This window comes from Malaclemys terrapin, chromosome 2, assembly GCF_027887155.1.
Source record: "Malaclemys terrapin pileata isolate rMalTer1 chromosome 2, rMalTer1.hap1, whole genome shotgun sequence".
In the NCBI taxonomy this organism is placed as follows: domain Eukaryota; kingdom Metazoa; phylum Chordata; order Testudines; family Emydidae; genus Malaclemys; species Malaclemys terrapin.
Window position 1 is genome coordinate 9,190,401 of NC_071506.1, and position 72,089 is coordinate 9,262,489.

The following is a 72,089-nucleotide window of genomic DNA, read 5'->3' on the forward strand; positions in this document are numbered from 1 at the left end:
ACATGAACTTTTCAGGAGGGAGCTTTCGTCAGCTACATGAGAGAGACTCTAGCTGCTTAATGCTTTTACAAGGCAGTTCAGATTAACCCAGGGCACAGTCCAGGGAGGTTATTCAAACCTGACTCACAGCAACCGAGTCAGATTTTCCTTTCAGTGGAAACCGACTCTAAGTTCATATGCCATCAGATCTCACACTTCAGGGCACAAACAGATCACAGGATGGGATCAGAATATTTTCCCTCCATGGTAAAATAATATTTTTATGCTGATATAGGTCCTTTCACACGGGACCTTTCCAAACAGCATTACAAGCTAGGAAATGATCATTACTGTGTAGTTTATAAACTCTTTGGAGCAGCAGAGACATTGTCATCATACTTGTCTATGAAGCACCCTGCACAAGAGCAGTACTGTACAAATAAGAATGGATTAAAGTAATTCATAACACAGAAATGCAGCCACCTCTGAGGTGGAACATGGCAGCTGTTTAATAGCGCACCGCAACGCTACACAATAAGAAATGAAGAATACCATCGAGTTGAAACTGCAGAGGGAATTTAAGCAAGGCACAATGCAGTTGTCTGGCCTGGAGGGTAACACTTCTGCTCTAGTGAAAGGTACCCTGATCATGGACTCCAGGACAAGTGCTCAGTTTTCCATCTCATTGAAAACTTGTACCTTCAACATCACCTGGCTGGGATGTTGGCTTAATAGGGATTCAGAGGGAAGATGGCAAGGACTGAATCCCCATCTTCTCTTCCTGCAGTGCCATGAGCAGAGCCTTGCGCAGCTGGGTGCGTTAGGAAGAGCTCACAAACACTTCTCGGGTACCCAGCATTTATCCAGACACTAGAAATACATCTAATTCCGAGACAGAGAGCCACACCCTCTTCTCCCTTCCTTAGCCAGAGCCACTGGGAACGGGGCCAGATGGTGGCCAGGCAGAGGGACATGGCTGGGGTGCTCTGCGGGATCCCCTCCAATCTAAGTGAGGTTCAGGCTCAGCTGGACATCATGGGGAGGGAATTGTGCCCTCCAGGAAAACGGCTCTGCCCCGGGATCTTCCTAGCTCCACTCTGGGAGACTGTCACCTGAATTATCCCTTCACTATCAGCTGTTGCAGCAGGTGCAGAGAGGGGCCGGCCCTGAGATATATTTTCATGTACAACAAATGCACAGGCCACGCCCTCTTTTTTAAAGCCATGACAAAGTGCTGAAAAGCAGCCCGAGCTGGGAAAACGAGCTCAGGGTGGGAGACAGCAGATCCCTGCACTCTAATCCCAGCTCCTGCCCCTCATATGCTGTGTGACCCTGGGCAAGTCAACTCCCCTCCCTCTGCCTCAGTTTCCCCTTTGATAACGTCGAGATCACACTGATTCATGTGCTGACATAGCTCCCATTAGCACAGCATCTGAGCCACCTCACCGTCTTAACGTACACACAACAGCCTTGTAAGATAGAGACATGCTATTGTCCCCACTTTACAGGTAACCCTGGAACAGCCTACACAACAAAGGAAAACCCATGGCTGGCTCGTGCCAGCTGATGAGGGTTCTGGCAGTGGGCCTGTTTCCTTGCAGTATAGACTTCTGGGCTGGAGCCCAGGCTCTAGGACCCTGCAGGATGGGAGGGTGTCTAGTTGCTTTGTAGATATACCCAGTGAGGCTATGTGATTCGCCTAAGGTCTCACACAGAAAGTCAGTGGCAGAACAGGGAATCAACCTGGCTCTCCTGAGTCGTAAGCTAGCCCCCTGCCCACTAGTGCATTGTTCCAGTTTTAGCTAGTGTAACATGCTAGTAAGAGCATTGCCAGTAGATGGAGGGAAGTGATTATTCCCCTCTATTTGGCACTGGTGAGGCCACACCTGGAGTATTGCATCCAGTTTTGGTCCCCACACAACAGAAGGGATGTGGACAAATTGGAGAGTCCAGTGCAGGGCAATGAAAATGATTAGGAGGCTGGGGCACATGACTTATGAGGAGAGGCTGAGGGAACTGGGCTTATTTAGTCTGCAGAAGAGAAGAGTGAGGGGGGATTTGATAGCAGCCTTCAATTTCCTGAAGGGGGTTCCAAAGAGGATGGAGCTCGGCTGTTCTCAGTGGTGGCAGATGACAGAACAAGGAGCAATGGTATCAAGTTGCAGTGGGGGCAGTCTATGTTGGATATTAGGAAACACTATTTCACTAGGAGGGTGGTGAAGCACTGGAATGGGTTACCTAGGGAGGTGGTGGAATCTCCATCCTTACAGGTTTTTAAGGCCTAGCTTGACAAACCCCTGGCTGGGATGATTTAGTTGGGGTTGGTCCTGCTTTGAGCAGGGGGTTGGACTAGATGACCTCCTGAGGTCTCTTCCAACCCTAATCTTCTATGATTCTATGACATGGAGGCATTTGGACATCAGCATAAAACTGGAATAACCCAGTGGCCAGGCCAGCTCTTGGCCTAGGTGTAGGTGCTGAGTGTGATTGCTTACAGTGGGGAAGAGAAGAAATCAATCCATTGATGCAACAATCAGTGACCCAATGTGACCTGACTTTTTTTACTTCCTCCCACACATCCCCAACACCATGTTGCAGCTCGGTAGGTTATTGGCAACTTACAGGCTCCACGGACATTGCTCCCTGGAGGCTGGCCGTATCGGGCTCACCTTGTTAGCTGAGCCCCTTGCCTGAGCTCACTGGAGCCCAGAGAAGTCTGAATCAGTTCCCCTTCTTCCCGGCTGCCATTGTTCTGAAGTGGTTCCATCAGCTTTCTCAACAGTTCTACATCGATTGCTGGGTCGTTAACATCCCAGCCCAGCCCAAAGACGACGTATTCCGGGTCTGATCAGCGAGAGCATACAAACCATTTACATGATCCCTATGAAATATTATGCAATTATATTGCATAGCAATGCAGCTTTCTGCCTCAGAGCCCCTCTCTGCGCAAGGGGTGTGCTTCACCCATCCGTTTGTAATCCATGTTCCCAGTGTCTGGGCTGGGTTGGCCTTGCTGCCCATCTGTGGTCCCTTCTCCATCATGGTCACTCTCTCTCTAACCTGTAACCTCTCACCTGCATGGGAGCCTATGTGCAGCGCCACGTTCCTGGCTCCCCACGGTACTGTCCCAACTGCCAGGCCCTGCTCTGGGAAGGCCGCTGCTGTTACTATCAGGACCTGGCACTCTTCATGGTTTTAGGGCTATCATTTTGGCATCCTTTGGAGAGAGCTGGTGCCCTCTGCTAGCTCCAGCACTGGGGAGAGAAGGGTAATTTCCACTCTGGGGGGGCTGAATGTTTTCTGATTCATCTCATCTGCATCTATATGGCTTTATACTGAATGGGATGATGAAGTGTGCTTAGGTCCATCTTGAATGGCCGTCCCATTGTTAGAGAGCTCAGGACCCAAGATTCCAAGGCCACATGATTATTAATGGTCCCTTCCGGCCTTGGGATCGATGAGCCTATGAATCTAGGGCCCTGGAGCACCATGTTGCACCAATCCTCACTAGTGGCACCACTCCTAGGCAAAGCACTGCAGGCATTTCATCCACACTGGTTCTAGCATCTGGTAGGTCCCAAATAGTCTCCCACTGCCTACCACCCCACGCTCCTTCCACAGTAACCCGGACACCATCCCTCTGTCCCCAGCCACCTGGAGAGCAATATCCCTCCCGAGCTGGATGGAAAGGGGTAACAGCTGATTCTCCCATAGCAGAGTCATCGCATGCCCCCTGCTGACTGACCCACCATCTCTCGGCTGAGTCGTATGGAATGACTCTCTACTGGAATCTATGGAATTATTCTGGATTTACACTGGTGTAACTAACTGAGTCCAATCTCTTGTTTTCTGTACCTCTCTCTTCCCACGCTCCATCCCTGACTCCTTCATCTCCCTCTCTTCCTCGGCGTTGCTCTCCATCTTCCTCACTCTCATGTACGTAGAAAACAGGCTGCTCTAATTTCAGCAAAATCAACCTAAAAATAGCCTTTGTAGTTTCTATGTACCACTAAGAGCTGAGCAGGCTCATTTTAGCATCATCTGCATTTTTTCTTTCCAGCCAGAGACATAACCAGAAGGAAATCTGCCTAGCCCTTTGGGAATTTCAGGTGAGGGCTGTCCCTCTGCAGAGCCCGCTGAGAAGTGGTTCATTCTACCAGGGACTCATGCATTATTGCTCCCTTTCCTTGCACACACATACAGCTTCCAGACTTGAAGCTAAACTTCTTTGGGAGCCCAAAAGCGAGCTGCCTGTTTCTGAAGCTGGCCTGGTCGGTAAGGAGAGAGAGACGTGATCCGATTTCACAGCAGTCATTCACAGTGACCACACCAAAGAACCACGCTATCCAGCTGGGAACGGTGCTTGAATGTTTTCCTGACAGATGCATTAGCGATATTGTAGACAGACAACTGTGGGGATTGTGTATGGCTTCGGTAACGTTAAGAGCCTGCAACTGCGCCTTTCAGACCTGGAACACGCTGGATGCCAATTTAAGCGTTGGAGGCAGTTGCATTTGGAATTTGAAGTTCCAGCCTGCATCAAAGAATGATGCAGGGCTGAATGTCGCTTGCAAATAATGGTCCTCCTTGCTCTACTAACCTGGTGGTGGTGGGGAAGGTGGCACTGTTCTGAGCCATTCTAGCTATATGAGACAACTGACTGACATAAAAATGAGCACAGGAGAAATTAGTCTACATGGGATGCAACCAGGCTATTCTTACAGCAGGAAACACCTTGTCTGAACTAGAAAGTGGAGGTGAGAAACTGGTCCATGCTGTCAGGGGCCTCTCCTCACTCTAAACTCTAGGGTACAGATGTGGGGACCCGCATGAAAAACCCCCTAAGCTTATTTCTACCAGCTTAGGTTAAAAACTTTCCCAAGGCACAACTTCCTTGCTCTTGCCACCACCAAGTGAGTTAGACAAAGATTCAGGAAAAAGACCACTTGGAGTTCCTGTTTCCCCAAAATATCCACCCAAGCCCCTTCACCCCCTTTCCTGGGAGGCTTGAGAGTAACCAAGGTGAGCCCAGACCAGACCCTTGGTTTTTGGGACACTAAAAACCCCAATCAGATTCTTAAAAACAGAACTTTATTATAAAGAAAAAAGTAAAAGAAGCACCTCTGTAAAATCAGGATGGAAGGTAATTTACAGGGTAATCATATTCAAAACACAGAGGATTCCCCTCTAGGCAAAACTTTAAAGTTACAAAAGCAGGGATAAACCTCCCTCTTAGCACAGGAACAATTCACAAGCTAAAACAAAAAATAATCTAACGCATTTCCTTCCTATTACTTACAATTTACAATCTTAGAGGCTTAGTTCAGGTATGGCTTTAGGAGATGTATTTTCCCTGCCCTGATTCCTTGCTGACCCAGAGAGAACAAAGGAACACAAAACAAAAACCTTCCCCCACAGATTTGAAAGTATCTTCTCCCTTTATTGGTCCTTTTGGTCAGGTGCCAACCAGGTTATCTGAGCTTCTTAACCCTTTACAGGTAAAGGAGGGATTTTATGCTACCCTTAGCTGTATGTTCATGACACATGGGAATGACCTCGGATAAGCCTCAGAACTGCTGGTTGCTTATCAGCACTGCAGCGAACCGCCAAATGGTTGGATGTTTGCCCATCACGGCTCGATAGGCCTTTGCCTTAGAGAGATGCTGCCAGCTGAAGATAATTAATTACAATATCACGCTCCAGTTAGGCAGCAGCTTGTGTAGATATCCGTGTACATGGGAGCAAAGCAACAAAGTGCCGCGGGTTTGGTGGTGGGTTTTTTTGCATCCAATGTAATTTACAAAACAGTTCTCCCAGTGATCAATAGGAGTGAACCAACAGCAAGTGTGTAGTCTCTTCCTGGAATGATAGGTGTCCGTTTCTAGTAAACTCCTGGAGAACGTGCTGGCCAAGCCTTTGAAGCACAGAGAAAAGCCTTATAGAGTGTAAATTAACAAGCTATAAAATATATCAACAAAGCGGCTATTTCGCAGGTGATTTACTGCCTCCCGGTGAGTTCATAGATCTGCTTTATAGGCTGGGGGTGAAAATCAATGCTGATAGATGCTGGGAATCACTGATGTACAATGAGGCATTCTCAATGTCTTCCTTTCAAAGGGCTTCTTCCCTGCTGCTGGAATTACAAGGGCTTCGGTACAGACTGGCAAAGCATGTCCCATTGATGGCCTGCCCCTTTACTGATTAAACAAGGCTGGTGAAATGATTTGAACTCCCTCTCCTGCTCTTTGGCTTTCTCTATCCAGTGCATATGGCAGCTTTTTTACTCTGACTAGCTGTTTTAGGTGTTGGCCTTGCTCATGGGGTAGGGTTAAGGTAGTCGACCAATCTGGAGTCATAAAGGAATGGTCTTCCAGAGCATAATGGCCAGAACCTTGTGGGGGAGAGACAGGGGTGACTTTTTTATTAGGCACTGACCTTTAGTGGAGTAACACTAATTCCCACTTACACTCGGGCCACTTCATACTATGAGGCCTTAGGGTGAACACAAATTACATTTGCACCTACCTTGAAGCCCCGGAGCAGTGAAAAGTGGAATGGCAGTGGAATAAGGCCCCAGTGGTGGCTTTGACCCAAGATGTGTATTACACTTTCTGTAACAGGTGTTGAAAATGTTTTGGGTCTGTCTATGCAAGAAGTTAAACCATTTCCACCCCAGTTGTGGGATGGCCAGGAGGGACCCACTGTTGACACCGTCTCATTCCCCAAGTGTAGGCATGCCTTGAAAGGTCAGAATTATACAAATTATTTTGGTTTCTATGGCAAGCTACAGAATTTGCTCCTCTTCCCCACTTTGATCACTCAGGGAACCGATATGATGCAGCCTCTTATACACCCTCATATCTGCGCAGGTGCTGAGGACGATAACTCTTGCTATGATGGAGCTGGTCTTTCTCATTGAGACTGTCTGGTTTAATCGGCAATGCTCAGCTCTTCCTCACAATTACTAGTTTTCCCTTGACAACCTCAGGGTGAGTCAGAAAAAAGCAGTCTGAGGAGGTGTGCTGGGCATGAATTCACTGTTCATGGGGATCTCCTGAAAGACAAGAGTGATGGAAATAGTTTTGGTTCTGGTTTTTAGGTCTGGCTTTAGGAGACTGTATTTTACCCAAGGAGGCTGTACTATGCTAGCCAAGGAAAAGCCATTCCCTCTTATGCAAACCCATGGAAACTCTCAAGATGGCTCCCATAACCAGGTCCCAATATGATATATAATGCCTTCTGTGAGTGCCATTAAAACCCCTGTCTAACAGCCATGGAAGTCCAATGGCAAAACTACCACTGACATCAACGAGCGCAGGAGTAGGCATGAAAAATTAACTTCTCCAGTTACATCATTTATATAGACAGTGTTTACATTCCCGCTCCGCAGCGAGGTGAGATTTACATTGGCCCGTGCTCTGCCATAAAGCAATGGGCCCTTACCTCACTTGGTCTGACTGAATAAAGCCCCACCTACTCCTCTGAGGACTCCATCACGTCACATGAATCAAGCGTGCTCTTTTCTTTTCAAACAATGCATCTGCTTCCAGCTGCAAAGCATCGGTGTTCAGGTCACCCTGCAAGCTAGCTAGTTAGGCGAGTGACAGCAAGGTATCTTTTTATGAGTATAACATTGGAGAGGCCTTGGGCCTGAGTTAATGGAAACGTCTGGAAATTGGTTTTCTGCTGTTTTAGTACTGTACCAGGCTGAGAGTACTGCGCATTCCCACCTTGGATTGAGAAAAGGAGGAGAAGGTAGAAGAGGCAAAGAAGCTCTGAGCAGAAAGGTCATGGAAGTAAAGTAGTGACAAGCTCATGTTTACAAGCAGCACTAGTGTGAATCTTGGCTTCTTGCTCCTCTCCAGCCCTTACTCATCTGAGAAGTCCTTGTTTACAGCCCCAGCTTCAGCAAAGCATTTAAATCCCATTGACTTCAAAGGGGCTATTCACATCCCTAAGTTAAACATGTGCTTAAGTGCCTTGTTGAATTGGGGCCCAAGTGAGCCGGCCCATGGGCGAATGGAGAGTAATGGAGAGCCCTTAAAACTGCTTGGCTTTGGTGCAGTACAAATGTGGTGGGATTTTTTTAAATTGTAGCTGGCATGGAAGAGCTGAAGGAATGGGGAAATGTAGCAATACTAGAAATGGGCCTGAGGTTTTATGCCACAAAGCTTCCAGAAATAGCTCCAAAATGGGATCCTTTTAAAAAAAAATGCTTTATTGGTATAATTAAGGTGATGCCTCAGGGTTCTGTTTGCCGAGACAAGCAAAGACGAGAGAGAACGTGTGAGAGAGCTAGAGATGGAAATATGGAGAGATGCATGATGCTTGATCAGACATAGATCTGGCCCAGCGATCCATGAAGTGTAGTGTCACTGCTTGAGTGTTGACCTTACATATCTATGACTAAAGGTGCATGTAGTCAAAATATATTTTAGTGCACACGTCTAACGCCCAGTCATATATTCCAAGGCCAGACAGGACCAATGGGATGAACTAATCTGACATCCTGTATCACACAGTCTGAATTTGTCTAGCTTCAACTTCCAGCCATTAGAGCGTATTATACTTTTCTCTGCTTGACTGAAGAGCCAGATATCGTATATTTGTTCCCCATGTAGGTACTTATAGACTATAATTGACTCCCACTGGATAAAAAGCAGGGCCGGCTCCAGGGTTTTTGCCGCCCCAAGTGGCGTAAAAAAAAAAAAAAAAATCCGCGATCGCGATCTGCGGCGGCAATTTGGCGGAAGGTCCTTTGCTCCGAGCGGGAGTGAGGGACCGTCCACTGAATTGCCCCCGAATAGCTGGATGTGCCGCCCCTCTCCGGAGTGGCTGCCCCAAGCACCTGCTTGGCAAGCTGGTGCCTGGAGCCGGCCCTGATAAAAAGCCTGGCTTAAAACAGACTCAGTGCTCTTTGGATCTGGCCTTGAATTAGTTGCCAAGTTTGGACAAGAGAGCGTAGAAGTTGTGGATCAGCAACAAACTGCTACTTTGCTGTTGCTTATTCACAGTAAAGGAATTAAAGATGGCTGCCGACTTCCATTAATTTTGTAGGCAGACTATTAGGGCTCAATTCTCCACTGCCCTGCACCTCATGTTATCACTTACAATTCTGTAAATAGGTCACAGTTCAGGGCAACTGCACCTATATTTACCCCTCAGTGGTCCAGCAAGGGCCACCCACTCTCAGGTTTCCATCTCCCCTGACCATTGCCTTTATTGGGTGGAGTTCTGCATCTCACTCGCTTCTGACCAGGGTATTTCCAGGCTCTACAGTTCGCTGCCTTCACTGTATTATTCCCAGCCAAGACAGGCTGCTCAACCGGCCTGCTTGCTTTCTTGTGAGAGTCGCTTAACATTGAGACTGTCAGCAGTTACAGAGTTACCACACAGCTCTCTTTACTCAAGCCTGTTTTATTCGGAAGGTAAAAGCACTACAGAGAAAATATATCAAAATCACTCAGAGAACCTACACACGTGCTACTAAAAAGCATGGAAAAATTGGAGAGAGTCCAGCGGAGGGCAATGAAAATGATTAGGGGGCTGGGGCACATGACTTACAAGGAGAGGCTGAGGGAACTGGGGTTATTTAGTCCGCCGAAGAGATGGGGAGGGCGGGATTTGATAGCAGCCTTCAATTACCTGAAAGGGGGTTCCAAAGAAGATGGATCTAGACTGTTCTCAGTGGTAGCAGATGACAGAACAAGGAGCAATGGTCTCAAGTTGCAGTGGGGGAGGTCTAGGTTGGATATTAAGAAAAACTATTTCACTAGGAGGGTGATGAAGCACTGGAATGGGTTATCTAGGGAGGTGGTGGCATCTCCATCCCTAGAGGTTTTTAAGGCCCAGCTTGACAAACCCCTGGCTGGGATGATTTATTTGGGGATTGGTCCTGCTTTGAGCAGGGGGTTGGACTAGATGACCTCCTGAGGCCCTTCCAACACTGATATTCTATGATTCTATGATCCCAGTGATCACTCCAACCCTAACATGGGCTCTGGTAGGAACAGTCCTTCAACACCCCAGCCAAGGGTTTCCTTGTGGTTTTAAGTGCATCACAGCTTCAGTACAGTCTTGAGGGGCCTCAGTAGGTCCAGTCTATTTATCCAAAAATCTTGTCTTTGCCTGTTGGTCCCTGGAGAATGCAGCTTGAACTAATATATGTGAACCTCTCCAGGGGTGTGGTCTCAAAGGGTTGATAATGGAGGAGGTATATTAGCATCCCCCGCCTCAGGGAAGATGCATACAATGGCACAGTGACACATACCCAATTGCATTTTAAAAACAATGGACCGAAAAGGTATTCAACCTCATTCAATAAGGTTTACATTTATTTTAACTCCATCAGGTTTGTCCAGGATATTGTCCGTCTGTCACAAGTTATACCTATGGAAAGTGGGTGCACAGTGCTACTGCTGGTGTACCTAAGTAGCGATATCTGACTTGGTAGCCTTTTAAACCTACCCTGCACTGCCTTTGCACAGGATTGGTTCCATTAGAGGCAAAGCTTCAGAGAATCAGATCTATTAGGTGGATGTGGCCACCTAGGGAAAGCCACACGAATGCTCAAAACATAAGATTAGTTTCAAGTTCATATAAACTGGAAGCAAGGATAATCCCAGGACAACTCATCAGGGCCAAAAAAGCATTACATGTAATTTCCATCCATTATGAGATCTACAATCCACTGCTTACCTTACTGATAGAGCCAGGCTCTGATATTTAACAAACTACTTTTAAAAAGTATCAGAAGGGTAGCCGTGTTAGTCTGTATCAAAAACAACAAGCAGTCCGGTGGCACCTTAAAGATGAATAGATTTATTTGGGCATAAGCTTTCATGGGTAAAAAAAACACTACTTCAGTTACCCACGAAAGCTTATGCCCAAATAAATCCGTTAGTCTTTAAGGTGCCACCAGACTCCTCATTGTTTTTACTTTTAAAAAGTAAAGGGAAAAAACACATAAAACAACAAAGAAATAAAGGGATGTGTAGTAATTACACCATGAGTGTGTTCAGGGAGTCCGTCTGCTCTCCACCTGGTCCAGCTGAGTGGATAGTGTCAAAATGTCTTCACAAGCAGATTTCCTCACCCTTTGATTCCTCCACACTTGTAAGCGTTTGGTTCTTTTTCACTGAGAATCTTGGGGTCCCTGTAGCTAAAGCACCACAGTAACCACTAGTTACTCAAACTCTCCCTCTCTCTCGTAGCATCTGTGACACAAACAAGCTGCTTCTCAAATTTTTAACAAGGCTAAAGGCATGAAATAGGAGCTGATTTCCTATCAGAGAGGAAGGATTGTCTAGTGGTTAGGGCATTGTGTTGGGCAACCTGGGTTAAATTTCCTATGTGCCTTGGGCAAATCACTGAGTGCCTTCATTAGCCATCTGTAAGATGGGGAAAATAGCACTTCCCTACCTCACAGGGGTGTCGTGAGGACAAATACATTAAAGATTTTGAGGTGCTCAGATACTTCAGGGGCCTTAATAGTATGTTAGTAAGCTAGATAGATAATACTCAGATTTATACTCAGAATAATCTAGATAGATAGTACTCAGATAATAGGGGGCCTTAGGAGTATGTTTGCAATCTAGATAGATCTAAACTGTCTCTCTCTATCTCTGCCTAGGTTCATCCACCACCGTGGTACCTTAGTGCAATATCAGTGTAACCACTGGAAAGGAAGATGATGTAAATGAAAATTCTACTGCAGAGGATGCCGCCTTGGGTGCTCAGAAAGGATCAGAGGAAGATCCCATCCCAGTGCCCTTCCTTAGAGCTGCCTTCACCCAGTCTAAGTGCAGACCTCCTAGGAGAGTCCGTGTTTTTGTCTGATTTCACCACTCTCAGGTGGTAAATGGCTCCATTCTCTGACATTGAAGTTTGCTTGCCTGGCTGCGAAGGGATCTGGGGTGAAGATGGACTGAGGATCTTAGAGGGACATGCTCTGCTCTGATCTGATGCTTCATTGTTGTTGTTTCTTTAATCTAAAGTCATACTCGTGGAGAATGAAAGTGCCCCATTTTGCTGCTGGTGGATGGAGATCATAACCAAGATGATACTCCTTTCTTCATGGGGATCTTGGGAGATTTGTGACCCCTGACTCCCTCTGCAGTGCAAGGCAGTTGGAAATCCAGCTTAGCCAGCTACCTAGCAATTCCTCTTGCACAAGAAGACTCCCTAGGTAGCATAAAGCCAGTATAGCCGCATGACATGCCCTCAGCTCCCAGAGCATGCGGCATGCTTGGAGAAAAAAGGGCCTCGTCAGAGTGCCACTGCATTCCGGCTATTCGCAGCTGCCAGAATTGTCCCTTTGGGCCATTGGCAGCTGAGCATAAGTCAAAGAAGCCCGAAGGCAGGGACCCAAGTAGTCCCCAGAATACCCTAGAATCTGGGGTCTACAAAGGTGGCATTCAGCTTCAAAGAGAGACAGAGAAAAGCCCCAGACGCTGCAGCTCAGAGTCTGGGCACTTCAATATCCTCCGATTGTGAGTTCTCCCAGGACAACCCTGTGGGCTCTACAAAGCTGTGAAAGGTCCTCAGGGAGGACAAGGACTCCTGCTGGGGAAATGGAGCGTTAACGCTGTGTCTGGGACTCTGACCCAGGGGACTATCACTCCAGCTGGTACTCCTGCTGGGGGGGCGGGAGGGGGGCGTTTACCAAACATCCTACAACTATAACCTTGCTATGCATCCAAAGAAGTGAGGTTTTTACTCACGAAAGCATATGCCCAAATAAATCTGTTAGTCTTTAAGGTGCCACCAGACTCTTTGTTGTTCTTGCTGGGATGTTTTTTCTGGTGTAGCTGGTCTGACTTTAGAGCCTTAGCTCCACCCGCTGAGCTCAGGTTTTTGTCCACTGCCATTAGACTCCTCTAAACGTTGTTGTCGGTCACAGAGCAGGGCACGGCAGGGCCATTCCTCGTATCGAAAATATGCCGAACTTAATCCTTTCCTTGGGCTTTAACCTTTTCCTGAGGCATTCCATCCCTTTGTGTTTCACGGCGTAAACCTCAAATATTCAAGTTTCTTATTCACTGCCAAAAACGCTATTACAGCAGCTTTAGATTTCAAAGACAGTTTTATTCCTGTTTCAGAATGACCTTTGGATGAGTTTGTAGAGTTGGGAAAAAAATAGATCCTTTTCCTTTACATGCTCTGGTATTCAAAGCTCCCGAAACGGAGCCTGCAATGGGTAACAGCATTTCTAAGAATAAATATAGACCTTTCCAGAGTCTGCATTTCTGTGAGCCTTTGCCTTCCCGTAACAGTGAGAAATCACTGGTTCAGAGCAACGACACCAGGCATTTTAGAAGCTTTATTATTATTTATAAAGAGTGAGAGCGGAGATGGAAGTCTGGCTTGCTCGGATGCTGGAGTGTGACTCGACAGATTGGGGTTCAATTCCTGGCTGTGCCACTCACCTACCGGGTGACCTTAGGGTTTCACGTCTCTGCCTCTTCTTTGTCTGTTCAGTTGGTAAATTCTTTGGGGCAGAAACTGTTTCTTACTGTGCATTTGTGCAGCACCTGATCTCTTTTGAGTGGGACCCTGATCTCTTTTGAGACCTCTCAGTAGCTCTGTAATACTTATAAGAAGACCTATCTGTAACCCTTCTGCCCATCTAAGTTGGCAGCAACAAGGGCCGGGTTCTGTATCTAGGGGTTCCGTTTCAATAACGCAATGCAAAACCAGCTCGAGCCCCCACCCAGTGACCTGGGACAATTACATACCACCCCCTGGGCGCCTCTAAGAGGCAATACTTCCCCTCTCGCAAGCACAGAGTCTGAGTGTAACAGAAAATGTTTAATAACATGAGGTAAACGACATCAGCGTTAAATTGGAAAAACACCACAAACAGGCTTCATGAGCAAAAACTCACCCCAGCAAATTGGGCTGTGTCCTTTCCCTTTGGTTCTTGAAACCAGCAACCCAAGGATCACCAAAGTCCCAAAAGTCCAACAACCCCCCAAAGTCTCTTGGGTCCAGCAACCCAAGGATCACCAAAGTCCCCAAAGTCCAACAACCCCCCAAAGTCTCTGTCCCTGGTCAGTGCAGCCCCAGAGTTCAAGCAGGGGGGGGGGAGACACGCAGGGCGTTAAGGGGCACCTTACGTGATCCAAGGCCGACCGGCTGCCTCTCCGTGGGGTTCCGCCGCAGCCTTCTCCATGAGCCGCTCCACTCCACCAGCTGTCCCATGAGCCGCTCCCGCCGTCCATGAACTGCTCTGGCAGCTGCTCCGCTCTGCTCACCGACCTGTGAGCCACTCAGCTCTGCTCCACTTTAGCCGTTCCTTGGGCCGCTCCCACAAGGCTCCGCTGTGCTCGCTGCTTCTCCAGCCACTCCGCCCTGCTCACCGACCTGTGAGTCGCTCAGCTCCGCTCCAACGGTCCCCATGAGGCTCCACTCTGCTAGCTGCTTTGCCAGCCGCTTAGCAATATAGCTTCAGGCTCCCCCACTAGTTAACACAGCCTCGGTGATCTCAGCTCTTTTGTGATTTCAGCTCATAGTAGGGGAGCCCCGGTGCTAGTGCACCATTGGCCCAAAGTAAATTCAGCTCAGCAGTCTGTAATTAGACTTCTAATGGAATCAAAGTTAGCTCTGACATTCAACAGTGGAGAGAGGAGGTAGTGCAATTGGTGTTTCAACCCCTCGGGGAGGGGGCCACACCATCAGGTACAAATACCTGTCCCCATCCTCTCTCCCTTCTGCCCATCCTCCCACCATCAAGGGGGCAGAGACCCTACCCCCTGGGCCCCTTCTCACCCAACCCCACCGACCGCTTCCAGTGCTGTGAGCGAGCCAGGGAGACCTTGCCCACTTGGAAGGGGGAGGGGTCCCATACTTCCCCCCTCGCCCCAGCCCTGAACCCGCCCAACCCCATCGACCACCGCCAATAAAGAGTGTGTACCAAGGGGACCCTGCCCACCGGCAAGAGGGAAGTGGCCTATCTACCCCCCACCCCCCGATGGGCCTCATCTCTTGAGCCCTGAACCCACCCAACCTCACCGGCCACCGTCAATGCCAAGGAGTGAGCCGGGGAGACCTCACCCGCCCGCAAGGGGGATGGGACCTATCAATCCCCCCCACCCTGCAGGGCTTCTTTCCCCTGGATCCCACCCCGTGTTTTGTAACCCATGCCCCTTGTCAAGCAAGTGCTACTTAGGTAATGGTGATGGACTCACTCAGTCCTTCTGTCATACAACAGGTTCACTGCCCTTGATTCACAGAATCAGGGTAACAAAACTTTATTCTTCCTGCCCCAATAACAAAGAAACTGGGGATCCCACACCAGCCAAAGTAACCACTTTGAGTTGCTGTTGTTTCATGCCAGGCGAGTGGGTGTGCCTATGCAAACAAGATCAGCCCCTGGAGTTCTTTTCCACACTCGCCATAATTCACCACCAGATGTCAGGGTAGAGCTCATCCTGACTCTGCTTACATATCTATCAAGATTTGTGCTAGTGCCCATCACCATGACACTAGAGTGCCTTCCAGGCTAATTACATTAGCATAGCAAAGTCCACAGTGGACTTCATGGAGTCATACAGGTGCCAGTGGGCCATGTAAGCACCCCCTAACTGTCATCCATCTTGTTCCTGACAGAGTTTTGTAATTGCCTGTGCCAAGAGCCAGGTTTAACTGTTGCAAAGTGTTACGGGATGGCATGAGTGAACAGCATTCTGGGAAAAGCATAACACAATTCAGTTATGGAACGTAGCATAACTACACAGCGTTCACATATGATCTAAAATACTACACAGCAATGTGGTGTGTAATGTGTAACATTCATCACATATGTATTGGCGAATACACTCCACTCATCTGAAGAAGTGAGGTTCTTACCCATGAAAGCTTATGCTCCCTATACTTCTGTTAGTCTTAAAGGTGCCACAGGATCCTCTGTTACTCCACTCAGTGTAATTGCTCCAGGGATCACTGCAGGTGGGATACAAACACAGCTGCTGATGATAATTTCACATATTATTTGCACGGTGGTAGTGCCCCAGGGCTCCAATTATGGAGCAAGGCCCCATCGTGCCAGACAGCCCATGCCCCAAAGAGCTTGTAGTCTTAGTAACTTTACTGTTGTGATGTTGTAGGTTCCATTTCAGCTTCATCACGGGAGCTTTTAGTACCAGAGTATGTAAGGGTATGTCTACACTGCACACGAAGCCCAGGTTCTGACTCAGGTTTGAGCCCAAGCCCTCTTTCCATCCACACACAAAGCAGTCTGACTCGGCCAGCAAGCATTCAGGACCCAGATCCTAGGACCCTGCCGGGGCGTAGGGTCAGTGTTCAAGTCCCGCTGTGACTCAGTCCAAGCCCTGTCATGGACATTGGCCAAGCCACAGACCCAAGTCAGAAGGTCTGCATAGGGCAATGTGGACGTGTTAGCACAGTTGTGAGATCTGGGTCCAGCAATTGTAAACCCGGGTTCACGATGCAGTGTGGTTGCTAAGCACGGGTTTGGAAATACCAAGTCCACAAGCTTGGAGGCCACTGACCTGGGCTTAGTGTGCAGTGGAGACAGACTCTTAGGCCTGGTCTACACTGGGGGGCGGGGGGGGGATCGACCTAAGATACGTTGACTTCAGCTATGCTATTCTCGTAGCTGAAGTTGACGTATCTTAGGTCGACTTACCTCGCATCCTCACGGCGCGGGGTCCACTGCTGCCCTCCCCCGTCGACTCCGCTTCCGCTTCTCGCCGCGGTGGAGTACAGGAGTCGACGGCAGAGTGATTGGGGATCGATTTATCGCGTCTACACTAGACGTGATAAATCGATCCCCGATAGATCGATCATTACCCGTCGATCCGGCGGGTAGTGTAGACGTACCCTTAGTGTTTGCAGGATCATGCCTGAAAAGAAATCTAATGTTATTTTGGGGCATGATTCATAACATATAGTTGAGACCCTGAAAATTGTTTGTCCAAGCAGAACAACCTGGATCTATTCACAAGCAGAAAGAAGTGCTAAATTCACCAAACCGAACAATTCAACCAGCTTGAATCATAACTCTTAGCGCTTGCCAGGTGCTCCGAGCTTCTGCCTGTAGATCTCAAAGCTCTCCACAAATATGAATCCACTCTACTGAGTGTATGAACATAGTACACACAGCTATATTGTGCATACATACACATCCTGTACACACAGTGTATGTGCATACCATATTGCAAAACATGCACACATACACAGTAATACTGCACAAACATATACACTACACGGCCAGATATTCTGGGGTAGTATCTGCTGCTCCCATTGACTTTAAAAAGATCGGCTAGGTGCTGAGCCCTTTTGAAAATCCGGCCACTTATTTAGGTACTTAAATATAGATTTAGGATCCTAACTGTAGCATCCATTTTTTAAAAAATTGGCCTACCCATGCATGCCCATATATCCTGTACACACACAAGACCTGATTTTTCTACTGCCAGGCACAGGGACTTACAGCAGTGGGGGTAAAACGGGACCAAATCGGAATGGGCGCATTTTACCCTCGTAGTGGTGTAGATAAGGAGCGACTCCTTTGTGTGGTGGAACACCAGTGTAGAACTGGGGTGAGAGCAGAATCATCGTCCATAAAAGTCTGCACTGCTCTATATGCAGTGTTCATCTATGTTCAATACACACACTTGCCCACACACCATCCCACAGCTGCCTGGCTCCCTCCTAAAGACAGTTATAAAACTATCCCACTTACTCCTCTTTCTCTCCCCCCACCCCCTAAAATGGCCTGTTACCAAAATGAGCCGGGGATGCTAGAAAAAGGCGCTGACGTCAATGTAAAAGTAAACGAAAGAGGTCTGGTTCCTGTATTACTCTGCAGGGCTCGGCGCTGGGGAGTAACTGCACTGTCATTCGATTCAAGGATCTGGGAGCAGACTTCAAGATCCGCAGCTGATCTTTCTCATTCAAACTGTGTAAGTACTGTGCTCTCCTCTGCACTGACCTCCCTGAGCAGACAGTCGGGCTGATGTTCCCTCAGGGAGTTTTATCAATTGCAGTTTAGAAATGAAGCGTGTTAGGTCCTGGCGGTTGGTTTATACACGTGTTGGAGGGCATTTAATTCATTTGAAAATCCTTACCAACAAGTCTAGTGTGTCCTGAGCTGGTTTGTTCAATGTACGGGAGAGGCAGCAGAACACAAGTAGAAATGGTCCTTAAATTACAGTAAGTCTCAGTCATTGATGGTTTTCTAGACATCGGAGTCATTCTGGAGTTTAACAGTCAAGTATCTGGTTCAAAAATGCGAATGTCATTCTTCAGTTTAGCACGGGAAAAATCCAGTGTTTTCTAGGTTGTTCAATTATATCAGAACTGATTTGTATATAGAAATAAATACGTTATTTATATCTGTCTGCTATATGTGCGTGTGTGTCGATACTTACACACACACAAGCACAGGTGTATCTACAAGCATACTGTGGATAGATGTCTGTTAGCATTTGGTGTAATATGTATAGCTTTACTTGATAGAAGATACCTGTAGATTGTACATGTGTGTATGTATAAATCCAGAACTAGGAGTAATGAGTTTAAATTAAGATAATGAAAACGGAGTCTGAAATCTATCAGGAAGAAGTGAGGTTTTTACTCACGAAAGCTTATGCCCAAATAAATCTGTTAGTCTTTAAGGTGCCACCAGACTCCTTGTTGTTTTCCTAATGATGGAAGCAGTTAGGATGTGGGAAAGTCTCCCCAGGATAGAAGCCCCATCGCCTGAGACATTCAGAAGCGGACTGGTGAAAGCACTGGGAAATGTGCTATCGGGACCAATCCTGAGCTAGTTGTGGGATGGGTTGAATGGCCTCAGAGGTCTCTGCAATGTCTATGATTTGGCTTTTCTGTATCATTACACACCCATTGTGCGCACAGTATAGTTAGTGGGTGTGTGTATTTAATTGAAAACTGAGTTATCTTTTGGCTCACGTCACACAATGGTGTTAGCAATGCAAGGCACCTTTTCTTTAAACATTTCTTAAACGCAGACTCCCATTTCTTTCCTTAACTAAAATCTGGTATCTTCCTGGAGCTAGAGATGCATTCTTAAAGCAACAAAACCTACTGTATCAGAAAGTGAAGACAGGATGGCAGTATGTCTATGAAATGTTGTATCCCTAATTACAAACTAAAGGCAGAGTCCCAGCTGAAAACCCAGGTGCAAACACCCCTGATTTCTGGATTTAGATCTAAACTTTGTGCCTTGGGCTCATCGCTAATAAACACATAGCTGTGCAGGATGAGACGGCAGCCATGCGCCAATCACGTCTGCAACCGGTCATGTGAAAAATCTGTCCCCTCCAACACTACCCTCTGAGCAATGGTACTGACATGGGGGGTCACACTGGGCATAAGTGAGGGGAAGAGCTGGCCATAGACTGGTAAACTTTTTAAATGAAAATGTTTTAAACTTCTTCTGACAGAAAATAAACCCCTCAGCCAATCCAGGAGAAAAACAACAAAGACAAATTGCCCCCAAGCCCCACGGCAATGCCTCAGCACAACATTAACACCCAATCCCTCAAGTGAGTCAATCCCGCTGACTCCACCAACTTTTGCTTCAGTCCATTTCTGCCACTTGACCTCCTCCATCTCAGTTGGAAAGCCAGGTGTAACACCTACAGACCCCAGTCATCATTGGGGGAATCGAACCTGGGATCTCTGGAGCTTAAAGTGCATGAGCCTCTACTACACGAGCTCAAAGCAATATGGCTGTTAGTTAAGGCTGTAGAGCAGACGCATTAATCTCTCGCTAAGTGGTCTCGATGCCACTAGATGGGACAGAACACCACACCCAGGAGGTGTGTGGGTTACACAGGCACTCGCTTTGTATAAAATAACTCCTCCGTAAGCTCTTCGGACACATACTGAGCCATTGTCTACCTTGCACTCAGCAGAGTGTAATGGAGCCAAAAGCCCCCAGAAAGCCTCCAGTCACTGAGGAGGCAGGAGAAGGCAGAGGGATGAGACCCTCTGCAGCATGCCCTCCTTGTGTCAAGGCTGATTTCCAAGCAAAACTCCACCTGGGAGTTGCAGTGGGTCAGACCAACAATAATACTCCCGATGTGATTGCAACACCCCAGACACATAAACAAGGGACAGGACGACAGCGCCGCTCCCCGCAGCACGCACTTCAGCACCGTTGTTCTCTCAAATCCCATTGCAGCCAATGGAGGGTGTGGGGACAGGTCTGGTACGCTGATCAGCACAGCGGTTACATTCGACCTGAAGCTACATTTAACAGTCAGCAGCCTTATCCCCTGTCCAGAGGGAGGAACAAGCATCGTGGCCCGAGTCTGCAGAAGTGAATAGTGATTCTAAGTCCCTCTGTGTTTAGGTGCCCAACTGAAAGGGACCTGATGTTCAGATGGTGGATGCTTGGCACTTCCTGAAAATCTCAGAGGTGACTCATGTAGTGCACCCAAAATCCCTAGGCACTTTTGAAAATTTAGACCAGCGATTCTGCATTGTCTTAGCTCTCTTACAAAACTCGAAAGGACACGTTGTTTATACATTGTTTACTCCATGGAGTATTATAAGGCATTGTTGTAAATGCCCAGGGGTTTAAAACTTTACTACGCAATTCTCCATGTGGGTGAACATCCTGCGACATTTCAACAGACCTTTCTTACAAATGTCCATAGCTTCTCCAAAGGCCCCTTTGCAAATATTTTAAAAACCCCTCCCTCCCTCTTCTTCCTCCATATACTTTAGTTTTCCTTGTGAGTTTTAGCTGCAGCTCTTTATCATTTCTAGCAGGGCCACTATGAATCAGCCAATGGTTTAGGGACTCCAGGCCACACAACAAATCCTATTGAGTCTCCTTGTAGGTAGGGGAGGGACTTCTGATCTAGTTGGTCATAGAGAATGGAAGCAGAAGCTGGATGAGATCTGACAAGGTCCAGAAATGGAAGAGATTGGGTTGAGGTCAAGGCCAAAGACAGACGTGGGAGAGGTGAGGCCAGAAGGGGAGAAGCCAAAAGAAGAGGAATCATAGGCCAGAAGGGGCTAGGTTTAGCTAGGCACTGACATCAACTGGGAATGATGTCACCAGACGGGGTGGTGCCACTTAGATACATGATATCTGTTCCATCTCCTATCTGTGCATCAATCCTGAGGAGACGTTTACTGTGGTCAGTATACACGAGGTTACTGCCAAGAGCCATTCTTTTTTATTCGCTGTTTGTTTATTTAGATCTATAAAAGCCTCACTATCTGCCCTTCCATCAGTTAGAAATACGTGGCACGAAGGGCTGCTCCTCCCACGTTGACAGATATCTGTTTACCAGCAAACATAATGGGGGTAATAAAATAAAGCCAGAGGATAAACCTCTGCCCACCTTGTCCCCAAAAGACCGGAGACGAGGTGGGCTTGGCAGCACGTCCCAAAGGCTATAATACCTGCGCTTTGGCAGTGTGTCCCAAAGCCAAATCCCACACATAGAGCATGCCCGACAGGGAGCTCCCCAGCCGTTTGCGCACTGATGTTGCTAGCCTCTGCGATGGATGTACTGAGAGGGACAGAGAAAGGGAGTTTAAGTGATACACTGAGTGAATGATCAACAAATGCTTTCGTTTGGTGCATGGTTTCAGATCTAAGTCACCATGAGGGAATGAAGCTTTGATCTGCCAGCTAATGTTGATGGGCATCGATCTTAAGTGTCAATGAATCATTCTAAGAACCGTGTGGGATGTTTGCTGAAAATCTCCATTTTATCCAGCAGCAAAATGGCAATTTGCTGCTGGATAAAACCGGTCTTAAAGTACGAGCCTGTTTCTCCTGTGTCGTCATTAGTCAGCAGCTCTGTGTGAGTGGATCTCTGCCCACTGTGGGATTCCCTAGCTCAAGCATGGAGCAGCCGAGTGGGTGTTGGTGTGGCTCATGGACCTGTTAATGGGGTATGAGGGCATTTATTCATTCACCTTTCATTCAGAAAGATCTCAAAGGGCATCCCAAAACTACACTCAAGGCACGACAGTGATGTACTAAAGGAGGTTACCTACATACAGCAGGAGGCAAATTGTGGCCAAAGATACTAGAGCAAACAGTTTCTCATATGAAAAGTATGGCAGTTCTCAAATGGCCATGCACAGAAGACAGGATCTTGGTATTTAAAATGTTCGGTAAAAGAATCTCCCTACCCCATCCCACCCCACCTCCCACCTCCCAACACACACACACACACACACACACACACTTCAGTTTGGACTTTCATCTTTTTGGGATTCAGTCCTGCAGCTCTAGGAAACCTACAAACCCCAGCCCTGCTGCTCCGAGCACTATGGCTGTGCCATCCCTTACGTCAGGATTAAGAGACTCCTTTGCCTCTAGATCACCTATTTGAATCCAGCTAAGGGGTCTGGCTAGAAGCAGACGGCTGGGGTGGGGAGAGCTGCTAGTAGGTATCGCTGCCCAGGGCTGTACCTGTTCTGTTGATCCACAGAGAGAACGTCAGTCTCCCGGAGACTTCAGTCTGGCACCTTCCCTGGTCATTCATACTACATGAACCTGCCACGGAATGAGTATCTGAGATCAATCCAGGCTAGTGAGCTGTATTACACAGGCTCCAGGGCTCAATCATGCCTGTAAATCAAGTGTAGTGAGAGGGACGCGGTAGCTCAGCAAATGTGCTTTGAAAAATGAAACACCCTGTTTTGCAGGTGTCAGACTCAAGGATCTGGGCTCCTTTTACCAACTATAAAGACAAAGGTCTCGTCGCTGCATACATGTGACAGATACAGCACAGGGGTTCGTGCTGGCTGTAGAAAGCGTGTTAGCGGCAGAGGACGCTGTCGCTGGTTTGGTTTATAATACAGCACTACTTGGCATCGGCCAAGTGTTTCCACGTTCAGATGAAAAGTGGTATTATCTGCATTTTACAGATGGGGAAACTGAGGCCCAGAGAGGCAAAATGACTTGCCCAAGGTCACGCAGTGAGTCAATGGTAGAGCTGCAAATGGTAGACCTGCTTATGTTGCAATACATCTGTTAGTCTTAAAGGTGCCACAGGACCTTCTGTTGCTTCTTACAGATCCAGACTAACACGGCTACCCCTCTAATGGTAGAGCTGAAAACAAGAACCCATTCCAACTGACTCCTCCGCTCCTGTCCCTGAGCCACCAAACCCACTGCCTTCCGATCAATCAGTTACTACCTTAACACGCAGCTGGGCTGGGGAGGCGGGGGGAGGGGCAGATCATTTTAAAAGCATTGATTTATTAAAGGCACTTGAGACAGTTTAGTCACTAATCCTTGACCAAGAGCGCTTAACAGTAGATGATAATTTACAATAGAGGGACTGATATATACTTGGCTACAATGAGATGGCAAATTTTAAAACATTGTCGCCTATCGTTTATTTGTCCTGGAAAAGGAAAGGAGACAAGAGGAAGCACAATCTATTTTAACAATCCTTGGGTGAGGATTTTTATAAAGGAGCAACCAAATTTGTGCAAATGAGAAACTTGTCAGCCTGAGGGCATCAACCTAAGTTGCATTATAGTAAAAGAAGTGAATTGCAGCTGCAAAACTGCATAGGTCAAAGGGGAGCAATACATGCTGGGACCTGTAGTTTCTGCAGGCTGTACCTCTGTCATACAGATTAATGTGGACACACTCAACTTTGTAGGCACAAAATATTTGGGCCCCAGGCCAGACACAACTTGATAAACCGAAAAGATTGATTTCTTTCTCTTTCCTGCTTATGTCTCAGATTTTACTGCTGTCGAAGGCAACATGTCACCGTAAAGAGAACGTGCCCAACAGCAGAAACCATGCCAAAGGATAATTCAGTGCTACTTCCTTTCAGTTTCAGACAGAAATGTAAACCCAATTGATGATTAAGTCATATCGAGTTTGGACACCTCAAATATATGCATGTATATGTGTATGATGGTTACGTGTTTGTGTGTGTACAGACAGAAAACAGGCATGTTAAAACCGCTGTATATTCAAACCAAGTGCACAGTGCAAACTGGACCCCATTATGTCCATTTGGCCAACTAGGTTTTGTAACACATTTGTTGGTCTACTGGTTCCTGGGACCACCAACCTCCAGTTAAAGCCAACAGCCACCAATAGAATCCAACAGAGGGAGGCCAGCTGATTATTCTAATGAAGTGAACTAGCATTTCCATTAGGGAGATCCGTGTTCGAGGCTTAGTTGGACAAGAAATAGGATCTGCTTTGGGTTGATGCAGGGCATGTGTCCTGAGCCCTGGCACAGCCCAAGACAAAGTAATGAAACATAATGTAACAAAGGGTCGTGATGAGATAAAGCTGCAGAAGTGAATCAAGATTTTACAGCACAGGCAATTTGTACTTAAGTCCCAGCCAAGGAACTCATCGTGTGTCTATAAAGGAGGCTTGATTGAGGGGCCTGAGTCTTCCAAGAAGATGAATTATGGATGACCTTATGATTTAGTTCTGGCCCTCCCCAAATATTGCCGTTAGTTGCCTGCTCTGCAGTGAGTTCAAGGCCTCCTTGGTAATCTGCAGTCAAGAGTTACTCTCTGCTGCTACATCCCTGGGGGGGTGGAGGGTGGAATTCCCTTGGACTTTTGGTTAACCAGAGCTACCTCTGAGAAAGCAGAATGCAGCAGGGTCACTCCATCCAGCCAATCCCTAGGAAACAGGAAAGATAAAGCTGGAATAATTAATAATCATGAATAATGTGTTATTCTAGCGAGAAAGCTTTCTGAAGAAGTAACAATTGAAGGTGCAATCGATTTCAGATGGCTGGGAAATTCATGGGGCAGTCACATTTAAGGCAAACAAGGTACTGTCATCTTACAAATAAAAACCCCCAATCTTATTATCAGGGCCCATAGAATTCTGCAGCACTGTTTTTTAGAGTTTAAGAAACTCTGTATATTTTGAATTTTTAACAGTTTTTTTTTAAATTCCATTTTCTAATGGAGCCCCCTTAAATCAGATCTCCTAATTCCCCCCCACAAAAAAAATCCCTTTTAAATATCAGTGTTTCTGTACCTCTGGTGTTTATAAGGGTTTTTTTGAGCCGGGGGAAACTGAGGCACCAGCCCTGCAGTGAGCTAGGTGCAGAGATCCACTCACCCAGAGCTCACTGCAGGATCGGGGCCTGGCTGACTGAAGAACCAAGTTACTATAAAGTCAAACTATCCTGGAGAACTGCCAGTGCAAAGGAAACAAACCAGGCAATTAATGGAGAGGGAAAAAAGCAATTCTTTTACCAGCTTCTTTCATATACTGCGATTTTACAAACCCCTTGTGGAGGCAGCAGCCGCAGAATTTGCAGAGAGAAGTATGATTTTTGAAGATGACGGGGCCCTGTATTTTATGGCCTCGGCTTATGTACTTTACAGGCTTTCACCCTAGTATTTATTATTATCCATTCCAATCATGCCTAAAGGCTCCAACTGAGAGCAGAACCCATTGTCCGGTACCCACCCCCAGGGAGAGACAGTCCCTGCCCTGGAGACCTGAGTCTAAATTGACAAGACAAAGGGGTTGCTGGAAAAGGAAGCATTAGCATCCGTGTTGTACAGATGAGGCACTGAGGCGCTATGTGAATGACACAAGGCCTCAAAGGCATTTTGGGGTAAAGCCAGCAACTGAAGCCCCCTCTTCTGAATGTTAAGTCGGTGCTTTAACTGTAAGGCCCTGGTTTCACTGGGGCTACTCACACTCGTAAGTGCTTTGCTGACTCAGGCACTAAGGCGGTTCTCCTGCAACTGACTGTAGAGTCACACACGCAAGTTGCAGGATCAGGGCCTAGGGATGTATCTGATTACCTCACGGGTATTTGTGAAGTTATATTGACAACACCCTTCGAGACAGGGCATGTCCACCGTGTGACCCGGTTCTAGGGCAGGTGCAATCAAATTCTGCATGGGTAATCTGAAAGTGCGGTCGCTCTTTTTTTCTCGTTTTTCTTTCTGTCCATCAAAACACAGAGATAGGTGAATGCATCCTGCTGAAATCTAAGCCACGCTCAAAGCTACTGGAGCCAGTCCAGCACTGCTAGTTTAATGCTGCCTACCACGTTTAAACAGAGATGGGCTCAGTCTAAACCTCTGGATCCAAACCACCCTGTTTTTATGGGGCTGGGTCTGAAATCGAAACCCTGATCCTGACCAGATTCTGGAGTTCAAGCCCAGCTGTGCATTTACACCACAGCCCCATCCTTTGAACATCTTTGAGGCAGGCAGGACACTTGTCCCCGGAACAAGGGCAGGAGTTCAGGGCTGGCCCTTCTGTGACAGCTACAGGTCCCCAGTGACAAAGGAGGTCACTTCAGCTCAGTTGCACCCTTCTCTCCTGTGGGTGCCCAGGGGATGTTTGGGAGGCAAAAGGAGCAAAGGGGTTTAGGAAGGCTGGGCTTCCCGTCACAGGTCTCAGCTGAATCCCAGGCTGTTTTACCGGTTACATTAAGGTATTTTCTTGCTGTTCGCTGGAGGGAAGGGCCTTGCCACTGAGACAGTGTTTTCCCGCGGAGTCATTTCAGCAGTCTCCAGTGTCTTCAATTCATCTGCCACAATTCACCAGGTTTCCCCACTCTCGCCATAAAGCCGCCCTCCTCTCTCCCCGCAGACCCTGTGCACGCACAGCTCCTGCCACTGCACCTTCACACTGACTCCAGTTGAGCGAATTACCCCACCGGGCGCTGACCTGCCAAGGAGCTGGGACCTGGGCAGGAGCAGCTTTAAGGGGGCTCAGTGCTGAATTCACACGTGATCGCCTCCCCCCCCACATCCTCCTGCTCAAAATGCAAATGTCCCCCTGCGTCTCCCTGACAAACAAGCCCAGCAGGAAATCCTTTGCTGGGAATTAAAGAAAGATCCACGTGACACTGCAAAACTGGACGTAGCATTCTTGGCAGTTAGCTTCTTAAGCTTAAAAAAAGAAACAGCTGCTAGTGAGAGCAATGGCGCAGTGATATAACATGGAGCGGTGCCAGAGGAGGGACCTGAGTTCAGACCTGGACCATCAGGGCAGTTCAGAGGCAATGTGGTCCCATCACAGCAGGAGAGACACTCTCACTGAGATGGGTTGGACACAGCTCACAAAGAGAGGTCAATCGGGAATGTATTAGACTAAAGGACAGTCCCCTACGGAGCAGTGTCCTAATTGTCTGCATCACTTAAAGCTGGCATGGACAGACTGTACTGTAGGGAAGAACCCTGAATTGATCCCCTACGTATGGATTAAAAGCACTTTTAGCTTTGTTCCATCTTCAGTTTCCGTGACTCTTCAGCCAGAAGGGTGGGTTGTCCTTGGGAGGGAATTAAGATCAGGAAGGTGACTTCAACAAAAAGCCACCTTTCATTTTATGGGGGTAACAAGCAATTGTCGTCTAGTGGTCCATTCGAACCCCGGGGAACCAAAGCTCTTAGAACGTGAGGAAATACTAGAGCCCGTCTGTGGAGGCAAGGGTGCTGCTTTCACAGGAGAAGGAAGGAAAGAAAGAACAGATGTTGCTCGCAGTTTAGGTTCCTTCATCCAGAGAATCCACCATCCCCAGGAGATGAGAGAGGAAGGAAACCCAACTCATCCACAGCTAGAATCTTGTGCTGCTTAAAACAGCTAGGCTGGTGGTGAGCTGAGCCCTGCTTCTTGGGCAAAACAAGCTCATTTTACTGTTACCTCATCCCCCATCTCCCCCACAAACCCGTATGTCTGTTCCACCCACCAGTTCTGTCTTGTTATAAACCCAGGTGGTAAGCTCACTGGGACAGGGTCTGCCTTTTCCCTCTATTTTTGTAGCACACCTAGCACAATGGAACCATGATCTTTGATTGGAGGCCCTTAGTCACCACTGCAATAGAAATAACAATGGTTGATGATGATGATGCTTCAGAGCAGGAGACAGGAAGGAATATTTCCTCAGTGTGCAGCATGGCCTGGCACAGTTGGCCTGCTGGGTTCTTGTATAGGAGAAGGAGGAGGGTGTTTCCTCCTTCTGAATTCTCAGGTATCAGGCACCTACTGGAGGCAAGATGCTCACTGGTCTGATCTGGGATGGCCAACCCAAAGAGGCAAACACCATCACTGGCAACGAACCTGAAGCAAATATTTAAGACCCAGATCCAGAATCTGAACACTCCACCCCAAAATCTCAGGATGTTTGGCTCTAACGTGTTGGTTCAGCCCATGGTAGAGCTAGGGGACAAATGTAAAATCTGTGTCTCATTTTATAATCGGAATTTCTCCCCACCCCAAGGGCTGGTGGGGCTGGCTCCAGGGTTTAGTTCTGAGCCATCTCCAAGCAGAGGTGAGCACCAGCCTGGCACAGGGGTGTGTGATGTAGCCAAAGAGCTACTCCCAGTGGAGGCCACCTCAGCACAGCAACCTCTGGCCTGGCAGGATGCACCGTCATAGTTCACCTTGTAGAAGAACATGCAGAGGACGGGAGAGGCGGAGGTGTAACGAAGAGTAGAGTTTGATTGAGCAAGGCTTGCTGCTGTCTGAGCCACCAGCCCCGATGGGTTATGTCTGTTCTGACAGCCGGCCACCAGCTGCCGTACAAGTCATTGTACTTCCTGTGGCATGTTAGGTTTAGGGCTGTCATTCAAAATCGAGCGTGGGAGGTTGAGAAGCGGAGCTTGATTTCCTGTCATGCAATGGCAGCGGTGGATTGAAACTAAGTTGGGCTCAACAATACTTCAGGGGACCCAAAACATCAGGCCCCATGCAGACTCTTCCTTCCAGCCTCCCTGCACCTATAAACCTTGATTTGCCCCTGGATGGACTCCACTGGCCATTAAAACCCCGTGGCATTCAAGAGCTGTCTGCCTGAGCGATGAATTTTTGCGCTTTCACTAAGCTGCGCGCATTGTGAGCTAACATCCTCCCTGCCGTCACTCCCCCGGAGCCGGCCAGGGACAGGAGGGGTAAATCTGGCCCTTCTTCACTCTTGCATCAGACTCCCCCTCAGACAACTGAGCCTAGTTCCCAAGGAGCATGAGCCTCCAAACGAGGGGGTGGGAGAACCAGCCTGAATAAAACGAGAACCCTTCAGAATCCTCACCCAGAACGTGAACAGGGCCCCTGTCAGAGCTGGGAGGAGGAGACAGGTTTGCTGACTCCCAGCTCCCTCCGATAACCATTACAGCAAAAAGAACAGGAGTACTTGTGGCACCTTAGAGACTAACAAATTTATTAGAGCATAAGCTTTCGTGGACTACAGCCCACTTCTTCGGATGCATCCGAAAGCTTATGCTCTAATAAATTTGTTAGTCTCTAAGGTGCCACAAGTATTCCTGTTCTTTTTGCGGATACAGACTAACACGGCTGCTACTCTGAAACCTGTCATTACAGCAAAATAACAGCCAGCAGCTCTCTCGGAGCTGGGCATCCTGCGCTCCATGATCAGTTTGACTCATGTCCCTCTCCCTTTGCTGCAGGTAGATGAGTTAGGCTAGGGGTGTTGAGCAGAGGGCACAGTCTATAGGAAATCAGGCTGCCACCTGATGGAATCTCGCCCCCTTCTCCACTACACTCCGTCCCTCGGATTAGAACTGAAGCCAATGTTTTGCTCGGTGCCCTTTTGAAAATGTTCCCACACTCCTGTCCAAGGCTCGCTCTCCAATCACAGAGCCCTTCTCCGCTGCCGCTGCTGCTGCTGGAGTGTGGGGAAATAAATACATTTCCCTCGTCAACACTGATGTAAACACGATGGGGCCAAAACACTTGAAAAACATTTCCATTATCGCTGCAGGTTCCTCCTTCATGTTTCACAAGGAAGGAAGTTCTTGTAAGTTGTGGGCAATGGAAGAAAATGATCCTGTTTTTCCCCCCTATTGTTTGATGAAGTTGAACAAAGAACAATACTTTGCAGTTTACCTCCCTTTGCAAAGTGCTTTGAGATCTACAGATGAAAATAGCATTATCCCCATGTTACGGACGGGGACAGTCAGGGTGGAGCAGCATTACGTGACTTGTCTACAGTCTTCCAGCAAATCAGTGTCAGGGTTCACAACAGAAACTATTGCCAATCCTCCAAATTCTCGGTCTTGTACCAAACTCACTGCATGGCACTACCACCCCGGCTGCCCAAGAAAATCAAGGGCATGGTCTTTAAGGATTTGTGATTGAGGAACTGGTATATATTGGGGAGGGGGGAGGAGTCTCATTTGTTTCTGAACCAGTTTGCACATAACGAATAGAGAAGTTGCTACTAGACATACCAGTATCGTTCCCATTGTTTGATTTCAACCAATTATTCTTCCCAGAAAAACCCCACTGATCATTTCAGTTTAAACCACAAGGCTGATTCTACTACTGCCTGAGAGCCCGTTACCGGAGCCGAGGCTCCTCTGGCTATGGGCTCCCTCCCCTGCCCGACAGAAAGAGGAACACCTTCTTTGACCCTAAAAAAACCCCATGAAATCCAGATCTAACTGTGTCAAAAGTCCAGGAAATGGTCAGATTCAGGATTTTGGGACCTGTGATCCAGATCCAGACTCCTGCAAAGTTCATGGGGATTTGATCTAGGGATTGGGTCAGGGGCCATCTCTGACTACAATACGATCTTTCATTATGTGACCACGCAGTGCTGGGCACTGGTATGTTCTATGCTACTAATAGAATATAATGTTAAAGAAGTTCATTCATTTTATACTGTGTCTCCAGTGAGAGTGTGTAATTAAGATAATGACACTTCTCATCTGATGTCTCATAGCACTTGGATAAGCAGTATTATCCCTATTTTACAGATGGGTAAACTGAGTCACAACACAGATAAGTGACTCTAAACTCCAGGTCTCCTGCTTCTCAGTCCAGTGCCCTATCCTGAATACCCCACTGTCTCTAATATGTTGTTTTAGGTTTAACTAGTACCTTTTCCCACCTAAAACATTCAAACACACTATACAGTACTTAACATCATCGCATATCTATCTGAGCAAGCATGAGAAATTCCAGCCCACAAGTTTGGTATTTTTTTGTTTGTTTTTGCTTTTTGAGAAAATTATAAATGACTGAACATAGGGATACAATGGCCCTGCTGCTGCCCTTGAGTTGTGCCCATGCTTCCTGGTAGTCAATGAAAAATGTGCCTGGCTCAGAAACCAGATAGGCCATCTCCACCTTAACTGCAGCATCTGACTAGGCCTACAGACATCCATGGGAAACCTGCCTCTCCACACATCATGCTCGGCCCAGTCTCACAGACCACTTGAAATGTTCCAGCTGTTGCCACTGTGAATACAGCTCTAAATTCAGCAACGAGGGAGAGTATGTGACAGCAGGGAAAGCTCCGTTTACCCCATGTGCTAAGGCTGGGAGTACAGCGGCTGTGTGGCATGCAAAGTCAGCAGCGGGACAAAGCAGGGAACCACCCAGCCAATGAGCAGGTGCACAGAACACCGATCTCAATAGAATACCAATATCAAGAGAACACCCTGGGAGAAAATCTCCTCCTTGTCCCTGACCAGGACTTTGGCAAGAATCCCTCCTAGCAGGTTTAACTTGAGATTTACTCTCTAGGGCAAGAGCATGTCTGGAACGTCTCCGTTACGTTCCCATCACAGCCTGTATAGAGGAGAATGAAGTATTTGCTTTGTTTCCATGGGTTCACCCCTTCGCTATTGTACTCTTCATTCCATTGCATGCCAGCATGGAAGATGGAGCCTTGGTAGAGAAGATGGTGGGAGAGCGTGATGCGAACTCCTGCATCAGTCCAATGATTAGCTGGGAAGAGATGATTCATGGAGCCCTTGCAATAATGCTTGCTTTTAAAGAGCCTGGGATTTCGCAGCACGCAAGAGACGTGGGTGTCCAGAAAGAAGGCTGGGCTGGAGCTCAGGAGGAGAAGGCCAACTGGACTGGAAAGCTCCTGAGGTTAGGGAGGATGTTCCAGAAATAGGGGCAGAGAACCTGTTCCGGATTAGGGGGAAAACCAAAAATAGCCCATTAAAAAATAACACAGAACCACACAAAGTTCAGCCTGCGGCTCCCTGGGAAAGATCCAAGGATGAAAACATTCCAGAAAATGGGGTCAACCTTCTCTAGTAACCACTGTCCAATGAGATGCTTATGGGCTGAGTTTACCGTTCGTCTATTTATGGGCCTGGCCTATAAACCCAAAGCTCAATCTCCCTTGAACGATCCTGTGACGTGCTGATTGGCTGTATCCCAGCCTTCCCCCATTTGTTTTATTGTGTGTCTACACATGGTGTACAAATATTGCATTAAGCTGTTTATACCAAAATTCGGCAGCCAGTGAAGAAAACAACTTTGTAATTAATCATATTTGAGACTTCATTTACCGTTAGTGTTAATTTTCATGACTGAGGTGATTCCTGCCTCTGCAGCTGAGGATGAAATCCCCGATGGGGGGTGAAATTCTGTTCTGTAGCGGGGGGGGAGGTCTGAGGGGTGCCATACACATTCCGTGCTCCTGAGCTTAGTGTCCCCACAGCAACGTGCACAGGGGATGGGTGGGAATGGGGCAAGGAGGGGGAAGGGGGCAGATGCAATGCTATGTAGATGCTCCTGCCTTTATCAACATTCCCTAGCCCTGCCCAGAGGCTGTATTACATTCAAAGGGGCTACTGCAGAAGTGTCCATGAAATGACTCTAGACACGCTCTGCGGCTGTCAGGGTTCCCTCCCCACTCTGAACTTTAGGGTACAGATGTGGGGACCCGCATGAAAGACCCCCTAATCTTATTTCTACCAGCTTAGGTTAAAACTTCCCCAAGGCACAAATTCTTCCTTGTACCTTGGATTAGGTAAATGCTGCCACCACCAAGTGATTCAAACAAAGAATCAGGGAAAGGACCACTTGGAGTCCTATTTCCCCAAAATATTCCCCAAAGCCCTACACCCCCTTTCCTGGGGAGGCTTGAGAATAAACAAGATGAGCACAGACCAGCCTTGGGTTTTTAGGATACCAAAAAACCCAATCAGATTCTTAAAAAAAACAGAACTTTATTAGAAAGAAAAAAGGTAAAAGGAGTACTTCTGTAAGATTAGAATGGAAGATAATCTCACAGGCAATCAGATTCAAAACACAGAGGGTTTCCCTCTAGGCAAAACCTTAAAGTTACAAAAAGAAAAAACAGGGATACACATTCCCCCAGCACAGAGAAATTCACAAGCCAAAACAAAAGATAATCTAACGCATTTCCTTGCTAAATACTTACTAACTCTATAGGAGTTGGATTGCTTGCTTCCTTGATCTGTCTCCGGCAAAAGCCACACGGAACAGAAAGAACAAAGCCTTTCTCTCCCCCTCCCCCCAGATTTGAAAATATCTTGTCCCCTTATTGGTCCTTTTGGTCAGGTGTCAGCCAGGTTACTTGAGCTTCTTAACCCTTTACAGGTAAGAGGATTTTGTGCCTCTGGCCAGGAGGGATTTTATAGTACTGTATACAGAAAGGTGGTTACCCTTCCCTTTATATTTATGACAGCTGCCATTGCCTTGGGAGGCTTGTCTTGTGTTGGCCCTGTTTCAGGAAGACGCTCTTAGTTACGATTATCAATAGAATGTGTTGGGTGGTTTGTTTGGTGAACTCCCTGTGGAAACGACAGCCTCTCATCTGCTGCATTCAGTGTCAAAGAGGAGCCGGACATTCACATTTATTTCCCCATCCATTGAGAACTGGGTTTGTTTATTTAGCCAGGTCTGACCAATATTCAGAACAGATCATCATAATCCAGCTATCAAACCACTGCTACTTGGACTAATTCTGTGGTGAAAAGTCTAACCGCTGCGTGGCCTGTCTTCAATTGGTGCCAGTCTGCTCCCTCGCCTTTCAGTGTCTGGAAAGCTCGCAGCCGGCTAACTAAGAGTCTGCAATCATGCTAATCATAGTATTTGATATAGTGCCACTCTTTCGACTATCTCAACTCGCTTTATGAACAGTAATTAAACTCATCATTCAGAAGTGTAAACTGATGTGCCGAGCTGTTAAGTAGCTTGTCTAAATTTATACATATGGGAACAGAACCCAGGAGTCCTGACTGGTCTAACTTATGAGCTACTTGTCACTAGGCAGATAGCTGTCTAAACTTCTGTCAACATCATCCTTCCAATGCGGAGGACTTTGAAAAAGGAAGGCATTTATTTATGTTTCTTCTTCCCAAGCCATGGCAAGCAAGTCATCTGGCACTTCAGAATGCCAGCAGATTCCAGAGACTAGATCAAAAATTATTTTGTTTGCAATGTGGTAGCACCCAAAATCTGTGAGACACAGTAGTCTCTGTCTAGGCAACTTGCTCCCTTTTGGCTCCCCCAGTATGTCCTCCTCCTACCATGCCCAGCCCATGGTAGAGATTCAGAGTTTGGCAGGAAGAAAGCAGTATGTCAGATGGTATCTATATTAATGAAAGTGAAAAAGATGATCTGCAGGAGTGACACAGCTTCTTGCCTGTCCCCTGAATTCACCAGTGGAGGAGGAAGATCTTGGAGATCTTGATAAGAGCAATGAGACTAGACAAATTTCAGAGTAGCAGCCATGTTAGTCTGTATCCGCAAAAAGAACAGGAGTACTTGATACAATCAACTCAGGATTGAATAAGGACTGGGAATGGCTGAGCCATTACAAACATTGAATCTATCTCCCCTTGTAAGTATTCTCATACTTCTTATCAAACTGTCTGTACTGGGCTAGCTTGATTATCACTTCAAAAGTTTTTTTTCTCTTACTTAATTGGCCTCTCAGAGTTGGTAAGACAACCCCCACCTGTTCATGCTCTCTGTATGTGTGTATATATATCTCCTCAATATATGTTCCACTCTATATGCATCCGAAGAAGTGGGCTGTAGTCCACGAAAGCTTATGCTCTAATAAATTTGTTAGTCTCTAAGGTGCCACAAGTACTCCTGTTCTTTTTGAGACTAGACAAAGGCAATTTAAAACTTGACTTACACCCTGAAGCAAAAAGTATGTCTCCTGATTTGTACCAAGGAGAGGAAGCTCATCTCCCCATGCAGGTAGGAAAGCTACCCCTGGCAACGGAGGCAGAGATTTATTGAGTAGAGATGCATAGGGATTAGTACTATAGGGAAGGTCTTAAGTCCTCTCTTGCATTTCTAACACTTCATAAATTTCAGGCAGACTTGGGCAAGAAGCCAGATGCTTGCGAAGAAATTCTGAATGTTGAAGGCAAGAAGTGGAATTTTTTTGTTAGTATATTTTTTCCTCTTGGTTTCAATGCTATATTTAGGGAGGGTGGGGGGAGAGAGAGAGAGAGAGCGAGATTAGGCATTTCTTCATCTTCTGTAGTCACTCCAGTTGCTCTGCTCCTCATAACCGATGTCTCCTTTTCGGATAATGTTCAATTCCACCAGGGAATTTTCTTAACCAGGGCTCCTGTAAGGGCAAAAGAGGAAAGCAGATCAGAGGTAAGTCAGCCTGTCACTTCTGAGGCAGCACATAATAATTATTGCTCTGATGAACAATGATCAGTTATTAGCCAGGGAGAATGACTGAAGTAGTTTCAGAAAAGGTTTGGAGTAAGTGAATCAACTCTGCTTGGCCATTCCGGGGGACTGAACTCAGCAATCGAGTGCTATGAGTTTGAGAGGCCCAAAGCAGGCAGCTGTAGCAGACTCAGATGGTCCATGGATTGAGAGTAGAGGAACAGGTGTAGTACACACTAAACAGTGGGGTATATAAGCTCTCCTGGCCTTGATTTTCCCATTGTAGTAACTCTCTGGTTTTGGTTGAGTCCCTCATTGCCCATGAAGGAGGAATGAGTCCCAGCCGGGCTCTGTTCCTGACTGTTCTGTGTGGCCTTGTGCACATCCCCTGAACTTCTCTGCAGCTGAGTTTGTAAAATAGTATCACCGGATTTATCTACTTCACAGGGTATTTACCTAACGCACAGTGAGAATTATTTAAGGTTTACAAAGGGAAACATTGCATTGCTCGTGTGAAAGGTATCACATCGCCGTTAAGCTCTGTCACTACTTTGGGTCTGTAATTTGTTGTTAAAGTTGGCTTATACGGATTAAAAAGTGGGAAGGCCGTGATGCAGTGTGCACTGTCTCTTAACACCTGGCACAGAAAGCTAGGCAGCAAGCCTGACACGTGTCTAGTGCTAAAATCCTATGAAACAAGAGATGAAAAATTCACTAAAAAGAGTCGAGACTCAAACATTTGAGAATTCAACCAAGCAAAAGTTTATTTCCTGTGGAATCTTTATTATCGATCTACAGAGAGAGAAATAGGAGGACAGTCCAGTCCAATGGAAAGGACAGTTGATTGGGAGTCATCAAATGTGCAGTTTCTTCCCAGCTGTGCCACTGACCTGCTATGTGCCTCAGTTTCCCTGTCAGTAGAAAGAGGATAAGGATACTCAAAAAACACTTGGGGATCAAGGGATGAAACTACTGTATAAGAATGAAGTATTTTGATGAGCATTCAGGAGAAGCAGTGTACATTGTGCCCTCTGCACTTTCACTCAGCGTTTGAACCAAACTCTGGAGTGGCCAATACTGTTCTTTCTACTGGCAATGACTAAAATACAGGGAGCCTATGTGGGGAAGTCATATGTTGGATGACATGCTGATGGAGTGATTCTCATAGGTCTGCCTTTGTTTGGCACGTAACCCTGGGCGAGAAAGTTAAGGGACCAAACGTAACTCCCCGTTGAAAGGCTCTGCCATTCATATCCCCAGCCAATTCTGCTCAGGCCTGTTGTCAAATGTAAGAACAGCCAAGTAGCTGGAGAAAAACAAAGAGCAGAACTTCACCTTAATACACAAATGGCTCATGGCTCAGAGGTCTTTCAAATAAAAGAACCTTCCTTTTCCAAAAGGTACTGCACCGACGTCTTTTGCCTCTTGTAGGGAGTTACTACATAATAGAGATATATAGAGAGATGATGGACATCATGATATAAGATATATTTCTTGCCCTCCAGTCTGCTCACTAATCCATCTCTAGCAGGTGTACTATTAGCATTCAAAATCTCTGAGCTTCTTTCTGAAAACGGCCCCTTTTCTAAAATAATAAAGAACCTGTTACAAAAAGGCCTGTCTTCCTCACAGACATGGACTTTCCCCCCAGTTATGCTGATCCCTCAACCGGGACTGACAGATCTCAGTCCTGGATCGATCAGGTCTGTATTCCCACACAATATCCGATCTAGAGATTAACGTTGTGTCCACTAGAGCTATGTCATTCCAATGCTTCTCAGTGACAGATGGCGTTTGTTTCTAGCTCTGGCAGATTGTGAGATACTGAATCTTCAAAATCATAATGGGAGAGCTTAATAGATAATTTGTACAGATATGAAAATGTACCGCTTAACCTAAGGTTTTACGGGAAGAGGGACATACAAAACACATGGCATCAATAAGATGTCTGAAAAATCTAAACATTTCAGGAGTAACTCTTCTCTAAAATGTGGCATAAACAAGTCAGTGGTGGCTTGAAGGCTTTACTGGCACTGAGATAGGCGACCTGTGTAATGTAACCATTTCTGATTTATGATAAGAATAAACTCATAACAGCACCGACCATTGTGTGTGTATATTTAGTGACAGGCAAGTGACATATTTCTCTCTCTCTATATATAGGGGTCTTCTTCTTCCCTCGCTTCTACTGGTATAAATCAGGAGTACCTCTGTTGAAGTCAGTGGAGTTACACCACTGCAAAATAGACATAGTGATAGACAAGCCCATGAAGATTTCCTAGTATTGTATTTTCACAAGCTTCATTCCATATTTTCCATGCTTGCGCTATGACAGAGCGGGAGGAGTGCAGCTCTTTCCGGGTTTTAAATAGAGAGTCTCCAGAGTGTCTAGCATTGCTGATATTTCGCCAGAGCATCGGCTTCTAGCCTGCTTTCAGAAAGAATGCAGCTCTGCCCAACTGAATGGCCCGATTACACTTTAAAAAAATAATTCTGAAAAATTGAATTCACCTTCTTTTAATTGACAAAAATCCCTTTAGGTCTTTGGCATGACACTAATGGGAAGTTAGGATATATAATTGCTGGAACGTAGGTATAGTTTTCTGAGGGGATGCTCCTGCAATCTGATCCATGAAGGAGCCTGCATCCTTGTGGGTCAGATGACAGGATCTAGCTCTGGACTGCTAGCTCTGAGGAGCAGTGACTGTCTACACCTGTATGCATGTGTAACCCACCGCTCAGTGTGTGTTGGAGGGCCCACGCTGTGCTGATCTGATCCACAGAGGCAAAGAGTTGTTAAAGACATAAGCTACAGACGTTTGGCTCTTTAGCTCAAGTTGTAGCAAGTTATGCTTTTTAGCGCTGGAGGTCTGCAGTTCAAACCCCAGTGGGCCAGCAGAGAGCGGCTAATTTTTTTTTAATGGAGGTATACCTATCTCATAGAGCTGGAAGGGACCATGAAAGGTCATCGAGTCCAGTCCCTGCCTTCACAGCAGGACCAAGTACCGTCCCTGACAGATTTTCGCCCCAGATCCCTAAATGGCTCCCTCAAAGGGCTTAGTATCAGAGGGGTAGCCGTGTTAGTCTGAATCTGTAAAAAGCAACAGAGGGTTCTGTGGCACCTTTAAGACTAACAGAAGTATTGGAGCATAAGCTTTCGTGGGTGAATACCCACTTCGTCAGACGCAAGTAATGGAAATTTCCAGAGGCAGATATAAATCAGTATGACGATAACGAGGTTCGTTCAATCAGGGAGGGTGAGGTGCTCTGCTAGCAATTGAGATGTGAACACCAAGGAAGGAGAAACTGCTTCGGTAGTTGGATAGCCATTCACAGTCTTTGTTTAATCCTGATCTGATGGTGTCAAATTTGCAAATGAAATGAACTTTGGAGTCTGGTCCTGAAGTTTTTTTGCTGTAAGATGGCTACCTTTACATCTGCTATAGTGTGGCCAGGGAGGTTGAAATGTTCTCCTACAGGTTTTTGTATATTGCCATTCCTGATATCTGACTTGTGTCCATTTATCCTCTTGCGTAGTGACTGTCCAGTTTGGCCAATGTACATAGCAGAGGGGCATTGCTGGCACATGATGGCATATATAACACTGGTGGACGTGCAGGTGAATGAGCCAGTGATGTTGTAGCTGACCTGGTTAGGTCCTGTGATGGTGTTGCTGGTGTAAATATGTGGGCAGAGTTGTCATCCAGGTTTGTTGCATGGGTTGGTTCCTGAGTTAGAGTTGTTATGGTGTGGTAGATAGAATAACCCCGGTCGGGGTTCTAAGGGTATGTTGATTTGTTCCTGTGTTCATCATGAACAGGTCTGACTACCAGAAGGAGGCTGCCAGACAACTCTCCAATACCAAATTCCACAGGCCACCCTCAGATCCCACTGAGGAATACACTAAGAAACTGCACCATCTACTCAGGACACTCCCTACACTAACACAGGAACAAATCAACATACCCTTAGACCCCCGACCGGGGTTATTCTATCTACTACCCAAGATCCACAAACTTGGAAATCCTGGACGCCCCATCATCTCGGGCATTGGCACTCTCACTGAAGGACTGTCTGGATATGTGGACTCCCTACTCAGACCCTACGCCACCAGCACTCCCAGCTATCTCCGAAATAGCCCTAACAGAAAAGAAATTCATTGGAGTGTTCTGGTTAAAAAAAAAAGAGGGGGTTGATTTGACTATGTTCTGAGGGCTTGAAAATTGTCCTCTCTGCAGACGTAGTAGACAGGATTGAAACGGCTTTTTTTTTTAACCAGCGTTCTAGGTGAAAGAACACACCTGGCTAGAGTTAATGTGGTGTGCATAACCATACCTGCAGCCTCCTTGCTTTGCAGGGTTTCGTTCTGCAAGCCTGATGCTCGTGTAACATAGCGTTTTGTATGAGAGAGGGCAATACATGTGAACAAGTGTGAAAAGTGCTGAGCTGGCGTTCCTGGGTACTGAAATTCTCCCGCCCCAGAGCCTGGTAAAGGCAATTTTCCCCCATTCAGCCCCAGCCAACCTGCCTCAACTGTGATACGATGGGGGCCATTCTAGGGGTGATTGTGATCAGCCAGGGACAGATTTTTAAAGAGATTCTAGGCACCTAAAATCTCTTTAAAGATTTCAATAGGAGTTAAGCACTTTCAAAAATCTCACTGTGTCTATCTGCATCTTTAGGGTCCTAAATACCTTCGGCCATTCTGGTGCATCCAGACCTTAGCGTCAGCTGGGAATGCCAACGAGGGTGCCACTTAGTGATGGGTCTTTTAGTGATAGGGTCAATTGTCCCGTAGAGAAACTAGCACATTCTGCAAAGCCCGTGAGCTTCCCCCTGGATTTGTTTAGGTAGTTTCCTTTCTTCTGAACCGTTCTGAACCCAGGGTATTCCGCTGGCAGTATGCAGCATAGCCATCCTCTCCAAGCTCACTGAGATACACATGGCATAAAAGCTGTCCTTTGTGCTCTGTCTACAAAAAATACCATATTTGGCCAGTTTGAGCCATAGTTGAGAAAGAACTTGCCAGCACGCGGATCTGACCCTTTTAAATCGAAAGAGAGCGGGTTTAACCCTTCGTTTATAAATAAGATGATAAATCACTGGAGGAAATTTAAACACAGAGCGGCTGCAAAGCTAAACACACGCTGAAGCCGTTCCCAGAGAGCTGCGTAACGTTCGAAGGCAGGAGGTGGGTGGGGGGTGGGAATTCGCCCAGCTGTTCGGATTCAGGACTGTGAGATGGGAAAAAGCCAAAGCATTAACTTTGACTGTTTATTTGAATTACACTCTGGCTTGTTTGTTAATGTTCTTTTCAGTCTTGGCTGTCGCAGCATATGGCTCTCTCGTTCCCTCTCTCTGTGCCCCCATGCCGAGATCCAGTCTGCATATGCCACTAAATAACCCTTTAACCGTGCAGGTGCTGCTACAACAGAACTTGGTTCATTACCCCTGGCTGCCTGTCTTCTGCATCCACTTCGCATCACAGGACCTGATCCAAAGGCCAAGGTAGTGAGTGAAAAGACTCCCCTGGTCTTTGCTAAGCACTGGATCAGGCCCCTAAAGCCGAGGCTGAAGTTGGTCTTTGCTGCAGAAGCAAAACTAAAAATGCAGTGAATGAAAACCTGGTGGTCGAGTCTGCCCTTCTGGGAGTGGCCCGACAGGCCCAGGGCTGAGCTACCCATGAGAAATAAGCTAATGTAGCGCCAAGCATGGAGACAACAGGGAAAGAGACTTTAGGGTCTGGGCCACCAAAGCATCCGTCTGTTTCCTCCCTGGCACAAATCCTGATGGAATCAGCCCAGGGCATGGGTCAAGGATAAAGAATTGCCAAGAGAGTTGCTCTTCTAACACTGAACAAAGAGCTTGATCAGAATAAGGAAAACAATAGCAACCCTAAGCCTTTCTTTTCTCCGTTTCCCAATCCCCGTCTTGCCTAGCTGCCTACTACAGATTTAAAGAAATCAGGGGCATGCGCAGGAATTTAAATTTCACTGGGTTTGGAGGGGCAGGTTCTGTGCCCCTGCTGCAGCCCTGGGGCCAGGGGAGCTCGCTCTCCCCACCCCGGCCCCAGAAAGAAACAGTATACAGCTCCTCACAACCTCAGGTGGCCTTTGATAATAAAGTATACGCTAGTGGTTAGATAACTGAACAGTTAGGCTGAAGTCAGATACTTAGACGATTACTGGGTCTGCAAAAATGGGTAGGAATTTTTGGGAGAAGAAGCTTTTTCATGATATTATGGTACTTCCACTCTGCTGTCTCCACGATGCACACATGTAAATAATGGGATAAAAAGAGAAATAGATCTGAGCAATCCAGCTGCAAACTTTCCCAACATGTCAGGGGTGCTTGTGCCAGAGAGGTACCATGGTCCAGTGAACAGCACACCAGATTTGGAATAAGGAGACCTGGGAGACCTCTGGAGAATCTCGACTCTGCCGCTGACTTTCTCTTTGCCCTTCAGCAAGTCACTTTGGACTAGCTTGCTAAAGGTGTTTGGGGATTGCTGCACTCAGCATTGCAATGCCTAACTGAGTTATGGGCTTAAGTCTCATTTTCAAAAGGGACATAGGCACTTAGGAGCCAAAATCCCATTGGCAATCAATGGGATTTAGGCTCTTGTGTGCCTAAGCCACTTGTGGAAAATTAGACTTAGGCTCCTAAATCAGGTAGGCATTACAAAGTTGAGTGCAGCAGTGCTTAAACACCTACAGAAACCTGGGTCTTTGCCCCTCTGTGCTTCAATATCCCCATTTTACAGATGAGGACAATATACCTTTTGTCAAGCTCTCGGCGCTCTACAGCTGAAGAGTACTGAGTAATATTAACTGGGATTTTGGTCCAGAGCCACCTCATTTTAAAAAAATGGGTGGAGGGTTTTTAGTTTTTTGCCTTACCAGCTCCCCAATTCCTGATGCGTATTACCAAGCGATGGGGGTAGAAAAATAATGGAATGTGACCCAACAATAAAAGTCCTTCATCTTATATTACAAATCTTCTGTAACAATTTCAATTCTGATCTGGAGAAGGAGCAAGCTCTCTTTTGCTTGGGGCCCAATCTCCGGTTTTTGCATTGCCTGCTAGTGAGGAAACCTTTAGCGTAACCCTTTTGGCTTTGTTACTGAGACCTTGGTACCAAGGCAGGCACAAAGGGACCCCAAATAGAAGCCATCTCCACGCCATCCTGTATCTAATTTTCCCTGACACCGATCCTTCCCTTTTCCATGGAGACAAGCAGAGGCAGGGTGAACAGATCTAAACCAACCAGGTTGGACTCTCCCTTACAAAAACCCAACACTGTAAATTCAGTTTGGCAGACAAAGGGTTATCTACCACCTTTTGGATGCTAGGTCTGCAAACGCCAAGAGTTTGCTTCACTTTAAACCGGGGCTAGGTGGACAAGCCCTATGATTTGCCTCAAGTATCTAGGGTATATGAACAATATTCCTCGAGGCCGGGGCATGTCCATTTCATTTGTCTGTAAAGCACCATGCAGACCTATGACACTCTCAATTATAGTGATAACGAGGCATGTCGCTAACTCGGTGTAATGAACTGAACTGGAGCAAAGGAAAATGTAGGGTCAATATTGGACTGTAAAGCTGAAGAAAAATCGCACAGGTGCAGCAGTGGAAGCTCATAACTTGGGACATTTAAAACTAAACTGGATGCGTAGAGACGATGAGCAAATCAGATCACATGACCAAGGGCAGCTAACAATTCAAATTTGGCTGTCTCAATTCCCAGGCTCTGCTCTCACTGCCTGACGTAAATTACAATGAAATATCTTTGGTGCCGTGGTTGTCTGAAGGCGTCTATCTCCGGGGTTCTGCTTTCTCTGATTTGGAGTACTGTGCCGGTGTTTCTCATTTGCATTCTCTTGTTTGCATTGTATCTGACTCTTACTTGGGGTCTGATCCAACACCAGCGGGAGCGTTTCTTTGACTTTCATGGGCTTTGGATTAGGCCTTTGGTCTCATATGTTTAATTCTGTCCTTACTTTAATATAAATGAAAATGCCATTGCCACCCTCAGTTTGAGAGGCAGAATAGAGACTGTGTCATCCTGTATTTCAGACTCAGGTAGAAACTCTCATATCGAGGCGGGGCAGAACTGGATTTCTATTTTTTTATCATTTCAACAGATAATCTTGATGTTCATTTTAAAACATTTTTCGATTTTTAATTATTTAAATTTTCACAGTGGCAGGAAATTATGGGGAGGAAGGTCAGACAAAGCAGCACACTTTTAGCTCTCCTTAGTGGGGCAGGGCAGGGCAGAGAAAGGGGATTCGGTTTCATGGAGCATTTTGATGTTTCAGATTTGGTTTTGCTGAGCTTTGGAACAAAACCCAACAATTTTGAAATTCTCCATGACTTCCCCTGAGCTGCAAACCTTGAGACCCCTGGGATCCCCAGCTCCAGGGTCATGCCCTTCGTGGGCTACCCCAGAGCCACAGACCCTGAAATCTCCAGTTCAGGGGCCATCTGCCTCATGGGCTGACACTAGTAGCCCTGGAATTCCATGCTGCCCCCAGACCCACAATCCAGGGAGCCAGTCCTCCCAGGACTTCCAGGTTCCCAGCTCCCCATCAGACCCCCAGATAGGCTGCCAAAGAGCTGGGAACCTAGAAGCCTGGGGATCCCCAGCAGCCCGCCACTTTGCTGAAATTGAACCACTTCTGCAAAGCATTGCAGCTAATTGGCATTCCCGGATGGAAACCATTCCACTGGCGAATTTCCAACCAGCTCTGCTCGTTAGGTTGCATTTTACAAGGCTAACTATTAATAGGAGCTTCTTGCGGGCAAAGCGACTCTCGTTCTGTTTCCAAGAATTTCTCATGAGCAGTAGAGTGGTTGAGCACATGTAGAGAATCTCTTCAAATGCTCCAACGCTCGCTTAGAAGAGCACTGGCCTTTCTAGAAACCTTCCCATGCTTTCTGCAGATTGCACAGGACGTCTCCCCTTCTCTGACGGGATCCCCAAGGATATTTAGTGTTCTGTTAATTCTGGAAAATATGTTTACATCTAAGTTTCTCATATTACTACATTTATTCTTTGATCTCACGTGCTTTAAGCTCGCTTGGCCCAGGACTTTCTTTGTTATCCTCTGCTGATTCAGGCTGAGGCTCGGGAGGTGGGAGTGGAGGTTTAACCCCCAGGTCCCAAGAGGCTGATTTGAGGTATTCCAGATGTTTTTCAAACCACTTATTTCAATCAGCCAAGTTTCCGTGTACATAGTTTTTATATCGATCTGTTTAAAACAGTGGGTAAGCCGGGAACGATTTGAAAATTAAACTGTCGGACCCTGGCAGCAGCAGCTTGGTTTGGAATCTCAAGACTGATGTTGCTATGTCTACAGAGCTCGAGAAGCTGCTACACGGCCTACTGGGTCTTGGCTGTAAAATGAAACTGTGCCTTACTTTTATGGCGAAGGTAACTGCCTGGCAATTATCTGACTGTAGCTTAAGAACCCAGACCCTTTATCTGCCCACCCCGGACACGGATCAGAGCGCCAGCAGACACTCAAAGCAAGGCTCGGCCTCAGGCATACTCAACGGGGCACTTCTCCCTGTTCCCACCCATCCCCATGCCTCAGTGGGTCACAGCGGAGAATACCAGATTCGGGACAAACTGCTGAGAAATAGGGCAGGCACACCTCAAACTGGTGGTTACTCTATCATTAGATTGTACCAAGCCAGTAATAAAAGTAAACTTCGGTCTCGCCACACTGGTTAACAAGAAGTCAAAAATGCAGCCTCCTTAGGCAGTCCAGGCCTTATTGGTCCACCCAGACACTGGACTTTCTGATGAGCGGTTACTGAAATCCAATTTCATCAGACAAAGGGTTCTTCTGATCTCAAGAGATCACCCACACAGCCAGGTCAATATACAAGAACCACGCAGCTGCCCATCCTTTAGTAACTAAAATCTAGTGGTTTATTAATAAAGAAAAGCAGAAGAGAGTTAATATGGTTAATAGAATCATATACCTACAATAATGACAATGTTCTTATATCAGGTTTGTAGCAGTGACAGTATGGACTGCTAGCTTGTAAAGTCTCTGGTAACTTCCAAAAGCTTGGAAGGTCCTCAGTCCATAGTCCAATATGCTCCTTTTAGTTGTAAATCCACAGTCCAGAGACTCAGAGAAGGAAAGAGGCAAAATGGAGTCATTTTAGGGGTCTTTTATACCCTTTGCCATTTGCCTGGAAATGTACAGTCCCAAACAAAGCTCATAGCGCAATTTGTGGGAAACTACTGGTACAAGATGGAGTCCAGGGTCTCAGGAGCAGGTCACATGTCCTTACACGGCTTGCTGACTCACAGGGGCAGCCATTGGCCATATCTGTACTAAGGTGTTCAAGGAAGACTTATCTAGGCGGAATGAGTTTCTTCTATGGCCCGTGGTGAGAGTGAAATGTTCTTAATGGGCAATCAAGCGTGGTAATAGTTCAACCATACAGCATCACTGCCAAAGCTCACTTCTCTGCTCCCACTCAACCCCTAGATGACCCACCCGCAAGACGACACAGAGCTCTAGGCAGATACCGTGTCCCAGTGGCTCACCCCCAAGCTGTGGCACCATCACTTCTCCATGGCCTCACCCCTCCATTTGAAGTGGCGAAGGAAGGAAGCGAGGCAGGGACAGGGGAGTGATCTGGGGCCCTTTCTTACACTCAGATTGCACCAGGCAGTGGGGAGGGTCCCAGTATTTACATGCTGGCTGCTGAGTTGTACTTCCAGGTGTAGTTAACAGCCCATTGATTCACACCTCTCCGAGCAACCATTGCAGGCTCTTTGTATGCTCAGGGAGATGTTGCTGTCACTTCCAGGTGTAGCTAACACCCCATTGAAATTCATGGGACAGTTCACATCTCTCAGAGTAAGCGTTTCAGGCTCTTTGCACACTCAGACAGATGTTGCTGTTACTTCCAGGTGTAGCTAACACCCCATTGAAATTCATGGGACAGTTCACACCTCTCAGAGTAAGCGTTTCAGGCTCTTTGCACACTCAGGCAAATGTTGCTGTCTTGGTTATGCCCACGTCATGTTTTCAATCTTTTCTTCACAACCCTGATGGCTAGAAGCTTACCCCAGACCACTGCTGATGTGCCTAGTGTCCCCACACTACCCCAAGGCCTACCTGCTGTGCTTGTCTGGCACTTTATTTATTAATTATTATTTATTTATGGACTTGCATCAGAATAGTGCTATGTGCCCTGTCAGTGACCCCCTTGTTCTAGGGATAGCTCAGTGGTTTGAACATTGGCCTGCTAAATCCAGGGTTGCAAGCTCAGTCCTTGAGGGGGCCATTTGGGGATTTAGTTGGGGATTGGTCCTGCTTTGAGCAGGGGGTTGGACTAAATGACCTCCTGAGGCTCCTTCCAACCCTGATATTCCATGAGAAACACAGAACAAACAAAGAGCCCCTGCTCCAAAGAGCTTATGCAATCTAAGTATGAGACAAGAGACACAAGGTGGATACAGACAGACGAATAGCGGGAGCACAAGGAAACAATCAGACACTACTGCTCAGCATGACAGGCTGTGTTCTAAGCACACCAGCTGCCTAATTCTTGCTCAGATAGCGTTTCTACATGTCCCAAGCTTCTGAGCAATAGGATCTTCCCCAGCCCGCTAAGATTTTTTAAATGAGAATGAATAATTTGGAGACCATTTTTTCCACCATGGCTGGCTCATCTCTGTGCCCAGTGGCACAATCAATCATACCACCTGTATGCAAGGAACAAGCTCACCCTGCTCTGGTCTGCCCAGTGCTTACTCACTATTCCTGTGAAACTCTGCTGAAAGGTCACGCCTCTCATCCACGCCCAGCAATAAGTGAGTCAACAGATCGGTATCTTCTCTACTTGAAAAACTGAACAGATGTGTGCATCTGAACTTGGCACTGGGGGTGCAATTCCCAGCTCCAGGAGACATACCTGCACTAGCTCTCATCCTGCCAGTGGGCTAAAAATAGCGTGGCCCCGGCAGTGGGAGCAGCAGGAGGAGCTAGTTGCCCTGAGTACATGCCTAGAGTCTCTGATGGGCATGTATTTGGGTCAGCTAGCTCAAGGACAGCTAGTCCAGGTATGTCTCCTCAAGCTGGAATTCACCGCTCCCCGCAGCTCCAAGTGTAGACATACCCTACATTCGCTTTGCTTATTGCTGTACCTCTGGTCCATCCACGGAGCTTTCCCTCCTTGATGTTTGTTATCCCATCATGTTGGGCCATATCTAAAATATGGAGTGTAAGCTGTTCAGGGCAGCAGCATGACTCTGCTTAGCGTGTGAGATGGGATGTGACCGCAGACTGAGATGGTCTGGCTGTAGGCCACTGGGGAGATATAATTATCTATAGATTCCCAAGCCAGAAGGGACCACTGTAATCATCTAGTCTGACCTCCTGTGTAACACAAGCTATGGAACTTCCCCCAAATAATCCCTAGAGCAGATCTTTTAGCAACACACCCAATCTTGATTTAAAAATTGCCAGTGATGGAGAATCCACACAACCCTTGGTAAATGCCTTCAAAATGCCTCATAATGAGGCTGCAGTGTTCTGTGCTGTGAACCCCTGAACATGCCTGTAAATGTCTCTTTGCTGTTGCTTCCTTCTTTCAGGTCCCCAGAGCACTGAGTATGCACGCCTCCTCCTCCCGAGAACCGGCCCTTAACCCTCTCAACTCCACGAGGGCACCCAACTCTAACAGCTCAAATGAGGTCAACATGTTCGACAAATTCATCCATATGGACCAAGAACTTTACCAAGACTTTTACAGCCTGTGGATAGCCCTGATGGCGGTCAATGCAATCATTTTCCTGGTGGGCGTTGTGCTGAACAGTTTAGCTCTCTACGTGTTCTGCTTCCGCACCAAGACGAAAACCACCTCTGTCATCTACACCATCAACCTAATCGTTACTGATCTACTGGTGGGCTTCTCCTTGCCCATCCGAATCATCATGTTCTACACTGCAGGGAACTGCCTGAGGTGTTCCTTTGTTCACATCTTTGGCTACTTCGTCAACATGTACTGCAGCATTCTCTTCTTGACATGCATCTGCATCGACCGGTACCTGGCCATTGTGCAGGTGGAAGCCTCACGTAAGTGGAGGAACCCCAGCTGTGCCAAGGGGATCTGTGTCTTCATCTGGGTCTTTGCCACTGTGGTCACTTTCTCCATTCTGATCATGGCGATAACCTTTGCACCCTGCTGCCTCGCCAAGATCTTTGCCCTGATGGTCTGCGAGTATTTCTTCCCGCTCATCATCATCACCTTCTTCACCACTAGGATCATGTGTGCGCTATCCAAGCCCAGCCTCATGCACCAGAGCCGTGAGAGGCGAATGAGGGCCGTTCAGCTCCTGACCACCGTCCTCATAATCTTCATGATCTGCTTTACACCTTTCCATGTGCGCCAGGTGGCCATTTCCATCAACCCAGACATTCCCCATAACATCAGCTTAATTGTCTACCATGTGACCGTGACTCTGAGTAGCCTCAACAGTTGCATGGACCCCATCGTCTACTGCTTTGTCACCAACAACTTCCAGTCGACCATGAAAAGTATCTTCAGGAAGTCGGAGCCTGAGCAGACAAGTGGGGACATCATCAGTATGAACAAGAGCTCCAAGGGCTCAGGTACAAATGCAATCATTGCCTTCTCAAACACAATAGGCAGCCCTTTGAGCTTACCTTCAACAAACAGTACACAGATATAACCAGCTCCTAGAGGGACACACTACAGTAACCCCGTGTGGAATATTGCTGGGCTGTCTGGTACTATTGCCCTTGGCCTCTTGTTTTCTAATATGAGCTTTGGAGCGACTGTGTTAGAATTTATTCCTCGAGAACATTATGCTCTTTTTGGAAAGAGGAACTCTCAGTGCCATTAGTACCAATGCAAAAGAAAGTCCATTAATAACAGTTCACAGCAGGAATGCTCTGTTTGCATTTTAATATATATGTTTTACTAGCAGCAAATCCATTACTGTTGTGGTCTTCTTTCACTGTTTCACACTGCAGTGTGACAGTAAGCTACCAAACTGCAGGAGGACGTAGAAGGCCATAAACTCTCTTCTTGTCTGTGAAAGCCTCCCAGCCTGGGGAAGGAATATTGTTGTTGAGTAACGCAGGGGCTGCCGAGCTTTCCACGTTACTAGAGACAGCAAAGATTTAAGACAACGAGCAGAGTTGTTGGTTTCAGGTGACTGAACTGAAGCGGGACAAAATAAATCTAACCCACTTGTCACTAGCAGCTATTCGGATATTTCTCAAACACATCTGAATTTCCTCAGGGAAGGCACTCTAACACAAAACAATATCCCCCCCTCCCCAAACACACACACCCTTCATATTTCAGCTGTAAGGAGAGGATTTGTATGACTTTATATAATATATAAACATGCAAGGATTTGTATTGCTTGGTTCATATTATTCAGTTGGATCACCAGTTTCCTTATGTTTCAGACAGGCATGGAAAGAAGCTGTCCAAACGTATGTGGTTTCTTGGAAACTCTGTTTCCCACATTTGCTCCCTCTTCCAGCAACTCAGTGGTGATGAAAAGCAGAACTGAAATACGAAGATGTGTCAGCCTTGTTTGAGTTTTTTTTATGATGCGGCATTAAATTAGGGTTTGCTACCAGATCCTACCATTGGTCCAACTAATTTGTATCTGCCTTTCCTCTAAGGCTTCAGAGGAAAGCAACAACAACCACAAACCCCACAACCCCATAAAGCATCTAGGTTGAAATCCATCCCAGGGCAGACCTATGTTTAGGATTTAAATTATGTTCAGGGCCCTTTACATAGGGATGAACTTCACCTCTTTCCGTCATGCTGTTCCTGGGAAGGGACGAATTCACTCCTGTTTCCCTGTAGCGATCAGTTTACACCCCAAAGCAGGCAGGTAGGTTTACACCCTTCTTGGAGCATGAATTACCTTTTTCATCGTGCAGTGCCATAAAACGAGTCAACCCTTTGTAAAAATCCCATCGCGGTGTTTGACTCACAACATCGGCGCAAATGAGAGTCCCAGTTTCAGTATTACAGTGCTGGCTGGCGGCTGTACCATTTGCATTCTATACGGCACTATTAAAAAAGCATAAGCATGTGTAACCCTTCTGCCCATCTAAGTTGGCAGCAACAAGGGCCGGGTTCTGTATCTAGGGGTTCCGTTTCAATAACACAATGCAAAACCGGCTCGAGCCCCCACCCAGTGACCTGGGACAATTACATACCATCCCCTGGGCGCCTCTAAGAGGCAATACTTCCCCTCTCGCAAGCACGGAGTCTGAGTGTAACAGAAAATGTTTAATAACATGAGGTAAACAACATCAGCATTAAATTGGAAAAACACCAGAACTAGAGTTCTTAGACCAAACCATGAGCGAAGACCCACCCCAGCAAATTGGGCCGTGTCCTCTCCCATTGGTTCTTGAAACCAGCGACCCAAGAATCACCAAAGTCCCAAAAGTCCACCAATCCCAAAGTCTCTTGGGTCCAGCAACCCAAGAATCACAAAAGTCCCAAAAGTCCGACAAACCCCCCCAAAGTCTCTGTCCATGATCAGTGCAGCCCCAGAGTTCAAAGGGGGGGGGGGTGAGCAGGGTGTTAGGGGCACCTTACGTGATCCGAGGCCAACCGGCTGCTTCTCCGTGGGGTTCCACCGCAGCCTTCACCACGAACTGCTCCATTCCACCCGCAGTCCCACTCCTGCCGTCCCACGAACTGCTCTGGCAGCTGCTCCGCTCCGCTCCGCTCCGCTCACCGACCTGTGAGCCGAGCCGCGCCGCTCCGCTCACCGACCTGTGAGCCGAGCCGCTCCAGCCGTCCCTTGGGCCGCTCCCACAAGGCTCTGCTCTGCTAGCTGCTCCTCCAGCCGCTCTGCTCACCGACCTGTGAGCCGCTCCGCTCCGCTCACCCCCCGCTAAGCTAAGTTAGCTTAGCAATATAGCTTCAGGCTCCCCCACTAGTTACCACAGCCTCAGTGATCTCAGCTCTTAAATAGCTTTAGCTCTTTTGTGATTTTAGCTCTTTTGTGATTTCAGCTAGTAGTAGGGGAGCCCCAGTGCTGGTGCACTATTGGCCCAAAGTGAACTCAGCTCAGCAGTCTGTAACTAGACTCCTAAGGGAATCAAAGTTAGCTCTGACATTCAACAGTGGAGAGAGGAGGAGGTGCAATTGGTGTTTCAGGCCCACAAAAGGGACCCACACCACCAGGTACCAATACCTGCCCCAACCTCTCTCAATTCACTGGGTTTTGTAACCCATGCCCCTTGACAAGCAAATGCTACCTAGGTAATGGTGAATGACTCACTCAGTCCTTCTGTCATACAACAGTTCCACTGGCCTTGATTCACAGAATCAGGGTAACAAACTTTATTCTTCCTGCCCCAATAACAGAGAAACTGGGGATCCCACACCAGCCAAAGTAACCACTTTGAGTTGCTGTGGTTTCATGCCAGGCGAGTGGGTGTGCCTATGCAAACAAGATCAGCCCCTGGAGTTCTTTTTCACACTCGCCATAATTCACCACCAGATGTCAGGGTAGAGCTCATCCTGACTCTGCTTACATCCTCCCCCCAGCCGAAAATTTGTCGTCCCGACAAATCACACTCCCTATTATAACAACTCACTGGTTCCCTCCAAAGGGCCTCAGATAGCCCACTTTAGCTTCCACAAGCCTGTGTGCTAAACATATTGGTTCCTCACTAGTTACCCCAGGTGCATCATAAGTCAACCGTTTTACTGGTCTTATTACCCTGTCTCGTCTATTGAGAATCTCTGTTGCCGTGGTGGGCGGGACAGCCTCTTGAACGATGGATGGAGAGGTTTCCTTTGAGGGTCCCTCGGCTACTGGCATAGGCCCCTGCATTTCTAGTTCTAACAGTGGAGGGTCCAAGGTGCCCAGGACATCCTCCACCTGTATGTCTCCACTGTCCAATAACCTGGGTGTGTCATCACATGGGGGTCCCACCAGTGGCTCAGGGGTGTCAGGAATGGGCCTAAATACTTCTGCCATGGGGTTTAGGATGGAAGAAGAGGAGCTCTCTTTTGATTCAGCCGATCGAGACTGAAATCTTGTCTCCATCCCAGGATACACCATGGTTGTGTCTTCCTCCTCAGACTCACTCTCAGATGTGCTGCATGGGGGTAGGTTAGCTGCAGGGGGCTGGCTGTCCACGTTGGAGGGCGGCTTTGATCCAGCACCTTCGTTCTGCCCAGTTGCCCTGTTGTGGCCCATCTCATACGGGGTGCCTACCAATTCCCCCACAGGGAGCAAAAGGTTTCGATGCACTGTCTTTGTCTGCCCTGGGCCCTCTTCAGGTTTGATCTTGTAGACCGGCAGGTCTCCTAGCTTTTCCATCACCAAGTAAGGTATTGCCTTCCATCTGTCGGCTATCTTGTGTTTGCCAGCAATACCCAAATTTCGCAGCAGAACTCTGTCCCCTGGCTGGAGTTCTTGCAGACGTACCCTAGCATCATATCGATGTTTGTTGCGGTCGGCGTTCTTCCGAGCCGCAGATGTAGCTAAGTGATAAGCATCCCGCAGCTTTTCTCTCAGTCGGGATACATATTGCTGATGAGTTTCATAGCTATCTCCATCCTCTGATACACCAAAGCACAGGTCTATGGGTAATCTTGGTTCTCGTCCAAACATTAAGAGATATGGGGTGACTCCTGTAGCATCATTCTTTGTGGCATTGTAGGCGTGCACCAGATATGCAACATGTTGGCTCCAGGTTGCTTTCTGCTCTGGTCGCAAAGTCCCCAACATATCTAATAGGGTTCGGTTGAACCTCTCTGGCTGAGGATCACCTTGCGGGTGATAAGGCGTTGTTCTAGACTTCTTAATTCCCGCTATCCTCAGCACCTCCTTCAGAAGATGACTCTCAAAGTCCCGCCCCTGATCCGAGTGTATCCGGGCTGGAAATCCATAAACTGAGAAATATTTCTCCCACAGTACTCGAGCAACCGTGGTGGCCCTCTGATCACGCGTGGGATATGCCTGCGCATATCGTGTATAATGGTCAGTCACTACTAGAATGTTCCCAATATTCCTCTTGTCTACTTCTAAAGACAAGAAATCGATGCATACCAGTTCCAAAGGTTTGGTGCTGGTGATGTTCTTGAGATATGCAGCCCTCGTGGGCAGAGTTTTCCTTTGAACACATCGAGCGCAAGTCTCACATTTCCTACGAACATCTTCAGCCATCCGGGGCCAATAGAATCTACTACGAAGAAGTTCCAGGGTCCTCTCCATCCCTAAATGTCCAAAGTCATCATGCAGGGCCCTCATGGCCAGGGCTCTGTACTCTTTTGGCAGCACTAGCTGTGCTCGTTGCTTTTGTAAAGGGTCTGTGGTCACTCGATGTAGCACTCCCTGAATCAGTTTTAGTTTGGTCCATTCTCTCAATAGTAGTTTACCCTCCGGGTTAGGTGGGACAACCACAGCTGGGCTTCGCCCCTCCCTTTTGGCAAGTAGTGTATCACGAATGCCAATATCTTGCAGCTGGGCTTCCTGCCAGTCAGCCGCATTGAGCATGGGCAAAGGAGATTGGTCCAACGCAATATAGTTCACTGAAGCAGAAGGCACGCATTCAGGGGGCAGGCCCAAAGCTTCAGCAGCACATCCATGAAGACTCTCATGGGACTCTGGCTCCCGGCGACTCACACTGCAAATAGCCCTCACTCCATCTGTGGGTATCACAGCAACTCCTGGTGCCTGTGGACGCCTGGACAATGCATCTGCATCTACATTGCTTCTCCCTGATCGGTATTGAATGCTGAAGTCATAGCTAGCCAAAGCGGCCACCCATCTTTGCCCTGTAGCATCCAGCTTAGCACTTGTTAACACATAGGTCAGTGGGTTGTTGTCTGTCCACACCTGGAACTGAGCACCATATAAGTAGTCTCGAAATTTCTCAGTGATGGCCCATTTCAAGGCCAAGAACTCCAGCTTGTGGGTGGGATAGCGAGTTTCACTATCAGACAGTCCTCGGCTGGCAAAGGCTACAGGTTTACGTCTTCCTTCCACTTCCTGGTACAGTACTGCTCCCAGACCCTCCAAACTGGCATCAGTATGCAGGATAAATGGCTTGCTTGGGTCAGCAAAGACTAGGACTGGAGCATGAGTTAGGCATGTAATGATTTCTCGAAAAGCCCTTTCACATCTCTCATCCCACCGTGGCCCAAATGGTTCGAAGGGGCCATAGTGTCTCTGCACAGGAGGCTTTGGGGACCTTCCCTTATTCTTGGTCTTAGATTTGTTCCTGCTGGACTGGTATCCCCTGGTAAGATCATTCAGAGGTTTTACAATCGTAGCATAGTTTTTCACAAATCTTCGATAGTAGCCACTAAACCCAAGAAAGGTCTTGAGTTCTCTGTAGTTACTTGGACATGGCCATGTAGTGAGGGCTTCTATTTTATCAGGATCAGTACTCACACCCTCTTGGGACACGATGTGACCCACATACTTCACTGAGGTCCTGCAGAACTGGCATTTGTCAATTGAAAGCTTCAAACCATAATCCTCTAACCTATCAAGCACTTTAAGAAGTCTTTCTTCATGCTCCTCCAAGGTTCTTCCAAACACTATCAGGTCATCCAAATAAACTAACACTTGCAGTAAATTCATGTCTCCCACAACTTTCTCCATAAGACGTTGAAATGTGGCAGGTGCTCCAGAGATCCCTTGGGGCATGCGTTCAAACTGATAAAACCCTAATGGGCAGATGAAGGCTGTCTTCTCCTTATCTGCTTCACCCAGAGGGATCTGGTAGTATCCACTCCGAAGATCCAACACAGAGAACCACTGGCTTCCCAGCAAACAGTCTAAGGCATCTTGGACTCGGGGCATTGTGTACTGATCAACCACAGTACGGCGGTTTAGGGTGCGGTAGTCAATACACATCCGGATTTTCCCATTCTTTTTACGGACCACCACAATGGGTGAGGCATATGGGCTGCGGGACTCTGTAATGATGCCATTCACAGCCAGCTCCTGAAGATGTTGTCGCACATCTTCCATCTCGGAGAGGGCAATCCTCCTAGATCTCTCCCTGAAAGGTCGAGAGTCATGTAGTCTGATGTTGTGCTCTACTCCTTTTGCACATCCCACATCCCACTCATGCAATGAGAACACCTTGGATCTTTCACAAAGTTTCCTCCTCAGGCGATCTTTCCACTCCTCGGACAACGGTGAATCTCCAAAGTCAAACTTTGCAGGGTCTATTGGCGGAACTTGAGTCTCACACTGGGGTTTTACAATTGATTCAGGCTCAAAGAGATCCGCTATCTTTTGTCCTTGCTTCACAACAACATCTCGACTTGTTTCATTAGCAATCAGTATAGTCACCTTTTCCTGAGCTTCAGCAGGTAGGGTTATGACTCCACTGGGGACCAGCACTCCTTCCGGGAGCTCTCCTTCAACTGGCTGCTCTACCATTGCTAATGCCCCTTTACTGCCTTTCAGCCGAGTACTCATGACAAGCACTTCTTGCTCCGTCCTTGCAGGCACTACTAACGGGGTTGTCCCCATGTACTTCAGCGCCCCAATCGGTAGCTCAGATGTCTCCTTTTTAGCACCCTCAATCTTCCTATAGGCTTCAGCACAAAGCGTATGGATCATCAGGGTATTCAGGTACTGGTCCCCAGCCCGTCGTCTGCAGTAATCCGCGAGCACCTTGAAGAGACTGGAGTTGGTCCCTATCAGCACAGACACATCAGAGGTCCCTTTAGGGTCAGGGCATATTAATGCAGCTGTGTCCACCTCTTCTCTTACCCCAGCAACCTCCTCTGGGAATTCCAGGTGCACTATGACATACCCTTGGTAGGGGTATTCATCCATGCTGAGGCCACACAGACCAACGCCAGTCAGTGGCTGTATAGGCAGGTGCCTAAGCATTTGTTGGTAGAATGACTGAAATATAATAGTCACTTGAGATCCAGTGTCAAGCACGGCTTTAGACTCCACCCCTTCAATCTTCACCATGACCTCTGCTCGAGGCCCTATCAGTCCTGCGGGGATCCCAGCTGGACAGTCTTTTCTGGGGGAATCTTCAAATCCTGCAGGCCTGGGTGGTCCCCGTCCCCGGACTCTCTGGCAGCTACTGGATCTCTCCCAACTGATCCTCAGCTTTCCATACACTAAGGAGGGGTTTTCTTCATTATGGCACTTGGCAGCACTGTGTCCATCCTGACCACATCGGTAGCAGAAGAATTGTCCTTTCCCTCTTCGCCCAGATGGGATGGTGGCTCTAAATGCTGACTTCTCCATCGCCACGGTCAGAGGCTCCTTATTCCCGGAAGTCTTAGCTTGGTCAATGGTGCTTTGCAGTTCAGCTATCCGTTCTGTCAGGACCTGCACTTGTTGGGCAAGTTCCTCTGTGGTGCTCACCATCAGTACACTGGCCATTTGCAGTGGTGTTGTGCCGGCTGGCTCCAATGTTTGGTCTTCCCAAAACTCGCTGGCAGCCTGCCTTTCTTCCTCTTCTCTGACCTCCTTTATCAGCTGGGAATAACTTGGGGGATGTTCCCGTCGTTCTCTTAGCCGGAGATGGAGTAGAATCGGGTTCTGATACTGAGCTCCTCTTACAATTTGAGCCAGTCTGGTCCGATCCATCTGTTCAGCAGTCACTGCACCCCTCATGACAGCTCTCTGAAGCAGTCTCTCCAGCCTCTGTATATAGGCTGAAATCTTCTCGCCAATTTGCTGTCGGGAATTAAGGAACTTACAGTAACTGTCTTCCGGGCCCTCTACACTCCCAAAGGTATGATCAAGGGCCTCCAGGCAGTCCTTCACACTGACCTCAGGGTCAATGAGCTTCAGGGTGCGAATCACATCTAATGCTGGGCCACTAAGGCTCTCTATCAGACATCTTCGCTTTTCTGCATCAGGTACGGCCCACTCCTGCAGCATTTCAGTGGTATGCTCCAACCAGGGTTCGAACTCCTCTGCCCCAGCAAATAACCTTAACTCACGACAAGAGTTTGACCTAGCATGGGACAACACAACCTTTTCCAATATTTGCCCCAGTGCTTTTGCCCAATCATTGGCTGAGGCTGTGGCCCCTGAGCTAGAGGCTGCAGGGCCGGGGCCCAACAAACCCGACATATTAGCCATTATACAAACAGCAATTTCCTCAAAATATAACCACAATTGTTTCCCAATGCAGGGGAACACTCAACAGGTGCTTGCGAGGGGTACTGACCCAGGGGATCCCGGACGAGCCCCCAAAAATGTAACCCTTCTGCCCATCTAAGTTGGCAGCAACAAGGGCCGGGTTCTGTATCTAGGGGTTCCGTTTCAATAACACAATGCAAAACCGGCTCGAGCCCCCACCCAGTGACCTGGGACAATTACATACCATCCCCTGGGCGCCTCTAAGAGGCAATACTTCCCCTCTCGCAAGCACGGAGTCTGAGTGTAACAGAAAATGTTTAATAACATGAGGTAAACAACATCAGCATTAAATTGGAAAAACACCAGAACTAGAGTTCTTAGACCAAACCATGAGCGAAGACCCACCCCAGCAAATTGGGCCGTGTCCTCTCCCATTGGTTCTTGAAACCAGCGACCCAAGAATCACCAAAGTCCCAAAAGTCCACCAATCCCAAAGTCTCTTGGGTCCAGCAACCCAAGAATCACAAAAGTCCCAAAAGTCCGACAAACCCCCCCAAAGTCTCTGTCCATGATCAGTGCAGCCCCAGAGTTCAAAGGGGGGGGGGTGAGCAGGGTGTTAGGGGCACCTTACGTGATCCGAGGCCAACCGGCTGCTTCTCCGTGGGGTTCCACCGCAGCCTTCACCACGAACTGCTCCATTCCACCCGCAGTCCCACTCCTGCCGTCCCACGAACTGCTCTGGCAGCTGCTCCGCTCCGCTCCGCTCCGCTCCGCTCACCGACCTGTGAGCCGAGCCGCGCCGCTCCGCTCACCGACCTGTGAGCCGAGCCGCTCCAGCCGTCCCTTGGGCCGCTCCCACAAGGCTCTGCTCTGCTAGCTGCTCCTCCAGCCGCTCTGCTCACCGACCTGTGAGCCACTCCGCTCCGCTCACCCCCCGCTAAGCTAAGTTAGCTTAGCAATATAGCTTCAGGCTCCCCCACTAGTTACCACAGCCTCAGTGATCTCAGCTCTTAAATAGCTTTAGCTCTTTTGTGATTTTAGCTCTTTTGTGATTTCAGCTAGTAGTAGGGGAGCCCCAGTGCTGGTGCACTATTGGCCCAAAGTGAACTCAGCTCAGCAGTCTGTAACTAGACTCCTAAGGGAATCAAAGTTAGCTCTGACATTCAACAGTGGAGAGAGGAGGAGGTGCAATTGGTGTTTCAGGCCCACAAAAGGGACCCACACCACCAGGTACCAATACCTGCCCCAACCTCTCTCAATTCACTGGGTTTTGTAACCCATGCCCCTTGACAAGCAAATGCTACCTAGGTAATGGTGAATGACTCACTCAGTCCTTCTGTCATACAACAGTTCCACTGGCCTTGATTCACAGAATCAGGGTAACAAACTTTATTCTTCCTGCCCCAATAACAGAGAAACTGGGGATCCCACACCAGCCAAAGTAACCACTTTGAGTTGCTGTGGTTTCATGCCAGGCGAGTGGGTGTGCCTATGCAAACAAGATCAGCCCCTGGAGTTCTTTTTCACACTCGCCATAATTCACCACCAGATGTCAGGGTAGAGCTCATCCTGACTCTGCTTACACATGAAAAAGCAACCCAGAGAAACAGCGAGACCCACAGCATGAATTAAAACATCCATTGCTGTGATTATTCTCCTAGTGGAAATGCCACTTGAAATATTTTCAATGGGTTCCACCTGGCTAACGAGGTTTGAGGAACAGAGCAATGGATCTATTGGTCTGTTGGTTACTGGGACTACTGGTCCTCCAATTTAAACCAGTAGAAACCAATTGAGACTAGTTAAAGGATTCTAATGGAACCCACTGGAATTTCCACTAGCAAACTCTGCACAAGAGCCAGCAAAGGAGAGCTGCATGCCAAAATGTACAAATTAGGGTCAAGTCCTGCTCTTGCTCCAGGGAGCCAAGCGAAGGAATGGGGCAGTGGAGTTTGTGCAGCTTTATGTGTCCCATTTCTTGCTTGTGGGGAGAAGTCAGGGATTTCCCCCTCGAGGTGCTTCCCCACCTCAATCAAGTGGCAGTAGGCCTGGGGGAGGTAGGAGCCTATTCTTGGCAGGCCTTAGGAGCAAGGGGAGGTTCGCAGGATTTAGCGAAGGCCAAGGTATGGGAAGGAGTCAGGGGCCTCGGGGGACAAGGGGAGTCAAGGGGTTGAGGGGGAGAAGAGTCTGAAAGAGGGATTGTTAAGCAACGGGCGATTGAGCTTGGAGGGGTGGGGAACAGGGTGCCTGTGGCAACCTGGGGTTGGGGCTATTGGGGGACAATTTGGGTGGGGAACGGGGGGGAGGGTCTGTGTCAGTCTATCATTGGGGCTTTTGGGGAATAAGGGGGACTGGGCAATAGGGGTTTGGAGCCTGGGGAGACTGTTGGGGGGAACCTGTGGCAGTGACTCTTATTCTTCTCATCACCCCATTAGCCTCCCCCCGTTCTGCCCTCTCCAGCCCCATCCTTCATTGTGCACTTCCCCCCACACACACACACACATACACACTCCTCCCCGACCCAGCTGCCACCGCCACTTCCTCCCGGGGGCCTGGGTGTGGGTCTGCTGCCAGCAGGGCAAGAAACCTACACTACAGCAACCCCTATAACTGCCAAGAGGAACTGCAACTTACCGCTGGGGGAATGAATGCCGGAGCTCTCCACCGGGATGCATGAAGGTGTGCGCCGGCTGCCAGATACATACATGCCCCACTCGGGGCGTGACATTTGGCAGTCCCGGGTGCTGTCCATACAACTGTTCCCAGAGCACTCCTGCTGGCGCAGGGCAGGGTGGGCGCGGTGCTGGGCACACTGCCACTCCTGTGAAAAGGAGCAGTGCAGCACCCCTTGCTAACACACACTGCAAACTGCAGACTGCATGGGGAAATCTAACCATACCCCCAAAGTAGCAGATCTCACCCCATTGGGTAGTGGAGAACCGCCAGCCAGACCCCACTCTTAAAAGTCTCTCGAGCATTAGGTGGGTCTCCTCCCCAGCTGTTACACTATGAATGGCTGCCTACACCCACTCCCTTCCCACAATGCACCTGCACAACACAGAGCAAGATCTAGCTCTTTGGCATCTAATCCTCTGCCTGAACATGATGCCTGCATGCAAACAGGTCATTGTGCCTGAGGAAAGCATGCACGTGAAAAGTGGGTAATTGTGCACGTTCGGATTTCACACACAAACCAGTACCCGGGCATGCACTGGCCTGGACTGAGGTTACACACCTCTTTTGTAGATGCAGTATGTGTGTATTTCTTCTGTCAGGCTGGCCTGGACTTTATTTCCTTCTTTGTGGTTTGGTCTCTTCCAACATTCCTCGCAGTGCACATATTTTGCAGACATCTATGTTTGAAACTGTAGGGCTGGCTCCTTAAAGCCTTCTGCACGCGATTCTTCTGGTGAAGTCAATGGGAGCGATGCACATGGACAGCTTGCAGGGTCAGGATATTAGCCCCAAAGTACAAATAATAATAATAGGGATGTCTGGAAATTCCACATAATCAGGCCTGGAATTTAAAGCAGAAGACATTCTCTAAAGGTCATTGAAAGCTCAACCGAAAGAGCTTGGTGAAAAGGCTATACATTTCAGTGTCGCCGTGGTGTCCATTTTTCTTTGGTTCCTGGGGTTTCTTTGAATGTATCTAGAATCTCTGAAAGACAAGTACTGTTGGTGAAATCTCCTCCTCCACTGATTGTTGATGGCTAACAAAGAGAATATCTGCAACATGTCATGTGTATTTATATCTGATGTAAACCATTTGTATTGCAAGAAGCTCTGTATTAAGTGTAACAGTAGCCGCTGGAGTCAGTGGGTGCTGACTTCTGTCATGTGGCAGAGATGTATAACCTTCTGTAACCTTGACATATGTCAGGTGATGCAGGCCAGGAAATAAAGCTGTGTTTTACTACCATGCCTGTGTGGGCCACTTTTATTTCATGAAGGATGTTCGCTAGTTCAAAGTGGCATTGGTGTAGAGTTTGGGAGCGCTAGCCCTGGACCAGGGCTCCACATTTTTCTTTATAGAGACATGTTTCAGTTTGGGGAGCTACTAGGGTGACCAGACAGCAAGTGTGAAAAATCAGGACAGGGGTGGGAGGTAATAGCCGTCTATATAAGAAAAAGCCCCAAATATCGGGACTGTCCCTATAAAATCGGGACATCTGGTCACCCTAGGAGCTACAGCGTTTATTAACGACCAGCGTTTAACTTGATTGCAAACACACTCCAACTGACAGGGTTAACATGCTTCAGCTGAATGTCCGATGTACGCCCAACATGAGAACCAAACATCAGTTCCCCCAACTTACCGACTTCCTTTTGGACATTTAACAAGCTGTACTCCCCACTCCGTGTGTGCATTTAAATCCTGTTCATTCAAAAAGGAAATGGAACAACGATCCATTCCACATAGTCAACGGATATTTCTTCCGTCCCATTTACTTCTTGGCCTCTGCTACCCCTTAGATGTGGAGAGTTTATGCACGTAAGTCCCATTAGCATATAAAGGCAGATTTGGGCCTGATTTTCAGAGGTGAAGGACTTTAATGGGACTTGGGGATCTTCACACATACCCTCGATATTGGAGGATGTAATAATATATTATTAGTAACATCATTTGTATATTACAGAATCATAGAATGATAGAATCGTAGGACTGGAAGGGACTTTGAGAGGTCATCTAGTCCAGTGTTTTTCAAAGTTCGGGTCACGACCCAGTACTGGGTCGTGGCATGTCAGGCACTGGGTCGCTCTAGTCAGCACCGCCAACTGAGATGTTAAAAGTCCCATCAGCGGTGCTGCCCAGCTGAGGCAGTCTAGTGCCTACCTGTGCCGACACCACGCTGTGCCCTGGAAGCAGCCAGCAGCGGGTCCAGCTTCTAGGCAGGGGGGGCACCGCCCCAAGCACCAGCTCCGGCCAATGGGAGCTGGGGGGGCGGTGCCTGCTGGTGACAGCCATGCGGAGCCACTTGCGCACCTCTGCCTAGGAGCCGGACCTGCTGCTGGCCACTTCAGGTGCAGTGTGGTCTGCGGTGCCAGGACAGACGGGAAGCCTGCCTCTTCCCCCCCGGCTGCACTGCTGACTGAGAGCCACCGGAGGTAAGTCCGCGCCCCAACCCCACGCTCCAATCCCCTGCCCCAGCCCTGAGCCCCCCCAAACCTGGAACGCCTTCTTACATCCCAAACCCCTCATTCCCAGACCCACTCCAGAGCCTGCACCCCCAGCCCAGAGCCCTGACCCCCTCCTGCACCCCAATCCCCTGCCCCAGCCCAGAGGCCCCCACACACACCCTGAACCCCTCATTTTTCCGGCCTCGCCCCGTAGCCCTCACCCCCATACCCTCTACCCCAGCCCTGAGCCCCTCCCATATCCCAAGCCCCTCATCCCCAGCTCCGTTGGGTCGTGAGCATCAACAATTTTCTTCAACTGGGTCCCCAGGAAAAAAGTTTGAAAACCAGTGATCTAGTCCATTCTGAAAACTGACCATTTATTCCTACCCTTTTAACCAGTTACCAATCCATGAGAGAACCTTCCCTCTTATCCCATGACTGCTTATTTTGCTTAAGAGCCTTTGGTGAGGGACCTTGTCAAAGGCTTTCTGAAAATCTAAATACACTATATCCACGGGATCCCCCTTGTCCGCATGCTTGTTGACCCCCTCAAAGAATTCTAGTAGATTGGTGAGGCATGATTTCCCTTTACAAAAAACATGTTGACTATTTCTCAACAAATTATGTTCATCTACGTGTCTGACAATTTTGTTCTTTACAATAGTTTCAACTAATTTGCCCAATACTAAAGTGAGGCTTAATGGCCTGTAATTGCCAGGGTCACCTCTGAACCCCTTTTTAAAAATTGGCATCACATTAGCTATCCTCCAGTCATTTGGTATAGAAGCTGATTTAAATGATAGGTTACAGATGACAGTTAGGAGTCCTGCAATTTCACATTTGAGTTCCTTCAGAACTCTCGGGTGAATACCATCAGTTCCTGGAGACTTATTACTGTTTAGTTTATCAATTTGTTCCCAAACCACCTCTAATGACACCTCAATTTGGGACAGTTCCTCAGATCTGTCACCCAAAAAGAATGGCTCAGGTTTGGGAATCTCCCTCACATTCTCAACAGTGAAGACCGATGCAAAGAATTCATTTAGTTTCTCCGCAATGGCCTTATCATCTTTGAGTGCTCCTTTAGCATCTCGATCGTCCAGTGGCCCCACTGGTTGTTTAGCAGGCTTCCTGCTTCTGATGTATTTAAAAAAAAAAATTGCTATTACTTTTGGAGTCTTTGGCTAGCTGTTCTTCAAATTCTTTTTTGGTCTTTCTAATTATATTTTTACAGTTCATTTGCCAGAGTTTATGCTCTTTTCTATTTTCCTCCTTAGGATTTATCTTCCACTTTTTAAAGGATGCCTTTTTGCCTCACACTGCTTCTTTTACTTTGTTGTTTAACCACGGTGGCTCTTTTTTGGTTCTCTTACTATGTTTTTTAAATTGGGGGATACATTTAAGTTGAGCCTCTATTATGGTATCTTTAAAAAGTTTCCACGCAACTCGCAGAGATTTCACTTTTGGCACTGTACCTTTTAATTTCTGTTTCACTAACCTCCTCATTTTTGTGTAGTTCCCCTTTCTGAAATTAAATGCTACTGTGTTGGGCCACTGTGGAGTTTTCCCCGCCACAGGGATGTTAAATTTAATTATATTCTGGTCACTATTACCAAGCGGTCCAGTTCTATTCACCTCTTGGACCAGATCCTATGCTCCACTTAGGACTAAATCAAGTATTGCCTCTCCTTTGGTGGGTTCCAGGACTAGCTGCTCCAAGAAGCAGTCATTTAAGGTGTCAAGAAACTTTATCTCAGCATCCCTTCCTGAGGTGATATGTACCCAGTCAATAAGGGATAGTTGAAATCCCCCATTATTATTATTATTGAGTTTTTTATTTTAATAGCCTCTCTAATCTCCCTGAGCATTTCAGAGTCAGTGTGCCTCCCCCACTGGCACGTTCTGCCACTCTCTCAGGCAGCCGGGCCCAGGTGGGGAGTGGAGGTGATGGGGCAGAGCCACTTCTCACACCGGCTGAAGGTGGCTGCTCAGTAGCTACCTAACAGAGAGCCCAGCCGCTCCCACTTCCCCAGCCGGGCTCTCACAGGCAGCCAGAGTGGTGGCTGGTCATGCTCCTTCCACTCCCTGCCTGGGCCCAGCTGCCAAGGACAGGGGCCAAATGTGCCAAGGGGCAGGCAGGGCGGGATGGGAGGGGCTCTCCCATTGCTGTAGTTAAGCACCTCCCCAACAGGTGGTAGCTTGGTTGACGTAAGAATTCTTCCATCAACCTAGTGCTGTCTACACCAGGGCTAGGCTGACTTAACTATATTACTTGGTGTCAAGTATCAGAGGAGTAGCCGTGTTAGTCTGGATCTGTCACAAGCGACAGAGTCCTGTGGCACCTTATAGACTAACAGATGTATTGGAGCATAAGCTTTTGTGGGTGAATACATGCGTCTGACGAAGTGGGTATTCACCCACGAAAGCTTATGCTGCAATACATCTGTTAGTCTATAAGGTGCCACAGGACTCTTTGTTGCTTTTTACATTACTTGTGTGTATGAAAAATCCCTGAGCAATGTAGCAGAGTCAACCTAATTTTTTAGTGTAGACCTGGCCTCAGAAACCAGAAGGTGAATAAAAAGCATCCACAACGTATTCTGGTTTTTTTAATCCCAGGATTTTGGGAGGCCTGATTTATGGATTTTCAATGTTTGGGGTTAGTAATACTGCAGATCTTTACCACAAAAACCAAAGGAGAGCTCCCATAGCTGCTTAGTAGCAATAGATCATAAGAACGGCCATACAGGGTCAGACCAATGGTCCATTTAGCCCAGTATCCTGCCTTCTGGCAGTGCTGGTACCAGATGCTTCAGAGGGAGTGAACAGAATAGGGCACGTTGTTGAGTGATCCTCCCCCTAATGTCCAATCCCATCTTCTAGCAGTCAGAAATTTAGGGACACCCACAGCATGGGGTTGTGTCCCTGACCATCTTGGCTAATGGACATTGATGGACCTATCCTCCATGAACTTATCTAATTCTTTTTTTGAACCTTTTTATACTTTTGGCCTTCACAACAACCCTTGGCAACGAGTTCCACAGGTTGACTGTGCGCTGTACTTTTTTATGCTTTCTTATGTTGTACTTTTTTATATTTGCTTTAAACCTGTTGTTTATTAATTTCCTCCAGTGACCACAGCTCCCATTGGCCGGGAACAGTGAGCCGCGGCCACTGGGAACTACGGGGGGCCGTGTCTGCGGACGGTCAATGTCAGCAAAATGTCTCATGGCCCGCAATCAGATTATCCTGGTGGGCCGCATGCGGCCTGTGGGTTGCCCACCACTGATCTAGGTTCTGATTCAGGAAAACAGCCCTCTTCAAGACAGCACTTACATATGTGCTTAACTTAAGTCCCTCGGGATTTTACTTAACTTTAAGCATGGGCTTAAGTGCTGCCCTGAAGCCGGGCCCGAGTGTCTTCCTCTCCCTTAGCCTTTTCTTCCCAGCACAGTCCTCGTTCTCACTTACTATGGTCATGGATGGAATGCGCCGCTCAACACAGATCTGAGGGCCACCCTTTGCAAGAAGCAAAGCACACAGATGAACTCAGGCCCAGAGCATGCCCAAGAAAAATCCAGGGTTAATCTGACAATGATTTTGACTGACTCAGGCTGATACAGACTCAGGCTGTTGCAAACAAAAGATAAGCATCCTTCTTTTGGTCTCCATTGCTCCTTTTGGATTTGCCTTAATAAGCATCAAGAATGAGAAGGGCAGAGTGCTGTCTATCACCCATCAAAACACTGGACCAGAGGAATGCAAAGGTAAATATTTGCCATTGGTGTTTAGATTATGCTCCATTAATAGCAGGAAATTAAACAACTGGCAGCCTGTTCTGGTCTCCTGCTTTCTTCATTGTCTTGACAATCTAAGACCAGCTTGGCGACAGCCCAACAGAAAATATAACACATTTAAGACATCAAGGAGAGATGAAACAAAGGGACCAAGTGAGGGAAACATTTTCCACATCAGACTCTTCATTATATTCTTCTGTTTCAATCCAAATTGAATGAAGAATCCAGCATCTCTGCCACCCCACACAGGGAGGACCAAAGCCAAATCCCCAGACCCCAACAAGTCTAACACCAGCCCTGGCAATCCCATTAAAATGGGGTTGGAACCCCTTTGGAGTCCCTACCCACAATTTGAGAACCACTGCTTTAGAACCTACAAGTCCACGCAGTCCTACTTCCTGTTCAGCCAATCGCTCAGACAAACAAGTTTGTTTACATTTACAGGAGATATTGCTGCCTGTTTATTTACAATGTCACCTGAAAGTGAGAACAGGTGTTCACATGGCACTTTTGTAGCCGGCGTTGCAAGGTATTTACATGCCAGATATGCTAAACATTCATATGTCCCTTCATGCTTCGGCCACCATTCCAGAGGACATGCTTCCATGCTGATGATACTGCTTTAAAAAAAAAATGTGTTAATTAAATTTGTGACTGAACTCCTTGGAGGAGAATTGTATGTCTCCTGTTCTGTTTCACCCGCATTCTGCCATATATTTCATGTTACAGCAGTCTCGGATGATGATCCAGCACATGAAGGTACCAATGTGAGATTTCTAAAAATAGCTACAGCACTCGACCCAAGGTTTAAGACTCTGAAGTGCATCCAAAATCTGAGCGGGACGAGGTGTGGAGCTTTCAGAAGTCTTAAAAGAGCAACACTCTGATGCGGAAACTACAGAATCCGAACCACCAAAAATGAAAATCAACCTTTTGCTGGTGGCATCTGACTCAGATGATGAAAGTGACCATGCATCAGTCCACACTGCTTTGAATGGTTATCGAGCAGAATCTGTCATCAGCATGGACGGGACGCATGTCCTCTGGAATGATGGTTAAAGTATGAAGGGACATGTGAATCTTTAGTGCATCTGGCATGTAATTATCTTGCGATCTGGGCTACAATACTGCCATGCAAATACCTATTCTCACTTTCAGGTGAGATTGTAAACAAAAAGAGGGCAGCATTATATTCTGCAAATGTAAACAAACTTGTTTGTCTGAGAAATTGGCTGAACAAGAAGTAGGACTGAGTCGACTTGTAGACTCTAAAGTTTTACATTGTTTTATTTTTGAATGCAGTTATTTTTTGTACATAATTCTACATTTGTAAGTTCAACTTTCATGATAAAGAGATTGCACTACAGCACTTGTATTAAGTGGATTGAAAAATACTATTTTTTTTTTGTTTTTTACAGTGCAAATATTTGTAATAAAAAATAAATATAAAGTGAGCACTGTACACTTTGTATTCTGTATAGTAATTGAAATCAATATATTTGAAAATGTAGAAAACATCCAACATATTTAAATAAATAGTATTCTATTATTGTTTAACAGCACGATTAATCACGATTAATTTTTTTAATCACTTGATAGCCCTATGAAATATATAATGCTTCACAAATCTGTGAGCAGGTGACATTTGCACCCTGCTCAGCTGAAAGGATATTCACACTAGATATGATCCAAACTTATCTCCATCTTGGGTTTTGTCTTTGTTGATACAGTTTTGTTGTTACTATTTAAATTAATCAGCCTGAGCTTTCTCCTCAAGCTTGCTTGTTTCTAAGGTATTCCCTGGAAGGCCTCTCCATCTCTGCCTCTCATTCCCTTTGGCACAGACACGCCCTCTATTGCACTCCTAGATTGAAATTAATTGGACACATCTGCAAAAATATCTCTGCAGGGTTCAAGCACCTGACATCAAAATGACTCAACAGAAGAGTCCAAAGGAGATACTGGCTTCAGTCCTGGAGAGGTGGTATTTTGGGATCAGACTTTTAAACAAATCCTTGACCACTTAAGGTTATTAAAAGCTCTCGGGGCATGTGATTGCTCCTCTGTCTCTTCTTCACTATTGTGTAATATTGCTGGCTCTCTTAGATACTTTTCCAGTCTTTACCACCAACCCATGAGGTAAAGAAGTGCGATTATAGGCATCTGAGAGGCAGAAAGACTAAGTATCTTATTGCCTCATTGCTTCCTTGGACTCCCATCTGTTGTCTCTTGTTTTATACTTAGATTGTAAGTTCTTTGGGGCAGGGACTGTATTTGTTCTGTGGCTGTGCAGCACCTAGCACAATGGGATCCTGGCCCATGACTGGGGCTCCTCGGTGCTATGATAAGACAAATCATAAAGTGACTTGCCCAAGGTCCTGCAAGAAGCCTGTAGCAGAGCAAGGAGTTACACTGATGTTCCAAGTCGCAAGCTAGCACCCTCAAGCATTGGACCCATCCTATCTTTGATCCCAGAGGTGGCTGCATTTCCCTGGTGAGTAAATGATCCCTAGGCATACATTCTGTAAAGGGCTTCAGAGACGAGTCCAAACCAAAACCCCTGAGCTTTGGGATAGCTCAGAACTTGACCAGAATCCAAACTTTCTGGGTCAGGCCCTTCTCTGATTGATATTATTTAGAATCTGAAATGCCATCCTGCCAGCATTGCTTTGAAAATATCACAGTGCATGCACCCAGCATGCCAACGCCGATGAACTCCTCATTGGAGCTACCCAGTCACAACATGTGTAGTGGGAATCTGTTGATAGGTTCTTGACAGAAATTATGTCCTGTTTATCTGGCAACTTTCCTTTATGCCTACTACAAACCCAGGAAGCCTTTGCTCTTCTGACCCCTTGGCCTGCTGGTATATACAGAGGAGCCTATGGTATAAATTTGGTAATTATGTTTCATCCTATGACAAACACTGTGTAAAGCAAACAAATCCATGTTGTCATCATTAAAGCAAACTATTGGAGGTTGAAGATGGTACATATCTATGCAATCTAAACATCTGCACTGATGTGACTGCTGTATCTGGGAATCATCAGCTTAGCCATACAAAGCTCACGTAGCTGAGAAGCCTTCTGCAAACCACCCTAGTGTATATTAACCCCTACAGCTTTAAAACAAGGCATGCAGGTTTGCAGCCCCGGTAACTTGCTGGATTTTTTCCCCTCATAGATTTTAAGGCCAGAAGGGACCATTATGGTCATCTAGTCTGGCCTCCTGCATGACCCAGGCCGTAGAACCTCACCCAGTGATTCCTGCATCAAGCCTGTAACTCCTGGTTGAGCGACAGCATGTCTCGGAGGAAGACAGCCCGTCAAAGACATGAATTGACTGGACAGTTTGTTGTATCCCTGGGTAAGTGGTTGCAATGGTTAACTAACCTCCCGGCCAGGGCCGGCTCCAGGCACTAGCTTGTCAAGCAGGTGCTTGGGGCGGCCGCTCCAGAAAGGGGCGGCACGTCCAGGTATTCGGCGGCAATTTGGCAGACGGTCCCTCACTCCGCCTGGGAGCGAAGGACCTCCCGCTGAATTGCCGCCGCAGATCGCGATCGTGATTGCGGCTTTTTTGTTGTTTTGTTTTGGCTGCTTGGGACGGCCAAAACCCTGGAGCCGGCCCTGCTCCCTGCTCAAAAAAATGTGCACCTTATTTCCAGTTTGAATTTGTCTAGTTTCAAACTCTAGCCATTGGATTGCGTGCCTTTGTCTGCTAGAATTAAAAACACCCTGGTATCAGATATTTTCTCCCTGTGTGAGTACTTGTAAACCATAATCTTAGCCTTCCCTTTGATAAGCTAAATACATTGAATTTGAGTCTTTCACTTTAAGGTAGGTTTTCTGGACCTCAGATCATTCTTGTGGCTCTTTTCTGACCCCTCCTCAATTATTCAATGTCCCCGGACCCTTTTTGAAGCATAGACACTAGAACTGGACCAGAATTCCAGTGATGGGCTCACCAATGCAGTACAGAGAGGCAATCCCACCCCCTTCTCTCTATGCCTCTGTTTATACGGCCAAGGGTTGCATTGGCTCTTATAGCCAGAGCACTGCACTGGGAGCTTGTGTTCAGGCTGTTTATGTTCCACGACCCCTCAGAGTCCTCTGCAGAGTCACTGCTTCCCAGGATACAGTCCCCATCCTGTCAGCGTGACTGACGCTCTTTGTTCCTAGATATATGACCTTGCAATTGGCTTTATTAGAAAGCTTGTTACCTTGTTGCCCAGCTAGTCCTGTTAACATCAGTCGAAGTCCTGGAGCTACGTCCCGCTCTTCCCCCTTTGAACAATGTATGGCGGAGAAGATTTTTTTTTTTCTGACTCACTTCTCTCATCCTTTAAAGTGACCAAGAGTATAACTGTTGTCCCGTAGATCAATATTACACAGATCAAAAACAATCTGGGCCTGTAATACATTAGGGGTAGGGAACATCTGCAGATTGAGTGAGGGAGAGTCTGGTGTCTCTGCATAGACCCTTTAGTCAATGTTTCTCAAAGACTGTCTCTAATTATTGGGCATTCAATGACCACGGTTGATGGGCAACACAGGAGTCTTCTGATTCCCTTCAGACTTCAGGGGAGGTCTTTGTCATGCTGTCCTCCCAGTTCAGCTTTGCTTTGCGATGGCAGAAAACTGCTGCCCTGCTTGGCATAGTCCATACATTGCATGGAGATTGGACACCACCAGCGCACTCTTCTAGCTCTGCAAAGGTGAGAGGGGAGTGACTTGTGAGTGAGCTGAGGGGCAGGGAGTGGAGACCTGCCAAGTGCAAGTCTGTGTTTCGGATCAATAGTCAGGGGGCTGCTCTTCCCGCAGGCACAGGACAGTGAAAAATCAATGGGATCAGTTTCAGCACCTGGTGGAGGAGGCTCTGACAGAAATCTGAGAACTATGGAGTGACTCTGTACACGGCAGGCATGCAGGAGATGCACAAGGAGATGGGCAGGGATAGGAACTTTCCCTACCTCCTGGAAATGCCTTGGTGCCACTAAAGTGTAATGGGAAATCAGGTACGCCAGTCTCGCACTGGTAGCCACAAGCCAGGAACAAATCAAATCACCGTTGGTAAGCCTTGCTCTGTATGTGGATTGTTGAACTTCCTGCTACGTGGAGGAAATTGTAGATCAGGTGCGGTTGCATCTAGGGCATTAAGTGAATGGGAGTCTTTCCACTGAGGGTTTGGCATCAGGCCCATGTTGGATATTGTATGTCCCTCAGAAATTCCAGTGTTGGGTGAACATCGGCCCTTCAAAGGGAAGCCACTGCCACGTCCCCCTGCAGTGCAGAGAAGACGTAAATGGCCAGACTTAGAACAAGGAAGTGAAACATTTGTATAATCATCAGGATAAATTGTAAGCTAAATCCAAAGGGACAACTGGGCAGGTGCCTTATTCATGGTCTAGCAATGGCCAGAGAGGGGGATCTGACAACCACACGCAACTATCTGAGGGTGCAAACACCAAAGAGGGCGGGGAGGCGTGATTCCCAGCTTGAGCAGACACACACACACTACTGCTGATTGAGCTGGCATGCTAAAATTAGCCATGTGGCTGCAGCCACACGGGTGGTGGCTCAGGCTAGCTACCTGAGTACAAACCCATCCAAGGCTCTAGGACTGAGCCAGCCTCGGCTACATTTCGAGCACGCTCGCTCAATCAGAGCGAGCGTGTGTACATCTACCCAAGCTGGGAATCCCAT

General features: G+C 47.4%; 1 protein-coding gene across 1 annotated transcript; it reads left to right on the top strand.

Moving 5' to 3' along the window:
* Positions 1–17,826: 17,826 nt before the first annotated feature.
* Positions 17,827–49,900, top strand: GPR20 (G protein-coupled receptor 20). The gene is made up of 2 exons (XM_054021135.1): positions 17,827–17,906; positions 47,966–49,900. Exon 2 carries the CDS (start codon positions 47,984–47,986, stop codon positions 49,061–49,063), a length of 1,080 nt encoding a protein of 359 aa, XP_053877110.1. The 5' UTR covers positions 17,827–17,906; positions 47,966–47,983; the 3' UTR covers positions 49,064–49,900.
* The last annotated feature ends 22,189 nt before the right edge of the window (positions 49,901–72,089 follow it).

What these genes read in the sequence shown, in the direction of transcription:
- GPR20 (XM_054021135.1), top strand. Translation starts at nt 47,984, where the DNA reads ATGCACGCCTCCTCCTCCCGAGAACCGGCCCTTAACCCTCTCAACTCC.